Raw genomic sequence first — 72,089 nt, 5'->3', positions numbered from 1 at the left:
TAACCTTGCTTCTCCCATGCGTGTAACATGACCCCACCATCTAAGCCTGTTCGACCTGACTGCTACATCTATAGAGTTCATTCCCAGTTTTTCTTTGATTTCCTCATTGTGGACACCCTCCTGCCATTGTTCCCATCTACTAGAACCTGCAATCATCCTAGCTACTTTCATATCCGTAACCTCAACCTTGTTGATAAGGTAACCTGAATCTACCCAGCTTTCGCTCCCATACAACAAAGTTGGTCGAAAGATTGAACGGTGCACAGATAACTTAGTCTTGGTACTGACTTCCTTCTTGCAGAAGAGAGTAGATCGTAGCTGAGCGCTCACTGCATTAGCTTTGCTACACCTCGCTTCCAATTCTTTCACTATGTTGCCATCCTGTGAGAATATGCATCCTAAGTACTTGAAACCGTCCACCTGTTCTAACTTTGTTCCTCCTATTTGGCACTCAATCCGTTTATATTTCTTTCCCACTGACATTACTTTCGTTTTGGAGATGCTAATCTTCATACCATAGTCCTTACATTTCTGATCTAGCTCTGAAATATTACTTTGCAAACTTTCAATCGAATCTGCCATCACAACTAAGTCATCCGCATATGCAAGACTGCTTATTTTGTGTTCACATATCTTAATCTCACCCAGCCAGTCTATTGTTTTCAACATATGATCCATAAATAATATGAACAACAGTGGAGACAGGTTGCAGCCTTGTCTTACCCCTGAAACTACTCTGAACCATGAACTCAATTTACCGTCAACTCTAACTGCTGCCTGACTATCCATGTAAAGACCTTTAATTGCTTGCAAAAGTTTGCCTCCTATTCCATAATCTTGTAGAACAGACAATAACTTCCTCCTAGGAACCCGGTCATATGCCTTTTCTAGATCTATAAAGCATAGATACAATTCCCTGTTCCACTCACAACACTTCTCCATTATTTGCCGTAACCTAAAGATCTGGTCCTGACAACCTCTAAGAGGCCTGAACCCACACTGATTTTCATCCAATTGGTCCTCAACTAATACTCGCACTTTCCTTTCAACAATACCTGAGAAGATTTTACCCACAACGCTGATTAAAGAGATACCTCTGTAGTTGTTACAATCTTTTCTGTTTCCCTGTTTAAAGATTGGTGTGATTACTGCTTTTGTCCAGTCTGATGGAACCTGTCCCAACTCCCAGGCCATTTCAATTATCCAGTGTAGCCATTTAAGAGCTGACATTTCACTGTATTTGATGAGTTCTGACTTAATTTCATCCACCCCAGCCGCTTTATTGCACTGCAATCTACAGACCATTTTCTCCACTTCCTCAAATGTGATCCTATTTCCATCATCATTCCTATCCCATTCTACCTCGAAATCTGAAACATTACTGATCGCATTTTCACCTACATTGAGCAACTCTTCAAAATATTCCCTCCATCTGCCCAAGGCATCCACAGGATTCACCAGCAGTTTTCCTGACCTGTCCAAAATACTTGTCATTTCCTTCTTACCTCCCTTTTGAAGACTGATAATTACACTCCAGAATGGTTTTCCAGCAGCTTGATCCATAGTCTCCAACCTGTTTCCAAAGTCTTCCCACGATTTCTTCTTGGATGCTGCAATTATCTGTTTGGCTTTGTTTCTTTCTTCAACATAACTTTCTCTGTCTACCTGGGTTCTGGTATGTAGCCATTTTTGATACGCCTTCTTTTTCCTTTTACAGGCTGCCTTGACTGTATCATTCCACCAAGCTGTTTGCTTCATCCTACTTTTACACACTACCGTTCCAAGACATTCTTTAGCCACTTCTAGTACTGTGTCCCTGTACCTTGTCCATTCCTTTTCCAATGACTGTAATTGACTACATTCAACTTATTCCAAAGTAACTGGTATCCCGACTGTCGGGACCACTTACTTGGCCACTCATACGTTGCCCGTGGTTCATGAACTAGGACATGACTACGGGAACCCACACCATGAACCACAATGCTACAGAGTACTGTTCGTAAAACCAAATGAGGATTCCATTTGGACCTGGCAATTTATTTCTTTTCAACTCTTTCAGTTGTTTCTCTACACCAGGGATGCCTGTTACTATGTCATCCATATGGGAGTCTGAGAGATGATCAAACAATGGTATGTTTTTTGGTTCCCTGCATGAACTATTTTTTAATAGTGAAATTTAAAACTCCAGCTTTCCTTTTGACGTCTTCTACTGCTACACCAGATTGGTCAATGAGTAACTCAGTGGTAGCCTTACCCGCTTAGTGATTTTACTTAGGACCTAAATTTCCTTAAATTCTCAGCCAAATATTTTGCTAATGTACGAGAGTAAGTCAATTATTATCCACAAAGTAGTTATAAAATTTTATTGTAATCAAATCGGAAACTTACAAGAACATCATTTTTCAACATAGTCTCCTTGTGTTTCAACACACTTGGTCCATCGTTATACAAGCTTCCTGATGCCCTCATAAAAGAAGGTTCTTGGTTGAGTTGCAAGCCAGGAATGCACTGCTTCTTTCACTGCTTCATCCAAGGCAAATCGACAGCCCCTTAATGCCTGTTTGAGTAGACTAAATAAGTGATAGTCAGAAGGGGCAAGATTGGGACTATATGGAAGATGATCCAGTACTTCAAATTTGAGTTTCTGGAACATTTCAGCAGTCTGGGCAGCAGTATGCGGGTGGGAATTATCGTGCAGCAACACACCTGTTGACAGCAATCCTTGGCATTTGCTTCGAATTGCAGCCTTTGGCCTGGCAGTAAGCATTTCACTGTAATGTACACTGTTTATTGTTGTGTCCTTGTCCCCATAATGTTCCAGTACTGGACCTTGTGTGTCCCAAAAAACTGTAAGCATCAGTTTTCCTGTGGACGCTTGGCTCTCGAACTCTTTCTTGCGTGGCAAATTTGGATGTTTCCATTCCATACTCTGCCGTTTACTCTCTTGCTCATAATGATGGATCCATGTTTCGTCACCAGCAATGATCCTGTCTAAGAAGTTGTCCCCTTCATTACCATAGCGATCCAAATGTTTTTTGCAGATGTCCAAGCATGTTTGTTTATGCAACTGTGTGAGTTCTTTTGGAACCCATCTTGCACAAACTTTATGAAACCCAAGTCTGTTGTGGATGATTTTGTAGGCAGAACCGTGGATAATTTGCAGATGATGTGCCACTTCATCAATAGTTAATCATCTGTCTAAGAGAATCAATTCACGTGAACACTCAATGGTTTCCTCGTTTGTGGCGGTAAATGGTTCTCTGGCTCCTTCATTGTGCATAACACTTGTGTGACCATTTCGGAACTTTTCAATCCATTTGTAGCCACTCTGTTATGGAAAAACACTGTTCCCACACTGTACCAAAAGTTTTTGATGAATTTTGGCTCCTGATACGACTTCTGATCACAAAAAAACCTATCACTGAACACTGCTCTTCTTTGGCGCAAATAGACAGCGGAGCAGCCATGATTAACAGCATGGTAATGATAAGAAAACTAACCTAGCAGCTTGAAAATTGCAAAGATATAACAAAAAATAAACAAAGCATGTGTCATTAATGTAAAATGACAATACTACCAAAATAAACAAAAATATAACTCAATTGTGGATAACAATTGACTTACCCTCGTATGATTGTGGTAGTTGTATGCTTCACGCCTACATCTCTTTACAGGTACAAGAATCTCTACTAACCTTTGCATGCCACCATTTGCATGTTCTCTTTTGAACTGAGAGTGCAACAGCCTTTGCTTCTCAGCATTTTCTGAATTTTGTTGTTAAACCACGGTGAGACTTTTCCATCCTTAATCCACTTACTAGGCACATACTTCTCCAGAGCACCATTAAATGTCCATTTAAACTTTGCCCATAATTCCTCTACATCCATCATACTGGATATAGTGAGATGCTGACAACTGCTTATCTGCTCTTTCTAGCAGAAATACTTTCCTAGTCTTCTCGACTAATTTATTAACTTAAGTAACCATAGTCACTATGATGACATCATGATCACTAAGCCCTGTTTCCATACTGATGCTGCTGAAAAGGTCAGGCATGTTTGTAAATACATGTTCTAAAATATTGCAATTGCATGTGGGCTGTCAAACTAGCTGTTCAAGACAGTTTTTGGAAAGTATGTCCAAAAGTATTCACAAGACTGTTCATCTGTACCCCCTGCAATGAATCCACAGCCATCCAATTCCCATCCCAGTCTATTTTTGGTAGATTAAAGTCACCTCCAACTATCATTGCATGACCTGCTTATTTACACCCTGACCATGGACTTTCTTTGAATGACTCTGAAATTGTTATAGCAGAATTGGGTGGTTGGTAAAATCATCCAATTAACTTGATTTCACCTAGCCCTGTTATATGCATCCAGAAAATTTCACTCACACTCAATTTTGACCTCAATAGAGACAATATTTTTGTCAACTTCAGTGAACCCTCCCAATCCTATGGCATCTAATTGGTTCTTGTGATATACATTCTGTGAATCACTAAATATCTCAAAGCTTTCTACTTCAGCTTTCAGCCAGCACTCAGTCCCAAGAATAAATTCAGCACAAGAACTCTCCTGGAAGGCAGTAAATTTGGGAACTTTGTTATAAATATTTCAGTAATTTACTGATTAAATTTTGACAGTCTAAGTGTCTTTACTCTGAATGTAATTTGAGTTTACTATCCGTGTATCATCTGGCAAGTATTCATAAGAGTACCTCAAACTACTGCCTAGTCTAAGAAACCCCCATGTGCACTCCACAAGTACTTTGTTACTCGAGTAACTGCTTCCTTTGTGTACTGCACCCCCAACCTATCAAGGCGAGTCCTACAATCCCCTTCCCGATAATGCAGGTCCAGAAATCTGCAGCCAAGACCATCACAGAATCAACAGAGCCTCTGTTTGAGATCCCCTACTTTGCTGCAAATCATAGGACCCTGATCACCTCTTCAAACAATGCTGCAAATATGAACTCAAATATTGATGGGGAAAAAAAAGATTTCTATGTTTTGATGAAAAAGCAAAGTGATTTCTATTTGAGGCCATTTATAAGATGCTTAAAAAAGGAGAAATCCCTGAAGATTTCTGAAGATCAGTCCTTGTATCAATACCTAACAAAACCACATCAGATAGGTGTGAAGACTATTGTACACTAAGCTTGCTAACCCATGCCTCCAAGATAATGATGAAGGTCATAAGCAACAGAAGCAACAGAATACAAAACAAAATTAATTAAAACCTCAATGGAGATTAGTTTGGATTTAAGAAAGATAGAGTAACTAGAGAACCAATAATTAGTTGAAGAACATTGTGCAAGGAAATGCTCAGAATTAACAAACCATGGCATGTTGGCTTTATGTGGACTGGCCTAAAATGATGCATTTTTAATGCAGATTAAGCTGCTTCACCAAGAAAGGAAAATAATCCTACAGTTTTACTGGAATCAGACAGCAGTTGTCAAAATAAAAGACAGTGATACAAAATTTGCAATAGTAAATCAAGGTTTTCTGCAGAAATGCAGCCTTTCCCCATTACTCTTCAACATGCACATTGAGGATAGAATAAACAAATATATAGATATATACACTGCCTGATAAAAAAAATGCAGTACTTAAATGGAGAGGAGGAAATGAAATGAAACTTCACAGGTCGAGAGGGTATTTGATGTTATTTCAGTGAGTACAAAACTGGTTAACATTTACAAAGAACTTAGCAGTATGAGCAGTGGCAGCTCGTGCAAAATTTCACCATTTTACCAGTGTGCTACCTGTAGCCTTTTGAGTTACAAGGCTAGTAATCACAACTGTTTTGAATACATTAATTTTATGTAGGTATTTAAATTGAACTGTTTAAGAACATTTATGTTTTATAATTAATCCTTTAACATTGCAAGGAATAAAATAAAAGGAAAAAGTAATTGTGGAACCAGCATGACTTGAACACATGCTGTCATATCACAAGTTTATGAGTCCCCACCTCTTTACCACTCAGTTATCACACCTGCCTGACACCTGTGGCTCAAATTATCTTTATACTCTAAATGTAAATCTTTAGAGAGTATTTTACATTCTCTATAGCCCAATGAGGCAAAATATTCCAGGACTTTGAAAGAGGCATCTGCCTGCTTCTATTAACATAGTTTGAGCCAAATCAGTGAGCTTTTTCCCAAGCGCATCTGTTGTTACATTTACATTTGGAGAAGATCTACCAAACTCTTTAAATGTCACTTTCTTCTCCTAAGAGCTACTGGAAAAAGACCCATCATCATCTACAGAAAACTCTTTTATACCAAAAGAAGTTTGCATTATCCACTTTTGCTGTTTTATTTATTGACAACTTGTTTCAGTTTTCCAGGTCATTCTCAAGTGATTTTGCAGTTTTGCAAAGCGTAGCTATGCCTTTCATATTGAAATGTAAGTGTTTTTAAATTTGTGTTTTCTATTCACTTTTGCTGTGAACCAAAACAAATAAAAAACACAAAGTTAAAGATACTTACATTTCAATATGTAAGGTATAGTTTTGTATTGCAGAACAAAATCACTTGAGAATGGCCTAGAAAGCTGAAACTAGTTGTGAAAAAATAAAATTAATAAAGAAAAAATGGAAAAATGTCAACTTGTTTTAATAAATTTATTGCTTTGATACCCACCATGAAAAAAAGAAACTTTCATTCTAAATTTGCTCATATACTCATTTTTTCTTACAGTCATCTATAGCCTTTTTTACTTACAAGGGTAGTAAACTATCTAACTAACTAACTATTTTACATGTATAAATTGAACTGTTTAAATGTATTTAAATTTTATAATCAATTGTTTAACATTGTGAGGAACAAAATAAAATGAAGAAACAAAATATTAGTAGCAGCAGGAATTGAGCACAGGCCAATGTATTATGAGTCAGTGCTGCGAACAACTCGCCCAACCACTCATAATAAACTCCTCGTACTTGACATTTGTAAAATATGTTACAGTTAGTTTCAAAGAAAAATACTGACTTGGTGCTGTGAGCAACATAACTGAAAGGGCTGATATCACGTCGGAGTACACGGAATCAAAAACATACAACTGTGTCTCTTTTCTGAGTTTATCGTAGTGTGGCTGACCACCATTTCAGCATTTGACATTGGTTTCTAGTTATCACTGAGGGAATGCTATGGAACACGTTTTCATCCATTTTATTTGCACACCAGCTTGCATTCAAAGAAAAATGACGTAATTTTAGTGCAAATTCGGCTCGCGTTTGAAGAGAGATGATGTAATTTTAGTGCATTTTCTGGCTTGCATTCGAAGAAAAATGGCATAATTGTAGTGTGATAGTTACAGTGTACTGTAGCACATTAGCACATGATACCTAGCTGCCACTGAGTATGAGTGGATTTTTACATTGTGCTGTTGCACATTAATGCTAAGTATGATCCAGTTAAACAGTACAAATGGGAAGGATGTCATAAAACCATCATATCCTCTCCTGAATTGAGCTGACCCACAACTGTTTTAATTGGTCTTTGATATCCTGGATATTGGCACTGTGATGGAGTTGACATCCTGGCTTGTCCCACACATGTTCTGTCAGGGACAGATCCAGGAATCTGGATGGCCGTGGGAGTACCTCAGCTTTGCACAAACTGTTCATAGAGAGAATCACTCCCTATGTCACCCCCATATTTGCCAATGATGGCCATCTGGGGTAGGACAGAACTACAATTCTTCACTGGACACAGTGTGATGCCATTCATCAGTGGACTATGTTTCCAGGTCACACCACCACTCAAAATGCAGCCATTTGTGTTATGTTAATGGCAGACTAGGCATTGGATGGTAATTCGCTGTTTCAGCTGCTGCTAGTATCCAATCAATAATGTGAGATTAAACAGAATGGTGCTGGCAGTTCATTACTTGTTCTTGAACAACAGGTGCAGAGATGAAGGGTTATGCTGTGCCTGTTGCACAATTTCGTGATCCTCCCTTGTGCTGAGCACAAACAATAAGTATGCCTGTTCTCATATTCACATGAAGTCCATCATTGTGCCACTGTCACATCTGAATGCTCCACACATCTGGATATTGCACAATAAAACTAGTCCCACCAACTGAAAACACACAATGAGGCCGCTTTCAATCTCTGTCACATGCTGATAATGCTGTGCGCATAAGTATGTGTCTTCTCTGTGTCCTTGACAGTGATCACACAACATCTGATGCTGTTCACAACCCTTTAATACCTTACCATGCTCAATAATGACATTGCCATACCCACTGATGGTAATTATGTGTATGAAATTAAATTAACATTTGAACATGTCCTCTGGGTGCTTCACTCTTTTGTCAGGCAGTGTACATTGAAGGACTATCTGTACATGAAGAAGACATAATTATGCTTCATACGACTACACATATTTTTCCAGCATGTAAATTGATGATATTCTTGTTGGGCTTGCAATCAGAGCATGCAGTCATCAAGATACAGAATTTGTATGGTTCATCTGGCCACAATCTTCAAGTGAGAATGCTATTTGCTAATGTCAATGGAACTGATTCATACAATGAATCGTGGCATTATTATATGCCACGAAAGACCAACAGGTGTGTAAATTGTTTCCGCTGCACTCTGACACAAGTCAGGGTATAGTGTCGCAGTAGTAAAAGGTGCAAAAACAATGAACTGTCAATACATTCTGCCAGCTAAGTCAACGATCATTGTTTCTTAATGTCAGATAAAAGAGCATTCAAAATCTTAATTAAATGGCAATCCTTGTCCCTGTTTAATGTTGTCTGCCAGTATAATTTCAAGTGATTTCTTTATGAAACAGTCACAATAGTAAGACAAAGGGGTAACCCGATGTGACTCATCATAAAAAAGTCAGTGTCCTTCGGTAAGACAGTCCCTTGCCATTACAAATTTCTCAGGCTGCAGCAATCATGTATGACATTGGTGCATCATACATCTGCCATGAATGCTGCAAATAGTTTGGCCAAAGTATGTTTTCCCACAACTCTAAGGTATTTTGTAAAATCCAGCTTCCTTAATCCTAGGGAATCACTTATGAGGCCAAGGAGTGCTCTAATCTTGCTAGGTGGACAATATACACTTTTAGTATTAACTCTTTATAAAATCCATTACACCTTTGAGGATATGGCCCCAGTGAATATCAGGAAAGCCACTGATGTATGTACATCTTCTACTGGTTCTGTCAAAGGTCCAAACTTGAAAGCATGATGTACCTGTTTGTCTGTGTAGCCATTCTGCTTGAACTTTAGCTTAAGACATTCCAGTTCATGTGTTAAACTTTCTACATATGAGATGGCATAAAGCCTCTTTGCCAACATCTGGAGGGCCTCAGTGCATTGGTATGGTGAATGACAACTCATAGCGTAGATATCAGTTTGCATGCATCAGTTTTTGATAAACACTGTGCCCCAGAGTCCCATTATCTTTTTATGTGGGCAAAATTGATCATTTAGTTAAGGGCCCAGCGTACCAAAGATTGCATAAGGGCTACTGATGGAGTAAGATGGAAGATGCTTTCATTACTGAAGAAGAATTTGTTATTCAACAATGTGCTTAAAAAGCTTTGGCCTCGTGCTGCCGTTGCACCAAGATGGTTTGCCAAAAGTTCATACAGAGCGGGTTCAACTACATTCCAGTGTGAGGTATTTAGGTGCACTTACATAACAAATTGACCAAGAATGTAGTGACTATTCTTAGTCATCATGTTGGAAAATGTGAACACTATCTTTCCACAGTTTTAATCTTCCAGGAAGTTTCAAAACCAGTGTACACTCCACTGCAGAGTGAAAATTTCACTACGGAAACAGCCCCCAGGCTGTGGCTAAGCCATGTCTCAGTAGTGCTATTCCTGCAAGTTTTGCAGGAGAACTGTGAAGTTTGGAAGGTAGGAGATGAGGCACTGGCGGAAGTAAAATTGTGAGGACAGGTTATGAGTCGTGCTTGGGTAGCTCAGTTGGAGAGCACTTGCCAGAAAAAGGCAAAGGACCCGAGTTTGATTCTCGGTCCAGCACACAGTTTCAATCTGCCAGGAAGTTTCAAAAGCAGCGCACACTCAGCTGCAGAGCGAAAATTTCACTCTGCAAACTGTCTTTCCAATTCTTTGATTTTTATCCAGTGGTTGAAGTCTGTGTGTCAAATTTGTTTCTCAGCTTTGATGTAATGTCTCTTTTTGTATGGGTTCCTTTTGAAGAATTCTTGATGTTAATTAGTGAAAAACAGGTCATAGACATAATTATTTTGCTGTGATGTGCTGGCATCTATGTAGTATCTGTTCGATGTCACATGTTTTGAAATAACTGATGGAGTGGCTGTCAGTTGTCCATTATTCCCTTTTCCCAATTTATTTATGGAGGACTCTGAAGACAGCATGCTGAGGATGGCTTTTTTGAAAAACTTCGTGTTTATGGAGATACATTGGCAATACCTTTGTCATGTGGCCACTTGGAATAGATGCTCAGAACCATTTCCTGGATTATTTTGACTGTGAAACTTCCTGGCAGATTAAAACTGTGTGCCAGACTGGGACTCAAACTTGGGACCTTTGCCTTTAGCAGGCGAGTGCCCTAGCAACTGAGCTAACCAAGCATGACTCACGACTCATCCTCACAACTTCAATTCCACCAGTCTCTCATCTCCTATCTTCCACACTTCCTAGGAGCTCTTCCGTGAACGTTGCAGACCTCTGGCACTGGTTTGTGAATCTTGCTCGGGTAGCTCAGTCAATAGAGCACTTGCCTGCGAAAGGCAAAAGTCCCGAGTTCGTGTCTCGGTCCGGCACACAGTTAACATTGGGACTCTGGGACATAAAGTTTATCAAAAACCAATGCACACAGACCAGTATCTATATGCGATGAGTTGATGTGCACTGTACCAATGCAGTGGGTCTTTCAGATATTGGTAAAGAGGTCTTATGCTACCTCAGATGCAGAAAATTTAACATAAGAGCTGGAACACTTTAGACTGGTGTTGAAGTAGAATGACTACACAGACAACAGCTGCATCATGCCTTCGGATTTGGACCTTCATCGGAACCAGTAGAAGATGAATGTGGATTGGTGGCTTTACTGCCATATGCTGGGGGCATATCTTTGAAGATACGATGGATTTCAAAAAAAAAAAAAAATAAAGAGAGTGAGAGAGAGAGAGAGAGAGAGAGAGAGAGAGAGAGAGAGAGAGAGAGAGAGAAAGAGAGAGTCAGTTAATATCAAAAGTGTATGGTTTACTCCTGCAAAAAATAGAATGCTCCTTGTCTTCATAAGAGATGCTCTAGGATTGAGGAAACTGGAGCCTACAAAATGTTTTGGGAAAACAAATACTGACCAAACTATTTGCACCGTTCATGACATATGTTGAGCACCACTGTTACATGTGATTATTGCAGCCTGAGAAATTTGCAGTGGCAAGCACTGCCCTACTAAGTGACATAGTATTTTAAGAGTGTATGCTGAAAAGTAATGCCTCTGAATTTTTTATTCTATTCTCAATTTCATTTGAGGTGGTGCATAACATGTAATCAGTCAACTTTCCCACTGCTGATGAAAGTTCCAGCCCTCTGCCACTAGAGGGCTGTGCATTGTAGTGTATAACATGGCGTAATTGAATTGCCCACACATGGAGCTCCCTCTCCTTCAACAAGTCAACGCCAGGCCTCACACAAGCACTGTGAGATCTGCAACAATTCAATGCCTTGGGTTCACAGTCATCAGTCATCCTCGATACACTTCCTACTTGGCCTCATCCTTTTTCATCTGTTTCCATCACTTAAAGAACATCTTTGAGAACTTGACTTCGATAATGATGAAGTGGTGCAAGCAGAGCTAAGGTTTTGGCTCCATCATCAAAGTCAAACGTTCTACAGTGATGGTATCAACAAATTGGGCCCTCATTGGGAGAAATGTTCTCTTCGCCAGGGTGACTATGTTGAGAAAACATGTAGACATGAAGGATAAACATGTAGTATGTTAATAATGTTTGTTTTATTTAAAAATCTTAAAAGAGTTCCCACATAAAAATTTCTGGAGCCATTACTCCTCAGCGTGCCCTCTTATATAGCTAGACACAAATAGTTGCCCTTGTGTCTCACTATTGGGACCTATTTTTAAAGGAATCAGTTAAAATTAGGCAACGTTATAAATAGAGACAAGGGTTACCCTTTCAGTAAGATTTGGACTCCTGTTTTAATGGACATTAAAAAACACTGGTCATTGACCGAGCCAGCAGAATATATTGACTTGTGAACTGTAAAGTGATTCATCATTTTTACAGATTTCACGAATAGGGCACTAGGCCATTACTTGTATTAGGGAGCAGCAGCAATGATTTCTAGTGCATGCACTCTTTTTATTCCATGGCCGCCATTCGATGTATAAATCAGTTCTGGCGAGACTTGCAAACAGCATTCTTACCTGTAGACAGTAGCCACTAGATGGACTGTGGAAATAAAGTGCCTAGACAAGAGGTAGGCAATAGCTTTGGCTTGGGGGCCACTTTCTGGAAGCAGGCTACACCTTAAATGATAGCATACATTACAATAGTTAACTTTGCATATCAGAAAAGGTATAAGCTGTTACAAGAAAATTTTAACTGTCTTGGCAGGCCACACAAAAATCATTAGTGGATCACATGCGTTCCATAGGCTGCTGTTTGCCCATACCTGGTCTAGACGACTGCATGATCCAGTTGCAGACCTGATGAGTATATCATAAAAATACTGATTTTCAGATGATATAGAAGTATTGGTTGCATCTGGAAACAGCCATAGAAGGTATGAATCAGGTATTTTCAAAATAGATGTCATAGAAGGCATGAATAAGGTATTTTCAAAAGGTGTGTGAAAATCAGTAAAAAAAATTGTAATTATTATATGCAGTAAAGTTCCAATAGCAGCAAACATACATCTGGATGGAGAGCGTATAAAGCAAATCACTCACTTTAAGTATGTTGGTAGCAGAATAACAAGAGGTGGTAGATCATGTCAGGATATTACTTATAGAACTGCACAAGGTAAAACAGCATACAAAAAGAAGCTACTAACATTGAATTATTTTAGTTTAAACAGTAGTAAACTGTGTGTAAAAATGTTTGTATAGGAGAGAAATGTTCACTGTGAAGGGCTATTAACAGACAGAGGGACCAGTGGGCTGTATACCTACACAGATGTTGCCCATTCATTGTGAAATTAATAGAATGAAAAGTACCTGCAAAGACTGCATGACAAAAACTGCGAATTTAGTACACCAGGGAGATAAAATGAGATCTGAAACTGACAACCTACTTCGGGCTGAAGAGACTTGCAGGAGATTAGGATAAAATGGAGAGCAAGAATTCCTGCTGAGCAGTCTACAGAATGAGAACAGAAGAAGAAGAAGAAGCAACTGCTGAATGACTTTCTATGTATGCATGACCACCAATTAACTCTCCACCTACAGCCAGACTGTGGCAAAGGGCAAGACATATCCACCAGTTCAGAACAAAGTTTCATCACTACATGATCAATTTCAGTGGCTACCACACAATCTGTGGCATGTGGGTTCTATTATTTAGTTTTTGTATAGTGATGGTATAAAACTCATTGGTTCAAAAATGGTCTCACATTCATTGATGATGCTCTTCACCTCATTTAGACCTAGTTCATCAAACTGTGACTCCAGAAAAAACCTCAGCCATTGCAGCCATCATCAAGGAAAATTATTAAGTGACAATGGATGATATTGGAGCAACTGTAAACATTAGTTGTATTTCAGTATGTATGTAGTCCAGTTTTGTAGGATAATTGCAAAATAGGCGACTCAGCAGCTGAATTTTAAGTTGAAGAAGCAATATGTGTGTAGCAACCCAAACTCGCTGGTCACTCCACACTAACCAGTCTGCAACGTTGTGAACAACCAATGCCGGAAGACCGCACTCTCCAGTGGCCAGTCGGCCACTACCTACAGCGGCATGAGCATCACAGTGTGTGTGGTTGTTGGAAGTTTGCTACACCTAATAACCACATTGATACTGTTGTCAATCAGTGGGCATTGTAGACAATTGATAAAATAAAGTATCAGTGCTCTAAACTGAAGTGTACAGTTAATAAATACGTACAAAGTGGTGACCCTGACAACAGTATCATAGAGCAGCTATAACAACAGTTAGGACATGTAATATTAATAATTTTCGCCTCACAAACATTAATATACGCTCAATAGTAAACGCCTGATGGCCAAAGTTATCGAACAATTGTAAAGTAAAAGAAATGAACCATTGCATAGCAGCGACAGAATCTATTATTCTTTATCTTTGCCGTTCTTGCGCAGTGCCAGTAAATCTCTATGTACATGTATCGATTAATGGTGTAAAAAAGAATTCTGTTGTTTCAAGACAAATGAGGCTTTTGGCGCCTCACCTTTTACTGTTTGTATTTCATGAGAGGCGGACGCGGACTTACTGCGTTCCGCAACTGTATTTTATATTCTATGTGAAAATATTGAGTGAAAATGCTAAATGTTATTTTTTTCAATCGAAAGCATGTAGTTTCAGGTAACTGATTACGAACAGACAGCATCAAGAGGACATTTTGACTGTTATGTATTAAGTATTTAACCACTATGGTCATCTATTGTAATTTAATGTGAAAAGGTACGTAGCATTAAAAAAAACGTGTGTTAAAGATAAGTGTGTTTTTTTCGTAAATTAACCTTGATGATTCCATCTCCATATTTACCTGAATGATAATTATTTTGTGTTACTTCATCATCAGAAATTACGATCACGCTGATGGGCCGAACGCAGCATGAGACAGAAGGAACATTATCGTTTTCCTATTATTTCTGAACCAACTTTTTTGTGTAGTGTTGCATTTATTTTAAAGTCTATAAATCTTCTGGTCCCTTAGTGTTGATCCGGGTATGGCTACATCGCGACTATAAAAATGCACAGAAATGATAATGTTTTTTCCGAACGATCTCAAATATATATCAATATGCTGCTCTTATTCAGGTATTTAATGCTCAACGTATGTTATTATAATAGTGTAATCAATCCCTGATTCTGTTGCCAAGTGGCCCACAACAATATTCACTTTTTCGACATTAAAAAAAGTGAAAAATTCTTTTTGTTTTCGTCCCCCAAGAGCAACGCTACACTTGGCGCCCGAACAGGGACTTGATAAAAAAAAAAAAACATTTCATGTATGTGTTTAAAAATTTTTCAGTGCTTGTTCTAATAATTGTTTCATTTTTTCATGTGGATGCAATTCAACCGAGAAAGAGAAGTGGGAAAACCTTTTAATTAATTCAGAAGAACGATTGATGAAATTACCAAAAAACGCGAGTATCCAGCCGTATCATCATCAAGACAGCCATAGTAAGTCAAATTTTTATATTCAGTAGCCAAGCTTTCGTAGTGACGTTGCGTCTTTCGAGTTGATCAGAACGTAAACCTGTCTTTCCTTCCCTGTAAACAGCTTTATTTCAATTTGTCCTTAGTCCATTCATATGTAGTTAAATTCAGTGAAAGTGTACCATTGTTGTCAGTGCATAAAAAAATTACAATATGGCGGATAACTACGCTCAAAACTGGTAAAACGTGTGATATTTCATTTGTTTGTAATTAGTAGGAACCATCTTGTCTTCTTGGCGTACATAAACGTCAGTTGTTACCCAGAGTTAAAATTTCATCTTAGGTCCCAGTAAAGAAGCGTCTCGCGGGCCCCGAGGAATCATGACGTCACATCATGACATGACGTCGTCTCTTACGCTAGCCAATATCGTTGGTAGTTTTCGAAACGCGGATATTCTTTGAACATGACATGCTAATACCTTGTGGGTGTGCGTGTATAATGGCGGGTTTTGGGTTTTTTGTGTGCGTTAATGCTTTTCAATCATGGAAAAAAAGTTGATAATGCGCACTGCAAAAGCAGATGTTTGCAGAGGAGAAAGGATAGTTCATGTTCCAGGTAATGTACGGTTAGTAACTTCCGTTAGTAATCTTATAATGCTCAAGAAAAGTAAAGTGTATAGTAAATCTACAGAAATTTCATTGTTTGTGCCTATAGTATTCTGATGCATTACGTTACCCAGTAAAGTTTCTTTCAGTGCATCTATGTGGATTATTTGTAGTAATGGAGTATTCTCATAACAAATGGCTTCGGTATTTAAGTTGCAATCATCGTAACTTTTTCCTGGTCAAAAATTGTGTAGTAACTGTATTCTAACGTCAGTAACCTGCACATTTGAAAACTTTTGAATGTTCAAAATTACATCATTCATCATAGTCAGTATTTTTTACAGTTAAATAGGTATGAATTGCAGTGACTGAATCCAGATTTGTGATTGATGTAATCTGTTTTTGTAATGGATGTTTCAGTTTCTGAAGTGAAAATCCAAAGAAGAGAAGACAGCGAGAAGTAGCTTTTTGTACTTTTCATGGCTTATAGGCCTACTGGGGAAACTCGCCATGTAAAAAAACGAGTAACGCATCAAGCTTGGTACCTCTATGGTGATGTGGAAATCCGAGCGTTGTTAATAAAGAAATTAATTCGGTGTGTGTGTGTGTGTGTTTCTTTTGATTCCTTTATCATGTTGTTTATAGTAGACCAGATTTAATTAAAATACCCAGGTGATAATTTCAACATAAATTGGACTATATGCATAGCTGTTTCTAATGACTTTACTACTTCTCAGAGGCAAAGTATGAATATTTCCCATCATCTGGCATGTACATTCACTAGTCATTTATGGCAAAAGAAATCACTGACTGAAAGCATAATTTGCTCGGTAGATATAATTGGAAATAGCCTTATTAGTGATAATTTTACGTTTTTAGATTATAGTACTACCTGAGAGATTATCTTCTGCATTTCTTGACGCTGACATGATTAGTAATGGATGTATCACCACCAGGTCAGGCATAAAGCAATAAGTGTCCTGCTCTGCTGTGTGCAGCATGGTAGTCAATGTGTTAAGCAGGCATTAGGAACTTTGAGTGTGAAGTATATGCATCTGTACATTCGTGGCTAAAAAGAACAGCTAGAATGCTAATTACTGTTTCAGGAATTATCCTTTACACAGTTAAATATGTATCTAAAAATGAATTCATGAATAACTGTATTCATTTAATCGTTTGGTTTTGTAAGACATTTAAATAAAAATACTGCAGACCCAAAAATAGTCTGGAAATGGCAAGGAATATCAAATATAAGTAAATATTTTTCCTCAGTAAGATTAAAGTGTAAAATTGCTGATACCTGGTTGTTACCATATCACTACTGTGACCACCGGCACCTTCGTGCCAGCCAACGGGTTAATACACAAAACAGGGCAGTGCAAGACTTGGTCCTTAATTCTCATTGGTTGAAGCAACTAAAATCAAATTTCTGAGGTGTGCTGGAACTGTGTTATTGGTATATTCCCCAGCACGATTTAAAATTTTTGCATTGAAATGGCACTGATAGTGTGTAATATATTTTTCAACTGAGAATAGATACTAAAAAATTTATGTGGGAACATATTTCAAGAAACCCTTTCATACCAAACCTGACAATTATATTGACACACAAGTAAACCCACCTGAATGGCACACTGGGTTACACAAGCATTAGCTGTAGGTGTAGAGTAGGTAATTTACACAGAAAACTTTTCATACAAATTTTTATTGTAAAACACACTAAAGGTAAGGGAAAGGTGCGATGCCTAGATGAGATAAACTTGGACATGCAAGAACTGGTTTTGCTCAGATATATGGAAAATTAACTGTAGTATTATATGACATACAACACATCTGAGGTGCAAATTTGTGGAGAGGAGAGATTGCATTGAACCTGTTGTGTATGGTGCATATTTTGTTGCAGTGCTGGGATGATGTCATCCAGATTTAAAAATTAGGGGTCTTGTAATGAAGCTCTCATCAGTTTAATATTTAAAAATAAACACGTCTGAAAAAGGAAGCTGAATAGGACTTTAAATTAAATTGCAAAAATTTTCTTGTTTTGCACATTCACTGCAGCTGACACTTAAAAGCTCGTGGCTAGTAGCTCTTATTGAGCTTTGTGTCAGCCACAGTGAACATGTTGAAGATTTTAAAGTAACAAAGTAGTTGTTGACATTCTGGTATTAATGGATGGCAGCAGGAAACACAGCAATGAAATAATGTGAATTACTTAAACCAGGAATTAAACAAGTCTACATAGCTTTGAACACAGTCATTTCACACTTCTTAGTCACTGCATATTTGTGTGCTATAACTAATACAGCAACCTTTCATTTTCTCATCTTTGATCTGGGACACATGTTACATCTTACTTATTTTCCTAGAGCAGCTCTAGGTTTACTAGATCCACATTTCAGAATTCTGGTAATTGCTAGTCCTACTTCATGCTGAAAGTGTGGGTTGATAGCTGTCTCTTCAGATATGATCTCATCAACTGCCATTTGAGAAACTTGAAGCAAAAAAAACTTCCTAGTTTGACAAGTACATCTGATTTACTTAATGAGGATATTTATGGTTAAAAAAAAAAAAAAAAAAAAAAAAAACACGGTGACAATGCAACCTGTGAACAAAGATCATCCTCCAAAACTTTACGAGCCTAGGAAGTAAGCACAATGATTTGGACATAATAGCATGTTTCAATAAACCAGATGTTTGAGTTATTACTGAGCACTGGTATACCAAAAAAGAACCTTATTATGCACCAATTAACAAAAAAATTCTGCTCGTCTTTCAGTAGGAATATCAAACCTTATAGTGATGTTGCAAAAAGTGCCAATAATTGGTGCTCAATTCCTTATGTGTTGAAGGTGTTACTGAACTTTCTGCGATAAGCTATAGATGGGAAAGCTAATCTCTATGAATTGCTTGTAGAGAGAGATAGTAAATACTCTGGGAAAACGGCTGGGTAATAATGCTGATAATTGTTCACAGTTTAATAAAACCTTATCTAACACAAATCAGTTTTCACTCTTTAGAATGGCGAGTGGCACACACAGATCTAACATTACTGATATGTAATACAGGGTACCCAGGACTTAGTACTGGGATACTTTCTTTTGTCGATTTATGTAAATGACAAAATATTGCTCCCCAAATTCAAGGATAGTTCTGTATGCTGATGCTACATCCACTGCATGCAAGTGTAAAGGTCATGAGCAACTACAAAAACTATGAAACTGTATTACAAATGAAATAATTCAGTATTTCTATGAAAGTCATCTCATTGTCAGCACAAGATAGCAGCAGTAATGGATTTTCACCCCACAAGACAGATTTTGAAATTCAGTTGTGCACTGGAACTGATATTGTCATCAAAGAAAACTACTGTTTGGTTACAGTTAAACTTTCTATATTTAACATGTTATAACATGGAAACTAATTACTGTGCAAGAACACAACTTGGTAGCATTAATGTCAAGGACATGAGGAAGAGAAATAATGCAGAATCAATTCAATTGAAACACTTTTAATGTGCTGCTACAGTACACTACACCAGTACCATTACTGGTGACGGTAATGGAGGCTGCTATGAAAAGCTTGCGATTTTATTCGAATCTGATGTGGCAAGTTAACAAAACTTTTTATCCATGTGAGTAAAATTATTGTGTAAAATTGATAGCGCAGCTTCTTACAGAAGTCTTTTCAGGGCCCTTCGGAGTCTTTCACTTACATGTCAACATATTTACTCCCTAATAGTATTTGTTGTTCATAATAGGGGTAATTTTACTCTGTTGGTTGGTTGGTTGTTTGGGGAAGGAGACCAGACAGCGTGGTCATCGGTCTCATCGGATTACGGAAGGATGGGGAAGGAAGTCGGTCGTGCCCTTTCAGAGGAACCATCCCGGCATTTGCCTGGAGTGATTTAGGGAAATCACGGAAAACCTAAATCAGGATGGCCGGACACGGGATTGAACCGTCGTCCTCCCGAATGCGAGTCCAGTGTCTAACCATACTCTGTTCAGTGAAATGAACTTGCAAAATACTGGAAGTAAAAACAATGTCCATGTAGACTATACATCCCTGCCTACGATTCAGAATGGAATTTCACATTCTGATCGAAAGTCTTTAACAGGTTGCTGCTAGACAACAGGCAGAAAACTGAAAATCCTAAGGTATTAAAAAAATACAAAGTAAAAAATATATTTTATTAGCTTCTCCTTCTATAATTATAATTAAACATAATATTTCGACTCACGAATGCATATGCTAGTCAATGTTAACACTAAGGCTCAAATTAACAGGATTTTAATGTTACCATTATATGTAAAGCTGACAGTACTCATTGTAAAATTATGAAATGATTTGTACAAAGTATGAGAGAAAAACAGCACTTGAATTAAAAAAAAAAAACATTTCTTGCTTTCAGCGTTGTTACTTCCTTCGTCTGGGAAGATGAATATAGTTTGTGACTGGAAATGAGGGGAAGATCACTTACACCACCCGTATAGAACAATTATGTGACACGTTCATGAGTACTGCTCCAATGTTTGAGATCCAGGTCAGATTTAAGCAACACAATGAAGCAACTCAGAGTCTGGATGCTTTATAGGTTACCAGTAGTTTCAAACTATGTGCGAGTATAATGAAGATGCTTGGCAAACTCATGCGAGAATCTCTGGAAGGAAAATAATGTTTTTTTTTTTGTACAACACTATTGAGAAAATTTAGAAGGCATGAGAAATCTGGGCTCGGATGGTAGATAGCCTTTCTTCCCTCTCTCTGTTTGCGAGTGGAACAGGAAAGAAAATGATTTGTAGTGGTACAAGGTACCCTCCACCAGGTACCATTTGGTTGCTTGTATAGTATGTATGTACATCAAAATACAGAAGAAAATTGTGACTGCCTACTACATTAAGAAGTAATAGTTGAACTGACCTAAGCTTTGTGATTTACTTCAAATGTTTTGCCCCACTGATACCGGTACACTCTGACAATCAGTGACTTGCATCTATAGCAGTCTTACAATTTGGAGATGTCAGTAGGCTTACTGCTTAGATCTATTAATATTCCCTCATTGAGCTCTTTTTATCTTAAGATCACATAAACTGGATTTTTGAGAAACTACATACAGGGAGATGTGATTGGCATATAGCTGTTTGTTTACAGAAAAACAGCGATCAAAATTTAAGCATATCGGTAACACACAGTGGGCAAGAGCTCATATCTGGGCTAGAACACTATACTGGATTTCACCCCCTTTTCCCTAGAAACCTTGGCTGGAGTAATAACTTTGTTTGTAGCATAGTCTGAGGTCTACAGTAGGTTGAAAAGCGATAATTTCGTCGACAGTTGTGGAACACAGAGAATGAGAAATAACGGTTGTGACAACAGACAGACGTGTGACTTTGCCTAATATTTGTTTGCGGCGTATTTAAATGCACTTTCCCACATTTAATACATTTCTCATAATAAAAAAATAAAACTACTGGGTCATCCCCAAAAAACATATATTTGAAAATGAACAATCATTCGACGTGTTTTGATGCATATTACTTATAGATATCGTACACAAACTGGAAAAATGCAATGGGCGTTCCACGTATCCTTTACCATATTTGATTTGTTTTTCCGCATTTGCTACTGCTGGTATGGGTTCAACGACAAATTCGTGCTGCAAACGTCTCAGTGATAGTTAGTCTACATTAGTAAGCTGCAGTTAATGTGTTAAAAACATTTAGACACATTGTCCTCAATGCGTAATATGTGTTATGCTATAAATCACTCTGCCTTTCGACCAATAATTTGTAATCAGTTGGCTTCAATCAATCACGTAAGACTCTAATATGTAACTTTGACTACGCTGCGGATTATTATGTCACCATAATCCAGATTATTCGCATTCAAACCTTCTTTCTACATTTAATTCTGTTAACGGAAGATTCATTCAAATTTCAAACAATCTGGATTGATCTGACGTTCCAAAACAACAGCTGAAGGCAGGTCTGTATAAACGCTGTTTTGACGTCACTTACGTCAACAGAGTTGGTAAAGGTCTAGTCACCAGGCAGCGCTGTCACGCTTTCAGCCTTACTGATGACGTCATGAAGCGATTCCTCGGGGCCCGCGAGACGCACGTTCCCAGTAAGCCATAGCACTGCGTCACAGACAAACGACTGACGGCAGTGACAAACAATATCTGTAGCATCTTGACGTTTGACAAATAATTCATGAACATGGCTGACGGTAAACAGCGGACACAAACAAAAGCAGACGACAGCGGTGATGCGAATGGACCTCACTATCCATTACGATCACGCGCGATAGGTACACGAGCGAAGGCAGAAGCAGCCTCGACCGAAGTTTTAGAAGCTGGTCCTAGTGTGCAAACTATTCCCGCTTTTGAAAAAAATGACTTGGCTGCAATAATCGAAGCAATAATAGAACGCAAGTTCGAAAGCCAAAAAGAGGAAAGATTAGATGAAAAGGCCCGCGAAGAAAAAGAGAAGGCCGAAAGACGGCATAATAAAAATCAGGTCCTTACAAATCTGTGCAACTCAGTAAAAGCAGACATAAATTCAGTAAAAACAGAAATAAATTCGGTAAAAACAGAAACAAATTCGGTAAAACCAGACATACATTCAGTAAAAACAGACGTAAATTCAGTAAAAACAGATCTGCAAACGGAGATAAATGACCTAAATACACGGTTAAATTCGGTAAAGGCCGAACTAAAGGCAGACATAACAGCTGATTTAAATACCCTGTTGGGTAATGTCCAAAGCCAAATCAGTAGTCAGATCACGACCATGAGGCTAGAAATTGACACACAAGTAGAGTCAAAAATAGAGGATATTTCAAAACGGTTAGATAAGAAAATCGAAGCAGCCAAGGGAGAGATAAATTCAAAAGTGATGGAATATCAAAAACAAGCTGCGACCTTAAAAGAAGATTATACTGCAATCTCTGATGAGGTCAAAGGAGTTAAAACCGCAGTAGACACGATCGAGAATGTTGTTGATGATCTTTCCAAACAGATTGAGACTCTTAATGTAGAGGATCAAATAAAGAATACTGTTAAGGCACATGCTGATGCATTGTCTGACCATTACCAAGAGTGGGTTAAAAACAAAGACAGATTCATAGAAAACAAGGTCAAGAACGAACTCAGGGAAACTGTCAAAAACGTGACCTTTGAAATATTGGCAGCCCCTGGAAAAACAGGAGACACGGTCATAAGACGAACGTTAGCTCAAGATTTACCTGAATGGCGTCAACAGATAGTTGATGAAGTTCGTACACTAAAATGTCAAGTTGAAAATTCCCCACCTTCCGTGTCAGGAGAGTGGAATAATTCAGCACGATGTAATGAACAACAGCAGGTACATTACCGTTCACCATTCGATAACGCTCAAACTCATAGTTCTATAGAAGCACAATTTAACCCGAGTACCAGCCCACCTACTTTTGTCAGTTTGATGCAGGAGGAAAGCGTGATCAAACATCGTGTTTTTCAGACCTTTCACCCACAGAAAAAGAGAAATTCATCCTATAGTGTTCCTCCGAAATTTTTCAGGAATTTTCCCGAATAGCTGGAGTGACCGCCAGCGAATTCAATTCGTTAGTGGATTTATCGTAAGCGATGCCGCCTTATGGGGAACCGAAATGGTCGACTCTTGTAAAAGTTACAAAGAGTTTGAACAGATGTTTTTAGCTAAATTCTGGAGTTCTGGTGTGCAGCAGCGCCTGAGAAAAGAGGTTTACAACGCCGAAGTGTTTAACAGTAAGCGCGGTAGTTTGAGAAGATATTTTGAAAAGTATTTAGCGAAAATCAAGTTCTGGGATTCGCCGATCACCGCCAAAGACGTTATTATGATTCTAAAAACTAAGCTACCGATTGCGATCAGAGAAAAGTTAGTAAACGTGTCTGAGGACGATACGGACACTTTCCTATCTGTGTTAGACTCGTTAGATCTGATTTACGAGGACGCTAGAGTTGATGTTAGCAACGCCCACTTCAGTGCAGGCGGCCAGCACAATACAGAATACGTAGGCAACAATGGTGGCCGAGCGAAAGTGCGTCACAGCGACAGCCAGTACCAACCCCACAACGGTTTCAAAAATAAACACACTACGTACTCCAACAGCAAATACAAAAATAAGTACAATAACGGCCAGAGATACAATCTAATATATAATTCGTCACCACCTCAGTACGGAAATGCACTTTATAATACCCATCCCCAGCAATATGGAAACACGCAATTGATCAACGGTAATTATCAAAACGATCAGTCTTACGATTCAAATCGTCAGTGGAAAGGAAATAAATGGCATAATCAAGGTGAAGACAAACTTTGGGGTGCTTCAAATAGCAGTACGGCCATGGACTAAAAGACAACAGTACAGTCAGACAGAAGACGTGACAGATCCTGAAAGTGTTAATGACGATGAGTATAAAGACCTAATTCCCGGTCAGAATGAATTATACGGTAAAGCTAGTAAGTCCACTGAATTATCCAAACAACAGAAGAATGAGCTTTACAATTTGTTAACAGATTACGTTCAAGTATTTTCTAAGAAACCTGGACTAATAAAAGGCTTTGAATATCGGATGGATGTCCTGCCCCATTCAACCTACTGTAGAACAAGCTATTCCATTCCATATGCGAGACGTGAAGCTGTCAAGTGCGAGATCAGGAAAATGTTACGCTGGAATGTGATAGAAGTATCTCATTCACCTTATTCGAGTCCTTTATTGTCTGTACTAAAATCAGATGGTAGCGTAAGGCTAGTCCTAGATGCAAGATTAATCAATAAAATTATAGTACCCATAAGAACGAGACCAGAGACTCTTGAAGAGCATCTGCAGAAGTTTCTTGGAGTTAGTTATTAGCAGGACTCACTTTAAGCCATCCCTGTTGTTAAAGAAGAATCGTAAGTGGCAACACATTTATGAAGGTCCCTTTGTGATAATTAGGAAACCACACATTGGTAGCTATTTGTTATCTGACCCTGCCAAGAATAAAATCAAAGGATTGTTCCAACATCATGATTTAAGAAAATTTTATAACGCCAGGAATTAAGTTAATTTAAGCTGTAAGAAAATTCTAAGGTATTGGAGATCAGGATTAACCAATGAGTAACAAGAACTGAACTGAACTGAACTGACTACGGACGTTAACCGGTGCTAAAAGGAAACCTTATACACTCCTGGAAATGGAAAAAAGAACACATTGACACCGGTGTGTCAGACCCACCATACTTGCTCCGGACACTGCGAGAGGACTGTACAAGCAATGATCCACACGCACGGCACAGCGGACACACCAGGAACCGCGGTGTTGGCCGTCGAATGGCGCTAGCTGCGCAGCATTTGTGCACCGCCGCCGTCAGTGTCAGCCAGTTTGCCGTGGCATACGGAGCTCTATCGCAGTCTTTAACACTGGTAGCATGCCGCGACAGCGTGGACGTGAACCGTATGTGCAGTTGACGGACTTTGAGCGAGGGCGTATAGTGGGCATGCGGGAGGCCGGGTGGACGTACCGCCGAATTGCTCAACACGTGGGGCGTGAGGTCTCCACAGTACATCGATGTTGTCGCCAGTGGTCGGCGGAAGGTGCACGTGCCCGTCGACCTGGGACCGGACCGCAGCGACGCACGGATGCACGCCAAGACCGTAGGATCCTACGCAGTGCCGTAGGGGACCGCACCGCCACTTCCCAGCAAATTAGGGACACTGTTGCTCCTGGGGTATCGGCGAGGACCATTCGCAACCGTCTCCATGAAGCTGGGCTACGGTCCCGCACACCGTTAGGCCGTCTTCCGCTCACGCCCCAACATCGTGCAGCCCGCCTCCAGTGGTGTCGCGACAGGCGTGAATGGAGGGACGAATGGAGACGTGTCGTCTTCAGCGATGAGAGTCGCTTCTGCCTTGGTGCCAATGATGGTCGTATGCGTGTTTGGCGCCGTGCAGGTGAGCGCCACAATCAGGACTGCATACGACCGAGGCACACAGGGCCAACACCCGGCATCATGGTGTGGGGAGCGATTTCCTACACTGGCCGTACACCACTGGTGATCGTCGAGGGGACACTGAATAGTGCACGGTACATCCAAACCGTCATCGAACCCATCGTTCTACCATTCCTAGACCGGCAAGGGAACTTGCTGTTCCAACAGGACAATGCACGTCCGCATGTATCCCGTGCCACCCAACGTGCTCTAGAAGGTGTAAGTCAACGACCCTGGCCAGCAAGATCTCCGGATCTGTCCCCCATTGAGCATGTTTGGGACTGGATGAAGCGTCGTCTCACGCGGTCTGCACGTCCAGCACGAACGCTGGTCCAACTGAGGCGCCAGGTGGAAATGGCATGGCAAGCCGTTCCACAGGACTACATCCAGCATCTCTACGATCGTCTCCATGGGAGAATAGCAGCCTGCATTGCTGCGAAAGGTGGATATACGCTGTACTAGTGCCGACATTGTGCATGCTCTGTTGCCTGTGTCTATGTGCCTGTGGTTCTGTCAGTGTGATCATGTGATGTATCTGACCCCAGGAATGTGTCAATAAAGTTTCCCCTTCCTGGGACAATGAGTTCACGGTGTTCTTATTTCAATTTCCAGGAGTGTATATTAAAACAACGCGTCTGGAAAATAAAATACAGAATAAGTTGTAGACAAGTATTTACATGAATAATCTTTATGTAAACAGGAGGACATGTCCTAGAGGCGATTTTCAATTTTAGTTATAAGTTAATATGTAAGAAAAATGATGTACTCGAGAGGTATTAATTAGCCCCGAGGTACCACAATGAGGAAAGAGGAAGGAGCGAATAATGCACTTCTCTCGCTAAATAGTAATTTGAGAATGAGCAGGAAGGAGCGAATAATGCACTTCTCTCGCTAAATAGTAATATGAAAATGATGATTATATGTGCTTAGTATTAGTAAGTGAAATTTAATTGAGGACAAATTAATGACCTGTTTTAAAAGGAAATACTTAAACGTCCAGACAAAAGAGGAAAGTTATGTGAAAAGATTCGATTCCATGAGGTTATTCCCTATTTTCAAATGTGACGTAAATAAGGCACCACCTGTTAGCGCAAAACAGTCGGTAGATTTAACTTGTAAGTTCCAGCACAGTGCTGTACCAGCGATGAAATAACATCTCTTTGAAGTAAACAGATACCTAGGATTAAGCATGAACAAATTGATAATGCAGTGCAATTGTTCTAAATAGGCCTGACGTTAACCTTAAGTAAAAGCGTGATGGAATAAAAAGGAAGTTTATTATATAACGCAAAGTAACATGAGTCCAGACTATAAACAAGCTGAGTAAAAGAACATATGAGTAACATGGTTTATCATGCCAACTTCACGGTACTATTGAGCATTAGCGATACTGCAAATTCACAAGCTAGCAGCAAATAGAATAAGAATCTCGCCCAAGCTTCATCGGTCGCGACAGCAGCAAACAACAACACTCTAGTGAGAGGCTTATATATACAAATGATAATTAATACCCAAATGCGTAATGCATAAACTTGACTTAGTCTAAGAAATGAGCAAAGAGTAGTAAGCAAGCTGCAGCAAGATACATATTAGATATACATGCTTCAAGTGATAGATTTTATTTTAAGTGCGCACTGCAATATTTATTGTTTTCTCTGTGATTATGTGATTATTGAATCCCTTTCCTAAGTGCAAATCCTTTAAGATCCTTGATCCTATCCACTCCTCAGGATCAACTTGTAAAGATGCACGTGTGCTTAGGAAGTGAGGCACTACATATAAAAATGAGTAGGTTCGCGACGCGCAAATTGCTTTTGTAATGCGTAATGTAAATCTAATATTCGACCTGGTTGAGGAGTAATTAAAATTCTGTCGACGATCTGCGAGTAGGCCCGCTTTGCCCACTTTTCTTTTTCGACTGTTTGTATTTCTACACGAAATCCCGAGGCGGAATTGCTATTTTCAAATTTCCTCGAACTTTCTTTAAAGACAAGCACATACGAGAGAAACTTTGACATAAATGAAGCTCCCCTCACAAGTCACTAAATAAGATGAGCACTAAAAAAATGTATTGGGTCTACAAAATGAATAAGCAAGCGTGATAAAGATTACTATGAATGAAATTAATTTGTAAAGGAGGTTGGAATGAATTTGGTCAAAGAAAAAGGACTTATAATAGCTTACCTGTGACCGTAGGCATAAATAAAAAAAAAGACTAATTAAGAAACAATTGTTCTGATTCAAAGTGGTCAATTAGATTATTTCTCGATTTAAATGAAGTCTTGTAAATATTACTATGTAAATCAACTTGTAAGCACCGAGGGATGTTATGAAGCGAGAATTTCATTTAATACACCGTTCACGCAGACGCTCACCACAGTGCAAGTGAAGTTTTAAAGTTCGACGATTATCAGTGGCAGTATTCTACTGCACCATATGTGTGAAAAATTCATTGATGTGTGCAGTGTGTAATAATCAGTGTCATTCCACACATGCAATTGCAGCTTACCTGTGAATCAGTAATTGGATAGTGGACAGGAAGTGATGTGAGGCAGTTTCGGTGGCAGAAGCTCCCTCCAGCAATCTAAAAAGCACAAAGCCACGATCCGCCGAACAAAAGCGACGCACGGCACCTCAAGCGCGAAATCAACGCTCTGAAAGAAAGCTCCGGTCACGTGCGCGCGCACAGACTGAATTTCAAGATTGCTCGCAACAGTGGAGGCGGACAGCCACCACGTGACGAAATAATGTAAACGTTCAACCGCCAACACAGTTGCTGTGCGCTACATTCTGTAGCAAGAACATTCACACCTAGTACTGAAAACATTTTTGTATGTATCATAAACCTTCCGAGAGACTCTAAGATAGAGAAGTTAACGTAATTATTATAATGACTGATTGTACACAGAGACAAGTCACAAGGTCACCTCTGAACACTGTTGAAATGTAAACTTTAACGAGAGGTCACGATACGAATGAAAATAAGCACACGAAAATACGTCAAAGGATCCGATCCTTCCTAAATCCCATCCCACATGTATATAAAATTAGTTTTGTAAGCTATTCTAATATAAGATATTTTATCTGTTTCATATGTGAAATAATTCGGAGAGCCACACTCGAGCCCTGAAAGCGAAAGATATGGACTTCCTTGTCGAAGCCATCACCAGTGGCCGCTCTACAATCCAAGTCTATCATAAATAGTGTATGTGCGACGAAAATAAATGTATAATTAAGTGCGACAACGGACAAGGCAGTCAATCGACAAGACGATGACAATATAATGAATACAGTCAAAATAGAAAGTTGTGTACCAGTTGTGATAGTCAAATTACTTTTGCAACGATGAAAAATGGAGTGTGACTCTATTTCCTTATAAATTTTGTAAATATGTGTGCTTATAGCCTTAATTTTAAGAATCATCAAGAAAGACTGAATCCATGAAAACACTGATAGAAACACAGAACAAATTCACAATGATCCACCGTCAGTAATTACAAATTGAAGCGTTAATTCTTTTATTATGGAATGAATATGAAATGAAACTTTTAATAACCTGTATGTTACACCCGAAAATTACAAATATTCCAATGTGCATGAGGATGAAAGTAATACCTTCGGTATTCCTTCCCTCCTCATGGGAGGCAGTGTAATATTAGTAATTTTCGCCTCACAAACATTAATATACGCTCAATAGTAAACGCCTGATGGCCAAAGTTATCGAACAATTGTAAGGTAAAAGAAATGAACCATCGCATAGCAGCGACAGAATCTATTATTCTTTATCTTTGCCGTTCTTGCGCAGTGCCAGTAAATCTCTATGTACATGTATCGATTAATGGTGTAAAAAAGAATTCTGTTGTTTCAAGACAAATGAGGCTTTTGGCGCCTCACCTTTTACTGTTTGTATTTCATGAGAGGCGGACGCGGACTTACTGCGTTCCGCAACTGTATTTTATATTCTATGTGAAAATATTGAGTGAAAATGCTAAATGTTATTTTTTTCAATCAGAAAGCATGTAGTTTCTTGTAACTGATTACGAACAGACAGCATCAAGAGGACATTTTGACTGTTATGTATTAAGTATTTAACCACTATGGTCATCTATTGTAATTTAATGTGAAAAGGTACGTAGCATTAAAAAAAACGTGTGTTAAAGATAAGTGTGCTTATTTTCGAAAATTAACCTTGATGATTCCATCTCCATATTTACCTGAATGATAATTATTTTGTGTTACTTCATCATCAGAAATTACGATCACGCTGATGGGCCGAACGCAGCATGAGACAGAAGGAACATTATCGTTTTCCTATTATTTCTGAACCAACTTTTTTGTGTAGTGTTGCATTTATTTTAAAGTCTATAAATCTTCTGGTCCCTTAGTGTTGATCCGGGTATGGCTACATCGCGACTATAAAAATGCACAGAAATGATAATGTTTCTTCCGAACGATCTCAAATATATATCAATATGCTGCTCTTATTCAGGTATTTAATGCTCAACGTATGTTATTATAATAGTGTAATCAATCCCTGATTCTGTTGCCAAGTGGCCCACCACAATATTCACTTTTTCGACATTAAAAAAAAAGTGAAAAATTCTTTTTGTTTTCGTCCCCCAAGAGAAACGCTACAGACAGCAACAAGAAGAGATGAAGCACTTGCAGCAACAATTACACCACCAGGAACAGCTTATACAACACCAGCAGCAGCTACTGTGCGATCAGCAGCACTAACATGTGGAAGAGATGGTCGCGCTACAACAGCAACACGAGGAGCAACTTCGAACAACAAGAGCAGGCACAAGTGCGCTGCCAGGAAAGCGCATGTCCAGCCTCCCTAGCACTCCTCGCCACCCCCCTGCCTGCAGCAAATGGCAGTTCTATCTGCACCTTGGGCGGATCCATCCCGTTACATGCCTGAAGCCCCAAGGTTGATGAGTCCCGCTAGCCACTGCCATTCCCCGGGACAGCCCCAGCTGCTCAAGTGAACTGCATGGCTTTCAAAGCACCAGCCCTCTGGACAGAGTGTCCATCACTTTGGTTCACACACATCGAAAGCCATTTCATCACTGCTGGGATAACGCAAGATGCCACAAAATATGCACATGTGGTGGCACTATTGGACAGCTGCTCCACTAGTGAGGTCAGTGATATTATCACCAACCCGCCGGCTTCTGGGAAGTATGAAATTCTGAAAAGTGAGCTCATTTGGCGCCTCTCCCTTTCTAACATGCAGCAGTTAAGACAGTTGTTGCACAGGGAGGAAATCAGCGATAAGAAGAAGTCACAATTTCTGTAACATCATTGCACCTTGGCTGGACCGGACGTCCTGGACTCTCTACTACGATCCATAGGGATTTTGTGCTTGCCCGAAATGCATCACATGCTGCTCACGGTGATGCAAGAGGAGAACATGAGCAAGCTGGCAGAGGTTGCGGACACAATAATCGAGGCTGCGTTTCCGCAGGTTTTCACTACAACAACCACCAAAGACAGGCTGGACAACATCACTTCGCACCTCGATGAGTGGACACGTCACGTTACAGCACTCGACATATACAAATGGTGAGACTGCATGCCGTCACAAGGATGATGCAGTGTGCATTCATCGCCCTCGCTGGACAGGAATGAGTGCTTCTACCACCGTCATTTTGGAAACAGAGCACGCAGATGCAGGTCGCCATGTTCCTGGGTGGTAAACACAAATGGCAGCACCCCATACCTGGTGGGGAGGTCTCCCATCAGCACCAGCCCGGACAACATTGCGACGTTTAGTGGTAACAGACAGTACAACCAAGATGCAATTTTTAGTGTATACCGGCTCAGTCGTATGCGTATTTCTTATGCTCCTGCTGTGGCAACCGCTACCACACGCAAATTACGACTTAGCAGCTGCAAATGGTTCGGTCATACGTACATATGGACTTGTGACTTTAAATCTGAAAGTCGGGTTATGGAGGTCATTTGACTGGCGATTTATAGTTGCAGACGTGACTTGTGCTATAATCGGGCTGGACTTACTGTCCTATTATGACCTCTTACTGGATGTAAGGAATGCTTCCATTTTGGACTGTGTTACATCATTGAAGTTGGCATGCCAGCCTACGCAGTGCAGTGAGTTGTTAGTACACTTTCTTGCTGTGCCAGGGCCGTTAGCACAACTGCTAAATGAGTTCCCGTCAGTCACACAACCCGCTGGCATGCTGTCATCAATCTGACAATCGATAGTACATCACATCAGGACCACGCCTGGTCCTCCAGTTTTCTTGCAGCCCACATGTCTGGCTCCCAACAAACTGTGCATTGCAAAAGCAGAAATTGATGCAATGATCTAATCAGACACGGCACGTCCATAAGAAAGCAACTCGGCTTCTGCTCTGCACCTGGTACCAAGGAAACCAGATGGCTGGCATCCCTGTGGTGACTATAGAGGACTCAACAGCCGTTCAATTGCTGACCAATACCCTGTGTGCCACATCGGAGATTTTGCTTGCCAGTTGGTGGGGTACAACGTTTTCTCGGTTTTAGACCTAGTAAAAGCCTACAACCAAATACCAGTGGCAACAGAGGACATCCATATAACTGCAATAACCACACCCTTTGGACTGTTTGAATTCTCATACATGTCAATGGCCTCCAAAATGCAACATCATGGTCGCATCACCATTCATAGAAGAACATGAAAGACACCTATGCATGGTTTTCCATAGATTTGATGACTACGGAATCCTCATAAACGTGGCCAAATGTGTCATTGGGTCTAAGGAAGTGACATTCCTCAGATGTCGGGTTTCCGCAACTGATACATACCCAACAGCTGAGTGCATCACTGCACATACAACTTACCTGACTCCAAAAACATTGCATGAATTGCATCGTTACCTGGAGATGATCAACTTCTATCATCGTTTTTTACCATGAGCTGCTGAAGCACAGGCACCACTCCATGCCACCCTTGCTGGCCCCAAAGAGCGTGGTTCCACACCTGTCACATGGACTGATGAATTGCAGACAAGCCTCAAGAAGACCACTCTCCTTGCAAAAAAATGGCTCTGAGCACTATGGGACTCAACTGCTGAGGTCATTAGTCCCCTAGAACTTAGAACTAGTTAAACCTAACTAACCTAAGGACATCACAAACATCCATGCCCGAGGCCGGATTCGAACCTGCGACCGTAGCGGTCTTGCGGTTCCAGACTGCAGCGCCTTTAACCGCACGGCCACTTCGGCCGGCTACTCTCCTTGCAGACCACTCTCCTTGCGCACCCAATTGCCAATGCCCTATTAGCCATTTCCTCAGATGCCTCATCCCGTGCTGTCGGTGCTGTCTTACAACAGAAGGTAAATGGGTACTGGCAACAATTGGGTTTCTTCTCCAAGAAGATCACAGAGAAACAGTACTCTTGGCCACCATTTTACACTGAATTGTTAGCAGCCTATGATGTGTGCAGGTACTTCAGATTCATGGTGGAAAGGCATGCTTTCACTATAATACACAGATCACCAGCGATTGACTTTCACATTTTTGCAGCCAAGAAATAACTATCCCCCAGTGCAAATCAACTAACTAAATTTTATTTCTCAATTCACAAGAGACATTCGCCATGTAAGTGGTTCAAAAAACATCACCTTGTCTAGAGTGAAAACATTTCCGCACCTGTGAATTTTGCTGTACTAGCTGCAGCACAAAATGGCGACGAAAATTTAAAGGACTTGCTGAGAGGCAAGACGACTTTGCACTTGCATCGCATACCACTGCTAGGCACTGAAGAGCTGCTATATTGTGACGAGTCAGCAGGCCACAGTGGCCATATGTACCTGCCCCTCTACGATAAAGGGTTTTAGATTCTCTACATGGACTCAGCCATCCAAGAATCAGCGCTACGAGGGCACTAGTAATGCAGCATTTTCCATTTTCCATTTTGTGTGGCCTGGTATACAGAGGGACTGCCGTACATGGACTCAGACCTGCGTTGCCTGTCGAAAGTGCAAAGTAACACGGCAAATACAAGCTCCGTGAGGAAGATTTGACATCCCAGAAGCTCGGTTCTCACAAGTCCACCTGAACTTGGTAGGACCACTCCCAGTCACCCATAACTACCGGTACTGCCTCACAGCAATTGACAGGTACAGCAGGTGGCCAGAGGTATTTCCGCTGGAAATGCAGACAGCTGAGAATGTGGCATGCACCTTTACCAGTGGTTGGATTTCACATTTTGGCTGTCCCAACAAGTAACTTACGACCAGGGTCAGCAGTGGGAAGTGGACATCTTCCGTGCAATGGCCTGGTTATATGAGATACACATGACGAGGACTTCACCATACAGCAAAGCTTCAAATGACATTGTAGAGTGCCTGCTCTGTTCCTTGAAGGTTGCCATAGTGTGCCACAAGGCAGATTCGTGAATTGACACTCGCCCAGTAGTGCTATTGACAGGAAAGTTTTTCACACAACAAACTGGTCCCCTGCACCCTACTCAAGACTTCCTCACAACACTCCACAGGCAAACTGAGGTTGTGTGACCACGTGAAACTTCACAGCATAGAAAACAGGCTATCTTCATGTTCAAAGATTTGGCAATGATGAAGCACGTTTACCTCTGATGCAGCCCACTGCGCAGGCCAGTGGAATCGCCATACCGAGGCCCATATGCAGTTATGGGACAGAATGATAGAACACTCACTCTCTGCATGAAATGGATAGACGCAGTAGTGTCCATCAACCGGTGCAAGCCAGCCTACCTAAGTGCAGAAGATGCCGCTGAAATGCAGGCCACCAACCACAGTTGATGGCACAGCAACATCACACAGAGCACCACTGCCCGCCTGGAAACCACCCAGCCACTGGCCACCCAGATGCAGCAGTTACTCCGCAAAAACAGCTAACCCACCACCGTCCAGCCACAACAGAAACCTGATACGGACTAAAAGTGCAGTTCCATTTCGAAATGGTGGACATTCACAGCTCAAGTCTGTAACAACATTTTTCTTTCCTGCTTGCACCCTGCTCTCCAGTGGCCAATTGGCCTCTACCTACCGTGGCACAAGCATTGGAGTTCGTGCAGTTTTCAGAAGTTTGTTACACCTAGTAACCGTGTTAATACCGTTGTCGATCAGTTGGCATTGTAGACAATCGAGAAAATAAAGTATCAGTGCTCTAAAGTGAAGTATATTGTTAATAAATACCTACATGTGTATGCTAGTATGTAACTGCTTATCATGTTGATGGAGAATGTGATCCTTTTCTTGTAGAACTGTCACCTGTCCACTATTACCAACAAGAAATGAAGTGAATGAATAAGGAATACCACTATACTTATCACTAAAATAAAAACTGTTCCAAATGCAACAACTAGCATGGAAAATTATGGTGACTTCTTTTGGTATAAGAAGGTGTCATCTTAGAGCACTGTGTGTTACAAAGAATAACTGTCACTAGTGCTTCATTTAGATGACTGAAAAATCTCCTGTGTCTACACCTAGCACATCATACTTAGGTCACTTAAAAAACATCTTCTGTCTGCAGTCAGATTGCAATCATGTCAATTGCTATCATCAGCTATGCTGTTCCAAAATGACAATGCATGTTACTGTTGAGACAACCACAGAAATGAGATTTGAATCTCTTCCATGTCTATTATACTCATCATACCCTTCTTCAGACCATTTCCTTATGTTCAGACCATTCAGAGAAATACAGGAGGAAAACTATTGTAGAACTTATGTGGACAGTAGGTTTGTCAAAGACTCAGCCAAAGTCTTTATGGATAGAAGCAGTTAATATTGGTGTGTACATTTTTAATCAAACTGGTTCAAGCAGTGCTGATGGGAAGACTCCCTATCAGGGTTCTGCATGGAAGAAAGTTCATCTGAATAGGCTGCATATTTTTGGGACCAAATATTGTGTAAAAAAGCAAAGCTGTCACCAATCTTAAGATTGGTTGGACACCACAGTGCTTTAATAAACATGGAACTATTGGAGATGTTGTCTTCCTCCAACCTTTGAGCTTTGCTTTGAGCTTTGCTTCCTCGGAATGGAAGTATACCAAAGAAATATGAAAACAATGAAATCAGCTCACCACTGACTTTCAAAACCCGAAAGGAATACTACAAAGCTATTTACATTGAAGTTTGTGAAATGCTGCAGTCCTGCGTTACTGAGTGAGCCGTGGTGCGGCTATCGGGCGCAAGACGTTATCGATTACTCCTCTGGTTGAGGTTGGCACTATGTGCGATCGCGAGCGCCTCCTGTCTGGGCGGGTCCTAACGAGGGAGTGAGTGCGAGTACGGGAGTCTGGGGCGGACAGCAGTGGAGAACGGACATTGCGGCCGCACTCTGAGGCGACAAGAGAAGAGTTGTTGTGCACGGCCGAGAAGGGAGCGTTGAGCAAGGCGGCAGTCAGCATCGCTTCCTGGGGGACAGAGAGTTGCGGCAGTCCAGCGAGCAGACACCAGCTCCGGGAGCAGTGCTCTGGTTTGTGGACGCGACGTGGGTCGTATTTTGGCGCAGTATAGTTTGCTTGGTACGCATCTGCTGCTCCCTTTATGCTCACGTGTGTTTTTCTGTCCGTATGTGTTATTGAAAAGGTTACGCTCCGGCTGGAACAGTGGCTTGTGCTTTACGTTCATGCACCCTGACTCATTTGTTTTGCTGCAGGCAGCTGTAATTTCAGATATTTTTTTTTGTCGCGATTGTCTTAGCCCAGCGGTGCCTAGTATCCGAGAACAAGACAGCTAATGTGTGACCTGTTGTTTTGGGTTTTGGAGTCCTTTTGGGCAACCTAGTTATCACGCACACAAATGTATTGCTGCCGAGTGAGGTTAGTCCTAATCTTGTGGAACTTAGCTTTCAGTGACTGGCTCATCTGCAAATTAATTAATTTAACCTTTGTGGTGTGTTGTTTTTTTGCTTTCAATGGTGAATTTCTTGTCATTCATTTGGGTATGTTTCGCCGTTAATGATAACTGTGAGTAAGATAGCAAGGTCTTGAAGAGCTTGCGTATCGTGGCTGTATTTTTGGCAACTGTTTAATTTGATTTCTTGTTTATTGGTCTGGTGAAAACTTATGCCAAGTTTACTAATTTCCGCCTGTGGTCCGGAAGTTGGTTTGAAGGTAAATCCATTGGTAAATCTTTACTGGACCTAACTGTTAACTGATCTTGTGTTGAACTAATGCCATTATTAAATCGTTTCTTGTGTGCTATAAATTGTATTACCATAGACAAGGAGACAGGGCACATTCTGTGGCCGAGGGGTAGGCACGGTTGCTGCTTTGCGCGTGGCGTCTTGTCGCACACTATCATTTCCCGCAATAGTACGGGCGGCGTGAGATTTGTTTGCTCACGGTTGTATGGCCGCTTGTCAGCTGTGCTGGCTCCTGCTTCAGGGTGTGCCGTGTTTCGTAAGGCGTACTCTAACTTTCAGTCACTGTTACTCCTGTGTTGCTGTCGGTCGCTTACCGAAACGTTAGTCTGTTTTAGCGCGGTGGCCACTGGGCCGTGACGATGTCGGTTGATGACCAGCGTTGGGGCGGTCGTCTGCTCTGAGTGGCTTCTGTCGCTTGGACTTGGCAGTTACCTTCTGGTTAAACAGATCAAACTTGTTTATTTGCTGTAAATTCCTAAATAGTTTGTGAGAAAAGTTGTAACTCAGCTTTTCACGATTTTACACAATTCAAGCATTTTGGTAAGGCATTTTCCTATCTATATTTTATTTAAATGAGAATTCTTTATTGGGGTTATTCACCTGTTGAAGCTCAACATAAAATTTGTAACTTGGCTTTCATGATATTACTTAATTTAAGCATTCTTGTAAAGCAGTCCTTTATCTACGTTTTATTGATTGGTAATTCTTTATTGGGGTTATTCACTGGTTGAAGGTTAACATATTTTTGTAACCAAGTTTATGTCCTTGCTTAATTGAGATTTGTTAAGAGCCTTTAATGCTGGAAGATCATTAAAGCTTGGGTGCTTGGAATTATGAATACTGTTGTCTGTCTATGTTGTGGGCTACCCTTCCACTTCTACAGCCAAACAGTCCTATCTACCAGTACACTGAGCAGTATGCTTTATCTGGACTCACACAGGTCATTGCAGTTGAACAAGAGGGCTTGCTTTTAGTAAACAGATGTGAAACAAATTTGGAAAAATCAACTGAGTTTTTCAAAAATGACCTAGACATTGAGAATGCACTTACACTTGAATATGTTACCTGATATTGCTATTAAAAAACAATTGGTCTTAAAAAAACATTCATGATGTAAGAAAGTACATTACACAAGAGCCTGCAGTTGGAGAAATGTTATGTGAAATAGTGAAGTGTATTAAGCTTCTCCAAGCAGTTCCAGTCACAACAGCAACAGCAGAATGGTCATTTAGCACCCTTAGACGTCTAAAGTCATATCTCTGATCAACAATGGGACAGAAGCGATTGAACAACTTTGTTGTTCTTCATGCCCACCGAGATGTTTTGGATGAATTGGATATTTGACCAGTCATCAACGACTTCATATTCAGTAATCCAGTCAGACGGTCGACATTTGCACCTTTCTAAAGACACTCTAGCCCTAATAATGGCATATTAAAAATCTTTATAAAATAGAGAATTAAATACATACATAATGTTAAATTTTCAATTTAGAAATATTAGTACTAGTTTAGTACTGTATTACTATACTTCTATAGTACTGCATTAGTTATTTTCAAATACGTAAATATTTTTAGGGTGTAAGACCCAATTAAAACCCACTATTTAAATACTTTATGACTGAAAGTATTAGGCATACTGTATTAACTTTATTAACTGTATTAAAGCATTAACTTTGAGATATTGTTTTTATTTAATGAACCCTGAGCCTTATTCAGAGTAAGCTTAAATTAGCTATTTCATTTATTGATCAATGTGCTATTACTATGCGACAGCAATATTTTATGTTTTATTCTTTTAATGATAGTTTAGGGTTTATTTAAATATAATTTCAGTCTTTTCAGAGCTATATATTCACTGCTCTGTAATAGTCTATAAGTATGATTATTACTGTAAATTAAATTAGCTTTTTAGAAAAATACCATGCATATTTATGTTTTGTTTCTTTTTTTCAAAGCCTAAAAATGTGTCAGGCTTGTTGAGTTTCCCAGAGTGTCGAGTTATCGAGAGTCCAGTTTTCAGGGTTCTAATATTGATCATATGACTCTAAAATGCTTTAAAACCCTTCAAAACTCACTGTTTTCATCTAAAATTTAGAAAATTTTCTGGGGCAACACCCCCAGTGTGCCCCCCCCCCAATAATTTTTATAAGTCGGCGCCCCTGTCTGTATCCCTCCTTTTTCTTTTCTCAGTATGTTTGAAGAAGGTAGCTTATACCAGAATAAAAGGCTTCTATAGGGAGAAAGCAATATGTAATGTCACAAAATCAGTTTTATTAGAACTTAATCAGAAAAATTATGGAGATGAAATTTTCTGTGAGCTGATTTTGTAAATCATGAAATTATACTAAGAAAATTATAGGAATTCTCCTTACATAAATGGAAGCACATCTTAACGACAGGAAACAGAGTGATATCTTAACAAATGACACTACAGAAATAAAATTAAACTTGAGTTTGGGAAACATTTAATTTTTTCCAAATTATTCAATACTTGGCTCATTCTCACTTTTTGATCTATAAAAATGATTTACTAAAGACAATGAAGGATTTTTCGAAAACTATACTAATAAAGAGCCTAAACACATTACCAAACACAGTTAGGAGAATAAAAAACATATTTACAACTGGTTTGCAGCAAACAATTTAACTCTTAATATTACAAAAGTCCATAATATAAAATTCAAATAGCCTATATGTAGACATGGCCTTGTACCAGGAGTAGACTGATGGGAACACACTAGATGAAATTCCAAGGAGTACTGATGGAAAACAAATTGAGATGGCACCATCTTGTGGAAAAATTAACCAAACTTGGATCTCTCCCTGGCTTGCACTTGGCAACATTTCTCATTGTATTTCCAGCATATAATGAATATTTTAATTTAGTAGTGCCCTGTGGCATAATGTTATGAGACAATGCAGGTGAGGTAGAAAAAGTACATATTTATTCTACGGAAGTGTGTAGTTAAAACCTTACATAAAACAGATAGCTCAATGTTTTGCAGAAGCCTTTTTAGGGACTTTGGGATTTTTACACTCACATACTAATATATTTGCTCTGTAATAGTATTAATGGTTAATAACAATAGCAAATTTAGTATGAACTGTTAAATTTACAGTCGTAATACAAGAAGTAAAAATAATTCATATGTGGATTATGCATCACTGTCTAGGGTTCAGACTGGAGTTTTATATTCCAGTGCAAAAGTCTTTATTAAGCCAGAAATCCTGGCAGGTTAAGCAGATTGAAACTGTGTAGTACACTGTGACAGAAAGCTGGAAATATGCTTTTCACAGACAGTGCTATCACTTAAATTACAATGAAATGAATGCTCCTAGCTGCATACAGGCATTGATATATGCCAACAGCGACAGCTGAAAATGTGTGCCCCAACTGGGACTCGAACCCAGGATCTCCTGCGTACATGGCAGATGCTCTGTCCATCTGAGCCACCGAGGACACAGAGGATAGAGTGGCTAAAGGGACTTATCTCTGGTACGTCTCCTGTGAGACCCACATTTGCACCTTATTGTCCTGCACTATATTCATAGTGCCCCTGCCCATTATACTCATTACTCACGGCTTTACTGCCAATTCCCACAAGACTTCATGCACTGTTTGTGCATCCACACAGAAGAAGATGGTCAAATGGCCAGTGAGCCGTAACTATATATATGAAGATGGTATCTGTTCTTTCGGACATGTCATGAAAAAGGAAATCCATGACACATTATGTGAGGGTTACATCAAATCAAGTGAAATCTCACGTCAGGCACCCATGCTTGGTGGGAGGCACTATTTTATAGGCATCTTTATGTACACATTGTGCAATCCGAACTAAGAAGAGTGACGTGACACTATCTATGAGCATACTAGAGACGCTGCCCAACACATATGTGCAAAGCTTCATTGGATTTTCACTGTGGTTTCAATTTCATGACCAATCATCTCTAGCTTTCTGAGAAGTCCTCTTATAATTTATCAGAATATTTGGACTTCGGGGTGTAAATTCTGACTAACTCCAACATTCATATAATACTGGTTTTTAACTTTTAAATTAGTTACCCGTATTCTAGAGTTATATTAGAGTCATATGGAATATCATGACGTATGAAGTGACCCCCTCAAAAAATCTGTAGAAAGGGTTCTAGGAACCAGCAAGGAAGATAATGAAAACATTTTAACAGACTAAATGTGACTGCAAAATCTCCTACAGTTAATGATATTTCAGATCATTTCAAATCGAGCCTGTATGTTTTATACTTGTGGTTTAGGGGTAACATGTTTGACCTATAATCTACACGTCCAGGGTCCTGCAGCTGATCCCAGCCAGTCTTCAAATTTTTAATAAATATTATTAGTAACAGTGGCAGTAGACTTCCAGTATAAAGAGTCACTCTTGTTCTGTCAGCAACCTTATCAAAGCAGACGGAGCAGCAGACGGAGTTCAGAGGAACCTCTTGCCCTTGGGGAGGGTAACTCCCTCTAAAAGGTAGTACAATCGGCATGAGGCATGAGGATACAGAAGGTAATAGAAAACACTGCATAAATAGCACACAGGGTGTAATCATAGGACATGTGGCATGTAATCGAAAAAGTGTCATGTGGTCTCTTTATTGGAAAAAGGTTCCAGACTAGTCCCCCATTTACATCTCCAAGAGGGGACTGCCAAGGGAGAAGTGATCATGACAAAAAGACTGAAAAGCCAGCGAAAGGGTAACATTCTATGAGTCAGAGTATGATACGTCAGCAGTCTGAACATGGTATGGAATACAGAAAATTTGAAAAGAACAGTGCAAAGGCTCAATGTAGATGTATTGGGGGTCATTGAAGTGAAAGGTAGGAAGATATGGCCTGACAAAGGTAGTGTAATATCAACAACAGCAGAAAATGGTATAATGGGAGGAAGATTTGCTATGAATAAGGAGGTGGACAGAGAGTGAGTTATTTTGTAAACAGTTGAGGGACAGGTTTGTTATCATCAGAATCAACAGCAGAGCAACACCAGCCGCAATAATTCAGGTATATGCGGTGATGTCGTAGATAGAAGGTGAGAAAGTATATGAAGACATTAACTGGGTAATTCTGTGTGAAGAGAGATGATAATGTAATAAATGTGGAAGGCTGGAATGTGATTGGTGGTTTTAGGGAAAGGAACAGAAGACAAAGACATGTAAGGATATTGGCTTGGTAGTAGGAATGAGAGAACACAAAAACTGATTGAATCCACAGAAGTTATACAAACTTACAACGGGTACAAAGAAGATAATGGTGAAAAATGTTGGATAACAGAGGAATTCTTGGACTGATTGACAAAAGAAAGAAATAGTACAAAAATGTCCATTGAAAGACAAGAATACGGCAGTGTAACTCACTTATGAATGAAATAAATAGCAAATGCAGGAAAGCAAAGACACATGGCTGCAAGAAAAATGTGAGAGAATTGAAAAAGAGTAGTTGTCAGAAGAAAGATTCAGTATATAAGAAAATCAAAACAACCTCCGGAGAAATTAAAATCAAGGGTGGCAACACTACCAGTTCAATGGGAATTTGACCATGTGAATTAGAAGTTTGAGTCAAAGTCGTTCCGTGTTTTTCTGTTTTTAAATGCAGTCGAAAACAAATATATTTCACTTAAAATGACGATGGAGCTGTTTTACGGCAGTTTATGAAAAACAAAAGTCGAAAATGTAGCCTACATCAGTACAGACTTTGGAACTGCTAACTCTGTATCTGACAATAAGTAAAAACAGAAGTCAGGTTTCAGTAACTGCAATATGTTCGAGCCATCTATAAAACGTTTGTGAATGGGCAAACATGAGGGAGTAGAGACTGCATTGCTCATTTAGTTCAAACAAGCTGTGTCTTTAAGAATGCACCCATATCAGATCTTTTATTGCTGTAAGGAGCTGAAGAACTTGCAGAAAGAAAAGGACACTGAATTTTCTGGAAATCCCAGCTGATAGTAAAATTTCAAGAAAAAGAATGGCATAGTGTTGAAAAAATTTGTAGTGAGCTAACAAAGTTTTACTGATCACTACTAAACATTGGTTGCAATTATGGGCCGGAGGATAGCTACTCCCTTCCTCTCTATTCCACACAAAAAAAATCTTTACAAGCTGAACTTGAATCCTGCTCTACTATTCAGTATCAGATTGATGAAATGGGAACTTCTACTGAATACTAAAATAAGTGCAACAAAAAACGTTTGTAGTGAAATCTTAAAACTATTTCCTCATTCTCCACGAAACTATTATGGGTTTGGGGTCGAGAGGAATGTTCGATACGAGTCGGCTTTGACCGGCGACTTAATGTTAACGGTTGATTTCACATCACCTTTTGGTGCATACGTTCATAGTTCTGTTGTTAGCTGGCGTAGCTAACGAATTTGAAGGAAAAAAATACTGGTTTGGCTGCACACTGATCTGTAGCTTAGCTCAATGTATACCTTAGGTTGGAAGGTGATCATTTGGTTGTGAGTTGTCGTTGTCAACCAATTTGATACTTAAAAAGCTTGGTTGTGGTGAGAGACTGCTCTGTTCCTTAGCCCTTTTGACGTTTACGGCGTTTGTCGCATGTTTCCAATGTCACTGGTAAAGCCCGACAAGTCTTATCGAATATCTTTCTAAATCCACACGAGTTTGCAGCCGAACACCACAAGTATTTTACAATCGTGTGATCAAGAAATTATATGATCCTTGAAATTTCACTATCGAAAGTAATTTCTCTGAAAAAAATTTACTCACAATCGAAGTGAAAGCACATATCTCCGTTAGTTTGTTTCCTGCATTATATGTAAGGTATTTAATTCTATATTTCATATGATGACGCCAAAGACGATTGCAAATCGTTTTCTCCATGCGAGATTCTGTGAGGTACGAGAGTGTCTGGCGTCTCGAGAATCAGAAGATTAAGCTGAGCATACATTCAATGAAATGTCTGGCATTGTTTCTACATAATTAGACTGTTCTACAACATCAGAAGACGAACTTGTTGCGATGTGTACAGGCCGAGTAAGGCAGGCGAAGATATTTCGGAGATGGCTTAGAGCTCAGAACATCGCGTCGATGTAGATGACGATGAATTTGACTGTGAAATCAACACTGGAGTTCCCGACCTCACAGCAGAAAAGCGGAGCATCAAGAAAAGTACGCGCAGCCATTGACATTCGCATTCGAATGACGAAATAAATGATGCGAGGGCCAGTCTCGAACAATTTCTCGATAGTTTGATACTAAAAAGGCACTAAGGCACTACAATAACAGAGTTTTTTTCCCAAAATCACTAATATTGTCAAATGTATGTAGACTTTCAATATACTGTATTTTCCTACAAGAGTGAATTTTAACGAGATATCGAATTGCTATTCTGTAATAAAATTTGACGAGATGCAAACTATAGTATTATCTTCTTTTTCATGTGCATTGTTTAGCAAGAAATTATTTTAACGCGGAAAAATATTCTGGTCTCCTCAGTTTCTCTCTGTTTATAAAAAGTAAACTAGAAACAAATCCCATAATTATCAATGTGAGTAGATTAGCGCTAGTCATGATTTATTGTTGGTACGGTATATTTTACACAAGTTTCCTCCATTACCTGCTTCTGTTTGTTAATATATAATTTGACTCGTTCCACATCAATGAAGGCTCTCTCGGTCATAACGAATTCCAAGGAACACGGTGTGTGAGTGAAAGAATGTGTTGTGACCTTTTGCAGATTATAAGCTCGACAGCTTACATTTCCTGAATTTATGGTGCTTCACGTCATGCAGGTTCAAGCCACTTTCTGGCGGGTTGATGCTTCCCGCTAACCCTTCCCTCGAGTATGACAAACACATTACTCCAGCCGAGTCGTTCGGCGGAAGACCAGTTGTTTGCCGAAGGTCAATCGATCTGCAGCCTACAAGGCTCCATGGCCATCCGTTACTGCTACGGAGATATGGAGGTGCTCAGCAACAATTCTACAACAAAATCCATGCTCTGCAATCCAGTCGTAGATTCAGGGCTCTGGAGGATCACAGTTTCTTACTGTCTCCCTTCTCCCCCCACCTCCTCCCGTCGACACATCCAAAAATAGAAGTTGCTTTCACCCCGACCCTTAACATAACACAAATGTCTGGGATTTTAATAATAACAATGAAATATCTTAATATCAGTACTTAGTTCATCACTGCAGCATAATTTGCAAGAAATTGCAATTTGCAGAAATACATATTCTGAAACATATTTGTCCAAAATTTGACACATGTTTTTGTTATGCGATAGATTTAAGAGATATAATAGCAGAAAACGATAACAGTTTTGACATTGTCATAATTTATACCAAATAAATTCGAAGTGTGCACTAAACATTATCACTGCTTCAATTAGTACTACGTTGAGAATACAAATCTGCAGGCAGTGGCTATGCGAGCATGTAACAAGGGTTTGCTGTTTTTGTCAGTGGACTCACGAACCATGTCGGAACTGAAAAAAAAAGACATTTTACACAAAAGCTGCTGCTTATTTACTGGCTGAGTAGTTTCAGGCCTTGCTCATTTTCAAAAGCAATCTATAAATAAATAAAAAAAACCTGTTACGAGTGTATGTGTAGAAGGTGGACAATAAGCTATGAGTGATGAAGTGATTCACGTGGTAATTGGGTCTGAGCACTATGGGACTTAACTTCTGAGGTCATCAGTCCCAGAACTACTTAAACCTAACTAACCTAAGGACATCACACACATCCATGCCCGAGGCAGGAATCGAATCTGCGACCGTAGCGGTCGCGGGGTTCCATACTGTAGCGCCTAGAACCGCTCGGCCACTGGGGCCGGCTTCACGTGGTAACTACTTACGTATTTGTATTAAGGAAATGGTTGATGATGACGGTTCTGTTTATGTTATCACACTTAAATGTATCTCGTATCTACGTGAAAAGATGTCACAGATGCAGGTAGACATTACAATATTATGTTAATGCATGTGCATAATGTATATTTTTTTCTTAATTGTAGTACCTTCATTATCCAGCATTGTGTGATAAAAATATTGTACACACAGTGGATAATTTGTTCTTATTGTATTGCATTGTGTGTCATGACAGAATAAAAAATTGTAGAAGTTATCGTAATTTTGAAGAGTACTGAAGCAAGGAATTTTATTACAAGGTATTATACATTTAAACGTGATATATAAATAGAACTGTCCAGACCAACCATTTCCTAAATACAAATACATAAGCAGTTCCCATATTAACCATTTTATCGTTGATATCTTTACTATCCACATTCTACACATTCACTTATAATAAATTTTGTTCTCTGTAATATGTAGCTTGCGAAAATGGGCAAAGCCCAAAAGTAGTCAGCCAGTAAATAAACAGCAGCTTTGGAATGTAAATGACTTTTCTTCAGTATTTGACAGCTGCTAGACGCGACGTACTGAAAACATTTACATGTAGGAATTGGTGTTGGTAATCAGACAGGGTCAGCCAGAGAATTTGCACCTTTACCTTGTACTGGTCTGGCCGAAAACCAATCCCCATCGACGTAGATTAGTCCTCAGGTATGCATTGAAAATTGCTAGCAGAGTTTGTAAGTTTGTAGAATTCCTCGTCTTCATCTTCACTTACGGGAGCGATACATAGTGAGCTCTAGCATACTCCTAGATTCCTTAGTTCTTACTAGTTCTTGATACGTTGTGAGTTGGCTCTCGCGTAACAGTTGATGTTATTCTTCAAGCGTCTACAATTTCAGGTTATCAGCATCTCATTTGCGCCCTCCTGTGGGTCAAAACAAGCCTCTTTGGTATCCGTACCGTACCCTTAAGCAATTACACAAGATTGGTTGCACGAGCGTTTTGTTAGCAAACTCCTTTGTTCCTTTTTCAATAAAATCCTTCTGGGCGTGTGAATGTGTCATATGTGATAAAATTACCCATGATCCGGTTGCTATCGCAGGCAACCTTATCAGGGTGACTACTTGTAATTTGTAGTTGCTGCTGTATATTCTTCTTCTTCTTCTTGTTGCCCTTGATGGGTCTTGGCCTCCTGAACTATCTGCTTCCATACATCTCTGTTCTCTGTTTGCTCTTCCATCCTCGACTCTCCGTCTTAGTGAGATACACCAACACATTGTTCGGTTATCTAGCTTTTGGCCGGTTCTTGCTTCTGGTGGAGTTCAATATGCCGTTTATTATTATTTTTGAACACCCTGTCGTCTGGATTCCTGTCCACAGCGCTTTCACAGAGATGTAATAAATTTTGCTATTTTTTTCCCTTGTATAATCTGTTGTATTTCGTGGTTGTACCTTACTTTCCAGCCTTATGATTCTCTCATAGGACCATAATTTTTTCGTACAGTTCTTCTTTCAGTATCCCTTAGGTTGATTATATCCACTTCTGTCATCGTCCACATTTATAACCCGTATCGTGTAATAACTGGTCCTGGAAAGGAATGGTATACTTTTAAACTCGTTGTTCCTGTAATTAGATAAGTCTTAAATAACTGTAAGTTCGCATAGTATGCTCTAGTTCCTGCATCTGTCCTTTCTCTAATACCTTGGCAAAAGGACACCTAGATAATGGCAACAGCTGACAACATTAAAACAATTGTTAGGGTCCTTCAGGAATAAAAGAACAGTTTATGAAAACCTTGAAAGTACATGCAGTGAAGTACAGAAGTATGACCTCTTGCTAGGTTTGAGAGACTCGAATGTAAAAGGTTGGGCGAAATGAATGTGAAAGAGCATCAGGGAGATATACTTAGCATGAAGAATGTAATGACACTGGAGCTATGCTGTGCAAATTTGCTCCTAGAAATAATTTAGTTATCAAGAGTACGTATTATAAACTGATGCGCTAAAGAAACTGGTATAAGCATGCGTAATCAAATACAGAGATATGTAAACAGGCAAAATATGGCGCTGCGGTCGACAACTCCTGTATAAGACAACAAGTGTCTGGTGCATTTGTTAGATCGGTTACTGCTGCTACAATGGCAGGTCATCATGATTTAAGTTAGTTTGAACGTGGCATTATATTCGGCGCACGAGCGATGGGACACAGCACCTCCGAGGTAGCGATGAAGTGAGGATTTTCCCGTGTGACCATTTCAAAAGTGTACCGTGAATATCAGGAATCCTGTAAAACATTAAATCTCTGACATCGCTGCGGCCTGAAAAAGATGTTGCAAGAACGGGACCACAGACGACTGACGAGAATCGTCCAACGTGACTGAAGTGCAACCGTTCCGCAAATTGCTGCAGATTTCAGTGTTGGACCATCAACAAATGTCAGTGTGTGAACCATTCGACGAAACGTCATCGATATGGGCTTTCGGAGCCGAAGGCCCACTTGTGTACCCTTGGTGACTGCACGACACAAAGCCTTATGCCTCGCCTGGGCCCATCAACACGGACATTGGACAGTTGATGACTGGAAACATGTTGCCTCGTCGGACGAGTCTCGTTTCAAAATGTATCGAGCGGGCGGGCATGTATTGGTATGGAGACAACCTCATGAATCTATGGACCCTGCTTGTCAGTGGGGGCTGTTCAAGCTGGTGGAGGCTTCGTAACGGTGTGGGACGAGTGCAGTTCGAGTAATATGGGAGCCCTGATACGTGTAGATACGACTCGTGACAGGTGACACGTACGTAAGCATCCTGTCCGATCACCTGCATCCATTCATGTCCATTGTGCAATGCGACACCCCACACCTCCAGAATAGCTACAGAGTGGCTCCAGAAACACTCTCCCGAATTTAAACACTTCCGCTGGCCACCAAAATCCCCAGACATGAGAATTATTGTGCATATCTGGGATGCCTTGTAACGTGCGTTCAGAAGAGATTTCTGCCCCCTCATACTCTTACGGATTCATGGTGTCAGTTCCCTCCAGCACCTCGTGTTGCGACACTCCTGCATGCTCGCGGAGGCTCTACACGATATTAGGCAGGTGTACCAGTTTATTTGGTTCTTCAGTGTAGAAACAAAAGAATACATATTGAAACATGGAAATCGAATGTATTTGGAGGAGTTAACCAAACAGAGCACGTGTTGATAAAAAAAACGACATGCTCATCATTCATAGACGTATGGAGCTGCAGGGGTCCAAACTGTGTTTAAGACCGCTATGGTTTAAAAACCTTAGTGAGAGAGAAGTTAGCTGTAATACGTACAACTGGAACGGAAAAGAGAGGAAACTGGAATATATATATATATATATATATATATATATATATATATATATATATATATATATATGTAACTGAATGATCCTGAAACTGTAAGAACATACCAAATAAAAATTACGGATGTTCTGACAGCAGACGAGGAAATAGTAGGAACACAAGATAGATGGAACAGGAACCAGAAAGCGCTGAAAGATGCAACAGAAGAAACAATTGGGATAAGAAGGAATAGAGGATAAAATCCAGAAAGACTGAGAATGCTACGGATACAGAGAGAAACTAGAACAAATGTGGAAGTGTATAAAGAATTAAGATCTAATGCTCATAGGATATATAAGAAAAAGGAATTACAGAGCAAAATTTCAGCAGATATAAGAACTAAAGCAACACACTGAAACAAGAACATTGTATCACGCAACAGGAAAGAGAAGGAAAAATGTTCAGCCTACACTGAAGGTATTTAAAAATAGGAACAATGAGCTAATCAGAGACAAACAAAAAATATTGCGGAGGATGGCATACTATTTTGGAGATGTGTTCAACACCAATTGAGTACAGGTACCGAGAGATCCACAAGAACAGGAGGCGAATATAGAGGCAAGAGAAGATGAAAGCGAAGAAGCAAAAAGACCGACAATGCAGGAGGTGGAATTGGCGATACTTGAATTAAAAAATAATCGTGAACATGCGATCAGAAATTATAATATATGGTGGTCAGACTGGAATACATGAATACACACACTAATAAATATGGGACACTGAAATCAAGCCAGAGGACTTCAAAAATAGAATAAATTCCTTATACACAGGGTAGCCAGTGAAGCTGTAGCACGCAAGTTGAACCATTCCGTCAGGGACGGTGTCGCCAGATGTGCTCTTCGTTTGATTTCCTTAAACAGAACAAGAGAGAGATACAAAAACTGGTAGTAAGGATCGAACCAGAGCCGAAGTCTCGTATCATCTACGCTATGAGAACAAATGACACTATTTATATCTGGCGGGCCGCTTGAACTTGCGCGCTCAGCGGCCTCATTGGCTAACTTCAGTGCTAATTAACTCGGTAAAGGTGCAACTCAACGAATTTTTTTCTTAACAGTTACTTCTCAGCACAACTTGTCCTGCACATCGGGACAAGCTTTTCACACTGTTCCTGACCACCCTGTGTCAGAAAGGAGAAAAGCTAGTTTGTGAAAACTATAGAGGCTTAACTTCATTACATACCACCTGCAAGATGTTTCAGGAGCTCTGTACAAAAGTAAAGAAAAAAAAGTGCGCCAAAAATATCACCTGAGAATACCAATGTGTTTTCCGGCCAAATAGAGGCACCGGTTCCTTGTTAGTAGACAAATATTGTAAAAATTTTACGAATTGGCGTAAATCTCCTCTTTCTATTTATTGATTTCAAGCAAGCTTTAGATAGTGTTAACAGACCTACACTGTAATAATCACTAAAAGAATTGGGCATCTGTGACAAACTAAGAAGGCTAGTCGCGTTAACAACAAAGAACACAAAGGCGAAGATGAAAGTGGACAACAAAATAAACAGCAGCTTTAACTTTACATATGGAGTGATAGAGATACAATAATGATAGATTCCAGTCAGATAGTACATGCATATGCAGACGATATTGCAACTTTCACAATAGACTTAGACACTCTTAAAGAATTGTACGAAATGATGGAAGCAGAAGGAGCAAAAATGGACCTACTGTAAACGCAAACGAGAGAAAATATAAAGCAATTTCCAATTCTAAGGCCACAAGAATATCACATGACCTGAAGGCCTGCTATATAGGGTGTTAATAAATTAGTTACACAAAAGTAACCTTTAATTGTGAAAATGGTAAATAACTTATAGAAACGTTTGATACAGCACTCAGTGCAGTATATCTTCAAGTTTTATTTACAAATCTTCAGTGTGGTTACCTTTTGTAACACGATAAATGTCCTTTCTGTAATCAGTTTCCTGCCAAATCCTATGATGCAAGTCTTGATTTATGGAGACAGCTGCTCGTGTTACCCGTTGTCGCAGCTCGTCGACGTTTCCCGGAACCAGAGGAACAAGCACGCCGACTTTAATGTAACCCCATTGGTAGAAGTCCATTGGAGTTAAATTAGGTGATCGCCGGCCGCGGTGGTCTAGCGGTTCTAGGCGCTCAGTCCGGAACCGCGCGACTGCTACGGTCGCAGGTTCGAATCCTGCCTCGGGCATGGATTGTGTGATGTCCTTAGGTTAGTTAGGTTTAAGTAGTTCTAAGTTCTAGGGGACTGATGACCACAGATGTTAAATCCCACAGTGCTCAGAGCCATTTGAACCATTTTTGAAATTAGGTGATCAGGGTGGCCAGGATGTTGTTCTATCACGTCCAATCCAAATCGATAGGTTCCTACGGAGACAAACGACAACTTCGCGCTGATAATCAGGTGGGGCGTCATCTTTCTGGAAAATAAATTCTGTGCCCATAAGCTACTGGAGTTGAGGCATTAAGTAACGCTTGAGCACGTCCAAGTGTGATATGCTAATTACAGTTGACTCGGCAAAAAGGAAAGGACCGCAGATCTTGTTACAGTTTACAGCGCAAAAACCACTTGCCTTATGCAATGCCATACATTTTCGGTTACGTGACGTGGTTTTGCTCACCCCATGTCCGAACATTATGCCGATTTACTTTACCGCAAGTGTGGTAGATGGTTTCGTTACAAAACACAGTTTTATTATGAAAAACATCTTCAGTCTGCGTTTTGTTAAACCTTTCTACAAGAAACTCATCTTGTTTTTCTTTGTCATTTTCTCTTAAATCTTGCAACAGTTCCAATTTTTAGGGCTTGAGTGACAGGCTTTTCGTTAATACCTTCCACAGTCTAACACTAGGCATGTTCGATTCCAAACTGGCACGTGTCGTTGATTTACCCGGACTACGAATGTGAGACTGTCGAACTTGTTCAGCTGCTACATCAGAGACTGTTGGCCGTTTTTGAACCAACCGCCTGCACGATACACAGGCAGTTTCGGTGAAATGATTGTACCAATTAATAACAGTTTGTCTTTGAGGTGGTGGCATGCGATGTTTAGTCTTGAATTGTCCCTTTAAGAGCGTAAATTTAGAGGCAGATGGTTCTCTCTCTTCCTGAAATGCGTCAAGTACAGTAGTCAATTCGCGTGTACCACTGTTACCTCAGTAGACATACAGTAGACTGCAACCTCGACGGAGAAAAGTGACTGTTTCCCTGGTTCCCTTCGCTTCCATGTCGACGTTTTCTCGGATTCCTCTTGTGCAGCATACTTGCTCCCATGTACAAATTGTTCTGCGCCAACCAGAAGACACGCAAGTACTTCCTCAAATCACCCGCGTTTCGGTGTATATTCCCTCAATTTATACGTTTTTTCGCAATTATATCGATTTTATGTCAATTATACCCATGCGATCGTGACATAATCTCTCGTTCTGTGTTCTAAAATTGCTTGTAAATGTGTAGTATAGCTGCCAAACACCTAGCGCAAATGCACTGACTGGTAGGGATAGTATAACACTATACTCGATTGCATCCAGTCGCCTCCACCCCACATATTCCACATTTACAGAGCGTCTACTTTGTTTTCTGTATGTCTGTGTATGTGCAAGAGTCGCAGATGATATGTGGGTGGAAGCAAGTGTATACAATCGAGTACAATGCTGTTCTATGCCCCCCGATCTGTGCATTAGCAGGTGTTAGCAGCTGTACTAAATTTACAAGCAATTTTAGAACACGGAATGATCATATGGGTAGAACAGACATAAAATCGATAGAATTACAAAAAAAAAAAAAAAAACGTAAAAATTGAGGGAATATACACCGAAATGTGGGGGAATTGAGGAAGTATTTTCGTGTCTTATGGTTGCCGCAGAACAATTTGTACATGGGAACAAGTGTGCTACAGCAAAAGAAATCCGAGAAAACGTCGACACGGAAGCGAAGGGAACCATGGAAACAGTCACTTTTTTCCTTGGAGGCTCCATTCTACTGTATGTCTATTGAGGTAACAGTGATACATGCAACTTGACTACTGCATTTGACGCTTTTCAGGAAGACAGAGAACCATCTGCCTCTAAACTTACTTGCATCTGCGTTAAAGGATGACATAGAGTGGATGGAGTGGTCGGTTGAGATGGAGATGTAAAGAGTTACGATTTAATGGTAGACTGATGATGCATTTTAGAGAGAGAGAGAGAGAGAGAGAGAGAGAGAGAGAGAGAGAGAGGGAGAAGTTGCTGCAGGTCATTTGTCCATTTTTTCGTGATGCTCTGTCAGGATGCATCAGTTGTGTGACATAGCCTGCGTTCGACTCGTGTACAGCCGCGTGTTCTGTGCGGGTCTTAGAGCAGTGTCTATTTACGATCGTTAACAGTAAACCTCTCGGTCATCAGATGACTTTCATCTCATGTGTGATGAAACGCGACCCATTCCTCTCAACGAACGAATATTTATGCGATGTACAACATTCCACAGTCGCATCTTGGGTGTGAAATCGATACTTCAGTTTCATAAATAAGTTAGCGATAGGTGTTCGTGAAACACTGCAATTTCCGTGTATATATATTGTAAGTAGGCTGTTTAGGTTTTTTTATTGGTAACGCCACGTAGCCCTCTGTATGAAAATCACTGGCTGTGTTGTGTGCAGTCTGTGGTTGGTTTACTTTGTTGTCTGCCATTGTAGTGTTGGGCAGCTGGATGTTAACAGCGCGTAGCGTTGGGCAGTTGGAGGTGAGCTGCTAGCAGTGGTGGATGTGGGGAGAGAAATGGCGGTGTTTTGAAATTTGTAAGACTGGATGTCATGAATTGCTATATATATTATGAATTTTGAACACTATTAAGGTAAATATATTGTTTGTTCTCTATCAAAATCTTTCATTTGCTAACTATGCCTATCAGTAGTTAGTGCCTTCAGTAGTTTGAATCTTTTATTTAGCTGGCAGTAGTGGCGCTCGCTGTATTACAGTAGTTCGAGTAACGAAGATTTTTGGTGAGGCACGTGATTTGTGAAAGGTATAGGTTAATGTTAGTTAGGGCCATTCCTTTGCAGGGATTTTTGAAAGTCAGATTGCGTTGCGCTAAAAATATTGTGTGTCAGAACAAGCATAGTCATGTATAATTGTTCTAAGGGACGTTTCAATATGCTAGACAGCTGAGCTGTTTACAGGGTCAGTGGTGACATGACTTGTAATTTCACATGTCAGGCGCTGCTGCTATGCGTTTATTTGCGTCCTTGTAAGAGTTATTCTCCTTTACTAACGATCATTTTACATGGGACTGATGTGGGCATAGTACAGGGTGTCCGAAAAGACTTTCCCTTATTACATAAATTGATAACTCAGGCTAGAAGTAAGATACAAGTATGAAACTTGTGTCGAATTGTTTACAACTATCAAAGTTTCTTTTCTGTTTTAGGTTCGCAGTACGTAAGTAGTGGATGAGGTGCAGTGCCCAAGAAGCCATGTTAACCAAGCAGGAGAAGGCACAGTGTGTCCTGTGGTACCATGAGACACGATCACCAACCACAGTGCAGAGACATTTCCAGACAATATTTGGAAGGAATCCACCTGATGTCAAGAGCATTAAAGCCTGGTATGAGAAGTTCAGGAACACAGGATCGGGTGCTGACCTTCGGAGGTCTGGTCGACCAAGAACCTCAGCAGACAGGGTGGAAGCTGCAAGGCAGTCTTTTCTGCGAAGTCCGAAGAAATCGGTGTGCAGGGCCTCATGTGAATTGCAGATGCCAAAAAGCTCTCTCCATGACATTTTACACAAACGTTTATTGTTTCGAGCATACAAAGTGCAAATCGTTCAGGCCTTGTTGCCCAATGACAGTACACATCAATATGACTTTGCAGTCGAAATGCTATCATGTATTGAGGATGATGATGGTTATCTCAGACGAATTGCCTTTTCTGACAAAGCAACCTTTCTTGTCAGTGGAGTAGTGAACCGCCATAATGTGTGCATTTGGGGTTCACAACCCCCTGGCGAGGTCATGGAGTGCACCAGAGGCAGACCAAAGGTGAATGTTTGGTGTGCGCTATTGCACGATCGAATTATCGAGCCATTCTTCTTCGATGAGGCTACCATCACATCTGCAGTGTACCTGGACATGTTGCAACTGTATGCTGTTCTTCAGCTGCTTCAGTATCACCCGATGTCTTGTTTCAGCAAGACGATGCACCGGCTCATTGGGGTTTGGACGTCCGTGCCTATCTCGATATGACCTTTCCTGGGCGATGGATTGGTCGTGGTGGGCCAACGATTTGGCCACACTGGACTCGCATTCGGGAGGACGACGGTTCAATCCTGTCTCCGGCCATCCTGATTTAGGTTTTCCGTGATTTCCCTAAATCGTTTCAGGCAAATGCCGGGATGGTTCCTTTGAAAGGGCACGGCCGATTTCCTTCCCAATCCTTCCTTAACCCGAGTTAGCGCTCCGTTTCTAATGACCTCGTTGTCGACGGGACGTTAAACACTAACCACCACCACCACCACCAACGATTTGGCCTCCACGCTCTCTTGACATAACCCCATTAGACTTCTTTTTATGGGGTTATGTCAAGGACGAGGTCTACCAACCACGTGTACTAGATCTTGAAACCCTGCGACACCGGATAACCACAGTCGTTGAATCGATCCCTCCAGTGCTGTTGGCTAATGTGTGGACGGAAATTGAATATCGCCTAGATGTGCTACGTGCTACCAAGGGTGCTCATGTGGAAGTTTACTGATGTGTGAAAAAAACTTTGACAGTTTGTAAACAATTATACATCAGTTTCATATTTGTATCTTACTTCTAGTCTGAGTTATCAATTTATGTAATCATGGAAAGACATTTCGGACACCCTGTATAATTTCTGAACCGTGATCGAATGTGGACAGTGGACGCTATACATCTCTGGAAAGCTATATTGTGCATCACACAGAGCCGCTGTTTTAAGGAAGTAGTTTTTTGGTTTTACAGTTTGTTACCATAGCTAATCGTAGAGAAACCTGCTAGAAGGCTTTATGTTATGCGCTGGAAATATACTTCTTACATTGGAATATTAACAACGCTGCATTCCACATGACTGATAGGTCGGAAACTCAAGGGGTCTAACATTATAGCCTGTTTTAAGTGTGGTACGTTGTAGCCTTAGGTGTGCATGTGTTTTTGTTATCTCTTACCAATACCATCCTGGTACTGATCGCAGACACTAGAGCAATACTTTAAAATTGATAGCGTAGTTGATTCACGTAAAATGCTTCGAACTCCATCCGCCTGGAGCTCCATCATGCATAAAAATCATTCTGTTTCTTGTTCTTCTTAACTGTCTGCTATTACATCACAACACTTTCAAATTCGATAAGGAGTGCTAACCTCCTCGACATGGGCGCATCTGGAGAAATCTTGTGCACTTGGATGGGCAAGGACTCGGCAAGCTCCATTCATTCACGAGACGTGGAATGTAGCAGTCTACTTCTGGTCGGCTGCAGATTAAATCCGTAATGGTGCTGCAGGGCGGGTTGGTCAACGACAGTATGAGGGGGTCTTTCAGTCTCTAACTTTATCCTAAGACTGCGAAAATGCTCTGTGACTCCCATCCGCATAGAGAGAGATCATAAATTAAGCACTATGCTCGGGTGCTAAAAATATGTAGAGCGCTGTCTGGTATACTTTGATGATTTGTGTTCAAGAATTAACAATGAATGGACATACTGCACAGCATTCGCAATGATACTCGCAAAGTAGAGAAGGGGCAGTTTATCTATGATACTGAAATTGGAAAACATGCTGTCGCATAAATGGTTGGTGTTGAAATTACTGTAAAATTGCTAAAATTGTTCACACTATCAACTGTGATGCTTATTATTACAGTACATCGACGGTGTCTTTTCCATCCCATACGTCCACTGGTACGCTGTTGGTTACCACACAATGATTGACTGACATCGCTTGTTTGAGTTGGAGAAAGAGTTTTGGTGGAGGGGCAACACCTCCTGGAGATGGCTAGCACCGAAAAAGTGATCGCGTACATGACTGCAACTTGATAAATCAGTCGAAACGAAATGCAGAGCCACCAGATGTTCCGTCATTGTGACAGATGAGTTTAAATGTAGAGGTCGTCAGTCACCTTCGGACAGCAGTTTGGAAACTCTCCACAACGCTGACAAACCCTTCCAGTTCCCTTATGTTCTAAATGTCTTTTATTAAAAATCATCCAGTGTGTGTGGTGTGTTACGGTAGCAGCAGTAAGAACATGACTTATACCATGCGACGACTAGTTTTCTGTGAGAAGCAATGAGTCAGAACGTGTTAATGTCAGTTTAGAACCTGACACAGACCTCGAATTCGTGGCGGAAAAAACGAAATGTATGGCAGTGTACAAAGTGTGTTACAGCACAAAAAACAATGTTTCAAACAATAACACCAAGTCACAGGGGGAGTCTCTTCAACTTATAGTATAGTTTGTGGGATACGGTCATCCTCCTACAGTACAGGTAATGTAACTTTACACTGGTCCGTGAAATGGATCAGTAGTAGAATATTTAATAGGATCTTCACTTGCCCAATGCCAGCAAGCGGACGGTATTTATTTTCGATATATGGGAGGAGAGAGATGTGGTAAAAATCTTATCGAGTTCTCTGTCGGATGAAGTTAGCGGAGCTTTTATAGTTCGTAATTTTTCTCTGTTGGTTGGTACAGAATAACAAAGGTAGGATGTTGGGCAGATAAACGTGAATGGGCCTTGAGGGACACTGATCTGCTACGGACAGCAGTACTGGTATGTAGTTTTGGAGCGCACCACAATGCAGTAGAAAAATCCTCGTCATTACCTCAGATCCCGTACTGTCTTTTATACAACCTCGTGTTGCTGGGGCAGGCTTTGTTTGGCGCTGACCTTACACATAGTACACTGTTGGCGGGCCTACGACAACATGTTCCCATTTCCACTGGATGGTCAAAACACGGTCCTTTCGCACTAACTCAGGTCACTGTTTCTACACAGGTTGCAGAAGATGGTGGATATAGCTCTCTCCAACTTCTGTTCAGTTCCGACTTAAATTGGAATGATCACATGTGCAAAGCTGCAGAAATGGCAGCAGTTGTAGGAGGCATAGGCACTACCTAAAATTTTACTGCAGCTGATAGGTTCGTAAAGAGTGACTCGTTTCGAGATATGAGAGTGCCAGAAATATGATTCACTAGTGACAGTAATTATTAAAGGACGTCTTCACAGGATCCAACGCAGGTATGTTGTTGAATGGAAAGACTTGATTCCTAGTCCCAGACAGAATTTCTACTGGAGAGTGTAACACTAGAGATCTGAAAAGCCTTTGTACATTTCTTGCGACCTCAATCAGCATATTATCTACGGTTTGTGATCCTTCTCAATCAACCTTCGCCTATTACCCACTAGGTACATCGCAGAACCTCTGACATGGCATCAAAACAGAATGCGTTATAAATACTGGAGTAATATCTAGTGGTGACATGAGGGTGTTGCAAATCCCAGTTTCATACCACACTTCTTAGCTGAATCACTTTCAAAATCCATAATTTTATCATGAGGTTGCACCGTGGGCTACGAGTAACCGCACTGTTGGTCTGATAATATACACTCCAGCGATCACCGTCTATATTCAGAGTCACAGTATTTCTCTGAAAAAAACAAATTCATTCGGAGGTAATGCCACAAGTCGATTTATAAAGCGGGTATAGCTTTTAACATGAATACTTGTGTGCACCTATAGAACCAAGACCAATTGTGACAGTAATATGGTCGTGATTTTTTAACATATAGTGGTTTGTAAGACGATTACGCCACTCTTTCTAAGACACAGTGGCCGCAGTCGCAGGAAAAACTTATGAGGCATGTCCACCCATCGCCGATTTTCTCTCAGTATTATTTCGCATCGCCAGCAATCAGTTATTTGCAGGGTATTACACTTAGTAGAAGGGGGTGTATGATAGGTTCGCCTTGAGCATCAGGCTTGTAAATTATGTGTGCATGTTCCGACATGGGCAAAGGAAATGACTATGTCCAGTCGTAAGGATGGTATGGATTTGACGTGGAATACTGTGATAGCAAAGGGGAAAGTATGTCAAGTAATAAGAATGGTACAGATACCTCTGTTGGCAGAGCCACAGCCGTCAACGGGGCGTATTTCCGATACTTCGCTCACTGTCGAATGTCGTCCAGTTGAGACCGCGATCGTAACATTTAATTGTAAGTATAGCAGTCAGATATGTTTGTGACTGGTTTACTAGGATAATTCTGTCTTGAGGTGCGTGGCGCGCCGGCGGTGGCCTGTGGCGGGAATGGTTCACGTTTATGGCTAATGGTTGGAGCTGTCTGAATAGAGAGGCCTGTTGGCATGCAGGAATGTAGCAGACTTAACAGTGCCGTCCTCTAGACGGCCAAATAGCGAACTAACACTTACTATGTGTTGGACAGCTTTTGTGTTTGCATGAACATTTGAGAAGATTCAATATGGACGTGTGTTTGCGCTGGACCATTATTCCTTCCCATGTAAATTGTCTGGTTGACTGCTTCTGCGCATTTCGCTCGTTTATTTAGTTGAGGGGACATTGATTGTGGTGTGTGAATCTAGCAAGTGAGAGTCATGCGGAAGACACATTTTCTGGTTCTCTAGACATGAGAAACACTTTAGTTGACTTTGTAAATTATAGGGATGATTTGGAATCTGTTACATCACCAACACCGGTATTTGCGAGTGGAAATATCAGTTTCTTCTATTTTTTTTTCGAGTTTTCATGTAAAAGTTTTCACAGACAGGATAAGTTTCTAGTTGCTCAGTGGTTTACAGCACGCTTCACCTTGCTAAAGTCTCGAGTTTCTAGAGACATAATTTCCAGTCTATATCTTTGAAATTATGTTGCACGAGCGATATTGCCATGCAAGCGATATTGCTATGTGCTTGATATCGAGAAGTATCGCGAAAATGGAATGATATTCTGGCAAACCATGCGAAATTACGTATGTTCTTGTAATCCCAGTCTGGAGATGGGTGTAGAAAAGCAAGCAAGCTGGTTGAGGCCAGAAACGATAAGGCTTTTGTGCCGAGGGGAGCCGAACCCGAATTCTTAGAACAGCTCTGAGAGTGACTTCGGGCCACTGAGGGCACTCTGGTCATGCGTCGGGAGTGGATGACTGCCTGACTTCGTGGGAAATATCTTGTGTAGCAAGGAGCATACCTATGGTGCATGTACTTATGCTGTCTGTCTTCACAGTATATGTACGAGTGTCTGGTTGTCGATAGCTACACGAATACGATTTTGTATGGTGCAGGATTGGAGATCAGTTTCACGCTCTAATATTGAAGTTCCTGTCTTCAGTGTGTAAGGTGCCTCTTACCTGAGGAAGATATTATTACCAGTTTTAATAAATTATTGTCTCTTATTGATGTATTCATGTAGTTAGGAAGTGCTTTAGCCTGTAGCCGGCCATGAATCGGAGAGCATTTCCCATGCTGGCTGGCTAGGTGACAAAGCGACCATATGTCGTGCGTAGTGGGGTGGGGCTTGGCGCTGGACTGTAGCAACAAGAGTTAGCCTGGGAAATATACACTCCTGGAAATGGAAAAAAGAACACATTGACACCGGTGTGTCAGACCCACCATACTTGCTCCGGACACTGCGAGAGGGCTGTACAAGCAATGATCACACGCACGGCACAGCGGACACACCAGGAACTGCGGTGTTGGCCGTCGAATGGCGCTAGCTGCGCAGCATTTGTGCACCGCCGCCGTCAGTGTCAGCCAGTTTGCCGTGGCATACGGAGCTCCATCACAGTCTTTAACACTGGTAGCATGCCGCGACAGCGTGGACGTGAACCGTATGTGCAGCTGACGGACTTTGAGCGAGGGCGTATAGTGGGCATGCGGGAGGCCGGGTGGACGTACCGCCGAATTGCTCAACACGTGGGGCGTGAGGTCTCCACAGTACATTGATGTTGTCGCCAGTGGTCGGCGGAAGGTGCACGTGCCCGTCGACCTGGGACCGGACCGCAGCGACGCACGGATGCACGCCAAGACCGTAGGATCCTACGCAGTGCCGTAGGTGACCGCACCGCCACTTCCCAGCAAATTAGGGACACTGTTGCTCCTGGGGTATCGGCGAGGACCATTCGCAACCGTCTCCATGAAGCTGGGCTACAGTCCCGCACACCGTTAGGCCGTCTTCCGCTCACGCCCCAACATCGTGCAGCCCGCCTCCAGTGGTGTCGCGACAGGCGTGAATGGAGGGACAAATGGAGACGTGTCGTCTTCAGCGATGAGAGTCGCTTCTGCCTTGGTGCCAATGATGGTCGTATGCGTGTTTGGCGCCATGCAGGTGAGCGCCACAATCAGGACTTCATACGACCGAGGCACACAGGGCCAACACCCGGCATCATGGTGTGGGGAGCGATCTCCTACACTGGCCGTACACCACTGGTGATCGTCGAGGGGACACTGAATAGTGCACGGTACATCCAAACTGTCATCGAACCCATCGTTCTACCATTCCTAGACCGGCAAGGGAACTTGCTGTTCCAACAGGACAATGCACGTCCGCATGTATCCCGTGCCACCCAACGTGCTCTAGAAGGTGTAAGTCAACTACCCTGGCCAGCAAGATCTCCGGATCTGTCCCCCATTGAGCATGTTTGGGACTGAATGAAGCGTCGTCTCACGCGGTCTGCACGTCCAGCACGAACGCTGGTCCAACTGAGGCGCCAGGTGGAAATGGCATGGCAAGCCGTTCCACAGGACTACATCCAGCATCTCTACGATCGTCTCCATGGGAGAATAGCAGCCTGCATTGCTGCGAAAGGTGGATATACACTGTACTAGTGCCGACATTGTGCATGCTCTGTTGCCTGTGTCTATGTGCCTGTGGTTCTGTCAGTGTGATCATGTGATGTATCTGACCCCAGGAATGTGCCAATAAAGTTTCCCCTTCCTGGGACAATGAATTCACGGTGTTCTTATTTCAATTTCCAGGAGTGTACATGACGGGAAGTCGCCATCTTGGCGCCAAAGACACCGATTTTGTTTATTTATATTTAATAATTAAAGTCATTTATGACAACATGAATACTAGGAGGAGCCTCTGGATGTTTAAAGCTATTTATCATAATTTTGCCTCATTAAAATTCACACTCGTTCATTTACAAATGCATATCTTAGTAAGTACGAACTTGGTCGGAAATCCACTAACTATGATGAAACTAGTAAGAGATACGGACTGCGCGCCAAAGTCGGCAGTCGGTGTTAAGAGTTCTTCCTATCTTGTTTGATGGTAGCCATGCTCTCGGTTATGAGTAGTTTGTGACATGAGTGTTTCATTATTGATCTAATAGGAACATAAGTGATATTACGACGTTCTGAATGTTAATTTCGAGTAAATAGATACCCCAAAGTTGATCGACAGCAATTTCAGATAATTAGCTTCCACCGACATAGACATCCAATGCGCCAATGAAGAATCTACACGGGACGACCTTTATGAGAGCTGCACCGTGCACAGGTAGGAGGATATCTGTCTACACGACCCACCAAGATAGATCAAGGAAAGTCCAACTTACACTCGCAAATTCCGGGTGGAAATGCTGACCAGTTATACGGTATGTCACATATACCACCCTCTACGGACTCGCGGCTAAGCTGAGTAATAACAGTATTAGTTTAGAAGCGAGGGGATCTTGCAAGTGGCAGAGCAGTGCAATTGAGTAAGAGTCTTTCCATATTGGCCATCTGTAGTCCACTTTGCCTTGTTTAATTGTTGGTGCAATATGGCGATCTGTACAAAATTGTTTTCTGCTGCTGAAAGTCTCGTCTGCATAAAGAAACAAAGGTGGACAGTGCTTCCACACCGGCAGCATCAGTAATTCGGCGGGTAAATTCAATAAGAGCAAATCATAATGCTTCATTCATTCACAAGACATCCTTAGTGCCATGACATAGGAGCCTTTACATAGTGGTGAGAACGTTTGTGTTTCAGAGATGTTTCTTGAAAGCAGGACTTAACGATTTCCAGGAGGGGTAACACGTGATGGATGGGGTGCCACGTTAGGATCATCAGGAGGAATACATTCGGCGTTATTCTGCGCTATTTTCGTAAACAGGTTTTATTAGGTCAAGAATTTCCATGCAGACAACCTGAGACATCACGAAAGCTCCTACAAAAGTGACCATTAACTATTTCTGGGATACTACACAATTTCTGAGAGGTCAACTGTGTTCTTATTTTACATAGCCATATGACCTCGTATAACATTGAGAAACTTTTAGATGCACTTGCGATGGTGTGTAGCTACATGAGCATTTCGAGGCAATCCATCAGCCACACTTGGCTGATAAATGCATACACGACTAGACTCTGCTCGCATGTCCCGTTAGGATTGCTAGGAACAATGCAGCCTGTGCTATTCTGGGAAGCATTGGAACATATTTCTACTGCGTCAGGGAGGGTGAGTCGCTCAGCAATCAGGTCTTCGCTGGACCGCAGGGAGAGAGGGATCATGTCAGCAACGAACACGTGCATGCGCGTCCAGGGGGTGACTTGGCTCTTATTTACGTAGACATGTGACGTCAGTATAACACTCAAAGAACTCTAACTGTAGATGCAACTTTCATCTACCGTCGGCAGTGGCGCGAGAGCAATGGTTCACGCCCCATGTGCTCATCTATCTGGCGGTGGCTTGCGGCAGTGTCAAAGCATATGCATGATGGAACAGTTTGCTGTATGTTACAATTGATGATAGTTCGAAAGCGTTTGTTACATGCAATGAGTGTTTGTGCACTGTATTATTTTTGGCTGTTTAAGCGTTGTGAGCGTGTTTGCATAGCATTACACATGCATTGTCTTTTGAAAATGTATCAGTTGTTTTCGTGTCTATTGCATTATTTTGTGAACAGGTGTGCAGGCTGTACAGTGCATGATTTCGACATTTGACGAGTAGCAGAGCCTTTGCAGAGCCTTTTACATGCACAATTTTGACAATTTAGGAGTTGGGTTGGGTTGGATTGTTTGGGGGAGGAGACCAAATAGTGAGGTCATTGGTCTCATCAGATTAAGGAAGGGCGGGGAAGGAAGTCAGCCATGCCCTTTCAGAGGAACCATCCTGGCATTTGCCTGGAGTGATTTAGGGACATCAGAGAAAACCTAAATCATGATGGCCAGATGTGGGATTGAACCGTCGTCCTTCTGAATGCGAGAATTTGGGAGTTTTTTGCGTCTCTGCACATCATTGTACTGCATTATTCTGGTGATTTACGAGTAGTTTGCCGTTCTGCAGGCTGTTCAATGCATTATTTCGACAAATTACAATTAGCAAGCGTGTTTACACAGCATTATTTTGATAATTTATGAGTTGTTTGCATGTCTGTAAATCAGTGTACTGCATTATTTCGGTGATTTACGAGTAGTTTGCAGATCTACAGGCTGTGTATTGCGACCCCAAGCACGCCAGAGCGTGTGTTTTGTATCAGGGTAATAAATAAACTATGTGAAATCTGTCCCTAAATAAAGTGTTCCAAAATAAATAAAGTACACTCCTTCCTCTCTCCAGCAGCCCAGGACAAGCTGAGTCATTTTCCCGCCATTTTCCCCCAGATTGCAATGGGATGAAAGTGCCCTCTGGTGACATTACTGTCAGTTGGACTCCAGACCTCATGGTGGACACACTATTGCCTCAAATTGTTTAAATAAAACTGCCTGCAAAATAAAGACTTATCTCCATCCTATCCAGCAGCCCAGCACAGGTTGATCCATTTTCCCGCCATTTCCCTCCCAGACCGCCATCCTGGATTATGTCATGGGAGGGCCGACGGCGCCCTCTGGTGGCAGTACTGTGTACTAGGTCAGCTGGATTCCAGACCTCATATTGGACACACTGGATGGAGCTACTGCCTGAAATTGTTTAAATAAAGACTGAAAATATGGACATATGTCCATCCTATCCCAGCCAATTCCTAGGAAGAGGTGGCGGTCGGATGATGTAGGTTAGTGGAGATAGCCCAAGTGACATATTTTCCCACCATTTTCTTAGGTTAGTGGAGATAGCTGCTGTGTGTTGCATTGTCATGCTGGAATTTGAATGTCCTGCCATTTTCTGGGGGAGGGGAGGGAAGGGGGGAGGGGAGAGGATTTGGTTAGTGGAGGTAGCCCAATTGACCTATCTTCCCGCCAAAATTTGAAGTTCCTACCATGACGTCATTGTGATGTTGCCATATCTATCACCTCCATCTCAGATCTGCCATCTTGAATAAATTTGGCAACAATGGAGAGTGGGGTGGCGCCGCCCATGTTCCACTACTACTAGTTACACATTTTATTTTAAAGGAAATTTGAGGGCTTTTCCTTGTTAGTCATAATTCTGGCAAATAATTATAAAAATTTACCTACGGCTTTGTGTTAAAGTGCTGGTTCACGCTTCCAGCTGTTGACGCCTCGCAAGCTCTTGCGATTAGAAGCATTTTTTAAATAACTAGATGTCTGACTGCACAGTGTCTGTTACAACATTTGCTTTTGTTGACTCGCGTTGTTATTCTTTCAGTGTTCAATAGCCCTCCTTATGATAAGCAGTTGTTTATTTTGTTGCGTTATTTCATAACAGTTATCTGAAAATGTTACAAAGAAGAGAACTATCAGATGAGGTAATAAGGGAATTGTTGGATCAGTCTTCTTATGCTGAAGTGCCACGTAGTGAATTTGAATTTTCCAGTGATGATAGTAATGAGGTAGACATCATTGAAACCTCAAAGCAACACAAAGATGATGATGCTTATGCAGAACCCCTCTACGAAGAATCAAAAGAACAATACAGTGTGAATTCTGCTGAGTGTGACTTACTGTGTTCTCGTACTGTAAATGAAATACGAGCTACAACCTGTCAGGCTGGAATTTCTGGTAGGAGAAGCAAAAAGGATGTACTGAAAGAAGACAAAAGATGTACAAGGTATTTGATTAAGCCCTGCTCTTTCGTATACTCTCATTGAGGACGTATGTATGTGAACCAAGGAGCGTCGAAGCGTTTGTTAGAGCTGGGTGGATATAAAATTGCATGAAAAGAAAAAAAATCATGGTTTTCTGACCTAACTGGTGTTTACAAGAAATGAAGATATCAGTCAGCTTTGGGATGTTCAGAATGGGCGACCACTATTCAATGAAATTAAGTCTCACAACCACTTCCATGCTATTCTGAGGGTGTTGCACTTTGACAGTGCAGTAGCCCGACGTGAGTGTAGGTCAGTGAGAAGCTGGAAGCAATCAGAGAAGTTTTTGAGATGTAGGAAAGTACCCTGAGGGATGCCTACATTTCAGGATGGTGCATGACCATGGATGAACAGTTGGTCACATTTTGAGCTCGCTGTCCATTTCGACAATATATGCCATCAAAATCTGGTAGATCGGAATAAAGTTCTGGACAGTTAGTGACAGTGCAAGAAGCTACTGCTGGAAGACAATGGTGTATTTGTGGAAGAAACCAGATTCGAGCGACTGTGAGATAATGTCGTAAAAATCCTGGGGATTGAACCTGAAAAGTCTGGAAATTTCAGACTTGAACAGCCTGAAATTATCACCTTTAATAATTCTTTTTATATCTCTCGATTTAGCTCATTGTTTTTTACCAGAATATCGGTCACTAGTTGGTACTATCCAAAAAAACGAAGATGAACTCCACACCGATTTTATTACACCTAAAGGACGTGAAGTTCAGTCTACAGTATTTGGTTTTCAGTCAGATGTGGTGATAACCTATTATGTTCCTAAGAAGATCAAAGTTAATACCATCCTAGCTCTCTTCATGACCAACACATGCTATCACTATCAGAGGTAAAAAGCCTGAAGTTACAATGACATACAATGCCACAAAAGGTCATCCTAACACCATGGACCAAAAGACGCGATGCAGCAGTTTGAAGAGAAAAACAAGACGCTGGCCATTAATAGTTTTCTTCAAACATGGTCGATGTAAGTGTAATGAATGCATACATTCTTTTGGTTGATGCTGGCTAACAATAAAAATATGAGTCGTCGGATATTCATCACCGATTTGGGAAAGCAACTAGCAGGGATAAAGAAGTCAATGATTTCATTAGTAGCACAGGATCCAGAATAGGCAGCGAAACCTCCAGCTACGAGAAGGGGAAGACGTGCATATTGTGTAAATAAGAAAGAAAGAAAAAGTCAAATTACGTGTTATAAGTGCACCAACCATGTATCCTCGAGACATTCTGCTGTTGTCTGTCGACCCTGGTCAAATTTGCAATAAGAATTATTTTATAAAAACACTTGGTGTAGAACGAGAATAAACTATGTATTCTTAAAAAGCCTCCATTCAAAGTATACAAATTGTGTTTCTTAAAATGTAAAATTAAAATAAATAAGATTGTTTTAAAAGTAGTTATACCTAAAAAGTGGTTCGTATCGTTAGTCAAAATAGTGTCCATTTATGACATTTTAAACAACAGGGGCCGGAGAGACCCGACTGGTAGGTAACGAATACAGATTTTTTGGTGATCAGAGAGTTAAATTATTTCTACGTTTCGTCGTCGGAGCTGTCATTCGGCCCCTAAAAGTAGGCAGACATTCAGTCGACTCAGCGGTGCGGGTTGCTTCTTGAACAGCGACGACGGGGCAGCTCTAATTCCACTATTCGCTGCGATTCGCCAATTTTGAGCGGTAAAATATTTTACACGTCACAGTCATATTTACCAAGCGTACTGCTAAGCCTGTGTATGGCCCGTTCAAGATATTCGGAGACAATCATTGGCGAAAATTGACCCTCTGTACGGTACACACTATTAAAATGAAAATTTATTACCTATACTGTAATTGATTTTATAGCTTAACTATTAGCATCCTTACAAGTATTTCAAGAGACAAAAGGAGAATAAAAATCTTAGATCCTGCTGTTCGGTTCGATTTTCTGTTACAGATATATTGTTCGCGTTAATATGACCTGATATGTTGGAAAACAAATTCCTAAACGTTTGTTCACTGAATAGCAGGAGATATTCAAAGTGTTTCAAAAAGATTCGTCCGATTTCACAAGACTGCATCTCATTAAATCAAACTTTTACCCTGGTGCCAGCTCTAAGTCGCTGGTTCACGTAGTCGTTGGTTGGAGTCTCCACAGTGCAGTTATCTCCCTCGCTCGCTCACTACCCATCCAGTGGAAAAATGCTTCTGTTAGAGCACAAAAAAGTCGAATATGTTTGTCTTGAAAAGAGTCTGACAGAAAAGTGGGAACCACCTTCCTCAATCCTCATTCCGCCTTCCTCACCAGAAATTTTAGCATACGAACATGCTATACAGAACATTCAAAATTCTTTTATACAGACTCTTCTTTACAGTCCAGCCACCATATTCAGCCTCTCCCTCTCATTGCTGCTGTCTACGTACGTCTCTCTCCCACTGGCTCCTTTTTCTCCCATTGATATACAGTAGATATCACTGCTTCTGTCTCCTCTCTCATTTATGCAGTCACCTTTTGTCCTTCTTTCACAGTGCCACCTTCTTTACCATACCTCGGTAGTTCAGAGGTTCTGGGGGATTCAACTTACGTTTTTCCCTATACCTGCATGTTCAAAATTTCGTTCCAGAATGTGCTCTCCCATACACCTACCGGTCTGGGAGAATACAGACGCCCCCCAACCCTTTCTCCGAAGCCTATCTATGGTCTCTACTCATCTCCTCTCTCTCTCTCTTTTGGTCCCACTGCTTCTGTCTCCACCCATCTCTCTTTCTCTTTTACTGTCACTGCTTCTCACTGACCATCAGTATCTCCCCTGTTTTTGGCTCCCACTACTACTGTCTTCATCTACCTCTCTTTCTGTTCCACTGTCACTTTCGCTCTCCACCATCACTGTCTCCTCTCTCTTTCTCTCCCTCTGGCACTGTCTCCTCTCTCTTCGAACTGTCATTGCCTTTCTGCTACTCTCTTTCTGCACAAAAAAGCACGAATACGTTCGCATGACAAAATTTTTGTGAGGAAGGCAGAATAAGGACAGAGGCAGCTAGTTCCCCACTTTTCTGTTATAATCTTTTAAACAGCAGCATAGTCGTGTTGTTTACTCTCTGTCAGGAGCATTTTCTCGCTGATTCCCTTACTTTTCCGTGCTGTGCCGGATATACTGCTTATAATATACGAATTCTATGTTTGACATTTTATTAATTATTTCGACACGTTTTACTTACTTTCACACACATATAAGCAACAAATAAGTACCCATAACACAAGAATGAGACAAAATCGTTTGCTTTATTATGTTTCCAGGATACGTTGCTCATCGATTGCAATTCATCGTAAACGCCGGGCTTATGATTTGTATCTTAAAAGAGTAAAAAGGGTATTTGAAATATTTTACTGAATTTGCAGTCTTTCCAGTTTTACATAATTTTCGGCAGTCATTTTAAGTTTTGTTCTGGCATGTTAAGATCATTTTAAACCTATTTTTTGTCACTGCAGTGCCACTTTTGGCACATTTGTATAGGCATGAAGTGCCAATTGTACAGAGACAGCTGTCATATAGTTTTATTGGGGAAAATTCTGAAAGAAAACATAGTTTCGTGGCCTCAGAACCCTCGTGATGACCGTATAACTCTTGCCATGTTTTCACTACGTCACTTAAAAATGCATTTACGCCTCAGACTGGATACTCCGTGCTTATTAGAGGTGCATAAATACAGTAACTTTGAAGCTCTGAATCTCGGTAACGGATAATGCTTCCGAAAAAGTTTTCAAGGTTCCCAGAGAACATCATCTTAAGAACATGTAGAGCTGAAATTTGAGTCATATTACTATGGTTAGTTATGTAGCCCACTGTGCAAAAACGGCTAAAAATCGGTTTTTGCAGTTTTCTGCATACGCAGAATAATTTTGAGCCTCTGGCTCTCGGTGACAGATAATGATATCGAAAGAAGTTTCGAATTTCCTTGAGAAGATCATCTTAAGAACATATGGTGAATATTTCGACGACCTACCATGAACGTAAATTATAAAAGTGGCCACAAGCAACCTAAGGCCCCAGAGACTACAGCCAATGCAAAAGAACCAACCGATTTGCTCAATTTACCGTGGTTGGAGGAAGTGTGTAGTGTTTAAATTACGACCCTTTACAGTCGGATGACTACAGTATGCCCTTTCTTCCGGTAGATATAAAAATGGTCGTTAGGCCAAGGGCTATCCACTGCGTACTATAACTTGACTCCTTATCTGTGAAGTCAATAGAACGTGAAGTATGATCTGAAAAATCGCAATTTTTTCGAACATATTGGTACCGTGTGTCCAGCCGCAGTGGCAGTAATACAGCAACAAAAGATGTTTTGTGTTGTCCGTTTCAATCGGTGTAGTTCAGTTGCAGCTGTGTGACGTGATTGTCGTCGAGAATACCTCACTGCATCTCCTACAGCGTAAGGGGTTCACTGCAGAATTGGCCTCCAAGGTCGCCAGATCTCACGGTATGTGATTATCTTTTTTTGGGGGGGGGGAGGAGAGGGGCGTAAAACATTCCGTCTTATGTGCTTCCCCTTCTACCAACTACAGGCGAGTTGCAAAGTAACTGCAGAGAAAGCAGTACCTCCAGCAATGGACGAGTTTGAACATCGTTGGAATGTTTTTCGTACGTGCGGTAGAGGGCAGATTGAATATTTATGAAAGGTAAATGAAGATTTTTATTATAAGTGTAATGGTAAAAAAAGTATAAAAATTCACACCGAATTTCTATTCATTCACGTAGATTAGATTGGATGAATGTTTTTGAAACACGGTGTAGTTACCTCTGTGCATAACGGCGGACAGCCTTTTTTAATATTAATCATCTGCAATGTTGTTTTTACGCAACGTTTTGATATTGCAATATACGAAAGAAACAGACACATCTATGACATACGAACGAACGACACGGCGTACCTACTCACTGCTTACATTTTGGACATAAGTAGCTAACAAGACTTTTCCAAATACGTCTCTTCCTGTTTCGATACTACCATTAGTTTCATTATCCGTGTTGGGTTTTATAGTTTTATGGTTTTTGTGCTCTTGGACATTCAACACTACGTTGAAACTGAACACTAACTCTTTATGCATATTGCCTTGGGAATTTTCTTTTTACCTTCTTAGCAGACGCTATAATTAGGTTTTTGATATGCTTATTTAACTATTTCATTACTTGTCTATTTCCCATCAAATGAATCACAGCACATAATTTATTAAAAGGCTTTATCATAGAGATAATTTTTCAAAAAGTTGTATATGGCGCAAGTACACAGTGACCTTTGTACCATAAGCTACAAAAAAAATGGTTCAAATGGCTCTGAGCACTATGGGACTCAACTGCTGAGGTCATTAGTCCCCTAGAACTTAGAACTAGTTAAACCTAACTAACCTAAGGACATCACAAACATCCATGCCCGAGGCAGGATTCGAACCTGCGACCGTAGCGGTCTTGCGGTTCCAGACTGCACATAAGCTACAGTTTAATATAAATGGACAGGTCATATATTATGAATACACTTAATCTAACGTAAACACATCACTAATAAACTGTAAAACCAAATAAACATACAAAAGATAATTTTTCAGAGTAACAAATTTGACCTAAAAGTACATGTTAATAAACATTTAAAAGCAACAAATTACTTTTATTGTTTTACAAGTAGTAGTAGGTCTATGTATATGTTTGTAATCGCTGTTGGCTTATTGTAAATGTCTTGTTGCAAAGCACCTTGAGCCATGATCATGATGTAATATCACCAAGTGGCTCACAGTATAATTTTCCCCCCATTTCGATAAATGATTAACATAACCTAAAATAATAA

At 40.8% G+C, this 72,089-nt stretch overlaps 1 non-coding gene across 1 annotated transcript; it reads right to left on the bottom strand.

Annotated features, from left to right (window-relative positions):
• Positions 1-40,471: 40,471 nt before the first annotated feature.
• Positions 40,472-40,545, bottom strand: Trnat-ugu (transfer RNA threonine (anticodon UGU)). Its single transcript has one exon. It is a non-coding gene; the product is annotated as a tRNA-Thr (tRNA).
• Between the last annotated feature and the right edge of the window lie 31,544 nt (positions 40,546-72,089).

This window comes from Schistocerca cancellata, chromosome 3 (genome assembly GCF_023864275.1).
Source record: "Schistocerca cancellata isolate TAMUIC-IGC-003103 chromosome 3, iqSchCanc2.1, whole genome shotgun sequence".
NCBI lineage: Eukaryota > Metazoa > Arthropoda > Insecta > Orthoptera > Acrididae > Schistocerca > Schistocerca cancellata.
This window is presented reverse-complemented; position numbering and strand designations above follow the sequence as displayed.